Below are 72,089 nucleotides of genomic sequence, written 5' to 3'. Positions count from 1 at the left end.
AATGTTGATTCGAAAAGTACATCAAATTTCCCATAAATTTTCCAAAAAATACACATTACACGGAGAAAAAAGAGTTCCCAAAATCGTGAACAAGCGTTCATGAATTTGGGAACCACGAACAAAGTGTTCAAATTTCATGGTACGTTTTTCAAAATCGTACCATGGGATTTGAACACTTTGTTCTAGGTTCTCATTTTCATGAAAGCTTGTTCACGATTTTGGGAACTCTTTTTTCTCCGTGTACAGTTAAGTAGCAAAAATGAAATTAGTTTTGATTTTTTTTTGTTTTTGATGAAAAATACGTTTTTCGGTACTCTGAAAACGCCATCAAATTGGGCGTCCAACTTTTCATAAAAGATCTTTGACATCAAATTTCTTAATCATCACCATTCATGCTAAAAAATTATTGAAAACGCATCTTTTTCGAATGATCTAAAATGGAAGGGGTCGTACCGTCCCTCCGTCATCAAAAAATCAAATTATTCGCTCTACAGCATTGCCTTGGCGTTCTTGATTGCGAGATTCTTACTCGAAACTAGATGTCGGAAGGCTTGATCGTTGAGGCAGTGCAAACCTCACTACGGGATTTGAACTGACGACATTCGGATTGTGAGTCCAACTGCCTACCAGCGACTCCACCGAGGCAGGGCCCAGGGAGACGACTCCTACACCTGGACTGAGCTAGCGACCTAACCCTTTGGGTTAGACCAGGGCCAACATTTACTTCCCCGTCTGACGGAAGGCGTGATCAGACAAATCCCGTCTCGAAAAATGCCACCGGGGCCGTCTGGGATCAAACCCAAGCCGACAGGGTGAGAGGCAACCACGCTTACCTCTATACCACGGTTCCCGGCAGTCCCTCCGTAATAAGACATCGAAAAATGGAGCTCGGATTCGACAAAGTTTCAGGCAAATCATGTGAAACATATAACATTCTACTTAAAAATAATAAAATAAAAAACAACAACATTTGATAATCATAATTATTTTAAAGAATGGTGTGTTCCTAAGAAAATAATTCTTTACTTTCTTAAAAATAGGAGGAGTTCATTGAGAAGATTCTGAGGTATAATTTTCTGAAAATAAATTCTGAAGCAAGATTTTTTTAATTGCATCTTTCGGTAACCTGGAAAGTATGAATCATGGCTTAAATTTTAAAGATATCGTAGTTTTAGTGAGAAAGGGTAATATTTCCAGAGATTTCCGATAAAAAAAACACAGGCTATTTGGTCCAGACACCATTAAGAAGGAATTTTACATTTTCATGCGACTTTTAGGCTAATTTGTTGAGACTTTGAACTACTTTTCCTTGACATTCCAACAAATCATCATTCAAATGCAACCCGGAGAGCTCAATTTGGTTGAAATCGAGCAAAAATTTGAAATTGCAAATATCGACGAATTTGGCAATATTTCGGACCACCATTACAAGGCATGGGTCACCTTTAGGGCAAAATAAAACAAAAAATCTGGAGGTTTTTATTTCGGCTCAGTCCAATTTTGAGATCGATCCGAGCATATTTGTATTTAGCCGTGCTGTTTCCGTGCGGGATCGCTGAATACATTTTCATTTATTTATTTTATACACGATGAATAACAATGTTCAATTTTACAATAACTTTGTTCCGATTCAATGATGCGTATCCTGCGCAATTTTATGAAAGGTTTCTTGATTGTTTAGTCAATACAAACACCTCCTTTTCAGCTCGTGGCATTTAGTTTGGTTTCAGCTTTCGCAGCAAGCGAGATGCAAGTAATTAAATGCATCGGTTAGCATCTACAAATCCCAACTCTCTTCTTCCCAACTTTCACTTCAATCAACTTCACGAATAGCTCCCACAAAAAAAAAAATCACTTCGATCACATTCCCACGCGCACGTTCTAATCTTCCTAAACTGTTTAACCGGACACATAAAACTGTTCAGATCACTCGCCGGACTGTCCTCTCTGGCTCATCCCCAATTCCAACACATAAATTCAAACATTTTTTCCCGGTCACGTTTCCTCGATAATCATAAAACACTTTTTCCGTTTTCCCCAGCAAACAGCAAACACCATAAACTACACAACACTTCTTCCCAGCAAACTCGCCAAACCGTCGCAATCAATCAACCGTCCACAGCTGGTTGAAGGGGACCAAATGATTTCTCAAAGGAAATATCTTTGCAAATATTTGTCGATTTGACCCGAAGTCAACCAGCTACTGTTCGGTGAAGCTTTTTTAGGGTGGGTGGGTTGGTTTAACGATCCTGTGGCAATGGGTGGTAATAAAAAATTAAATCGTTTCACTTTTTTAGGAGAATAAGCGAGAGTTTTCACTGGAGAAGGATAATCTTTTTCATGTTTATGTTACACTAATCGCATTGATTGGCCACGCTGCAATTCTTCGAGCCAACTCAGCCAGCCAGTAATAACCGTGTCGTTAATTTGCTGCTAAAACAAAGCTAAGCCGAAGGCGAATGAAACTGGGGGGAGGGGAATTATGGAAATTAAAATAATTGCCGTGGCTGCTGGCTGTCCCTAATTGGACCTCCGGGGATATTGTTATTGGTTATGGGCTGACATAAACCAGCAATAATCGGCGGCGACGATGGCCAGACTTCTGGAGCGACTTTCCCGGAATTGTGTTCTCCAACACAAGCTGAATTTGTTTGACAAACACAGGAGAATCAGGTTATAAATAACAGTTGAGGGGCTCGAATTGCGCTATAGTATTACTTTCACCTGGAACTGGACAACTTCTTCAAACTGAGTCATGTTCAAAGCCCACCACTTTTTGGCGCTGATCGCGATCGTGGCAGGACAGAACTTGGAGCAACTGCCTTACGCCGATGTTTATCCGACGATCTTCAACCCAGCGGGTGGTCACTTCCAACTGGTTGACTGTCATCCGAGATTTTCCCAAAGTTTTTACGGGGTAGATCCTTACTACCAAACTGGATATCCGCACGAGGTCAGTCACCGTCATCCCTCGCTGGAGTGGTACCCAGAGGTTCGTGAAGTTCAGAATACTCCAAAGCAGTTTTCGTTCACAGTGAAGTTGTCTGAAAAGAAGAGAGACAAGGAAGTTATGGCAAGACCGACTAAGAAAGTGATTCAGAAGCCGCAAAGTGATCCAGAATTGGTTGGAGCGGTGAATCCAGCTGCAACGAGTCAGGACAACCATCCTGATATTCCAATGGACGATAAGACGTTCGACAAGATTTGTGATAAGATTAAGGTTTGCTGACAATGTTGAAAGTGAGTTAAGGTGATTACGAAATCAACGGAAAATATAAAAATTATCTTTCTAAAAAGGAATTGTCTTTTTCAACTGGTTAATTCTCTACCAACTCACACGAAATCGGGAAAAGTTGCCCTGACCCCACTTCGATTTGCGTGAAACTTTGTCCTAAGGGGTAACTTTTGTCCCTGATCACGAATCCGAAGTCCGTTTTTTGATATCTCGTGACGGAGGGGTGGTACGACCCCTTCCATTTTTAAACATGCGAAAAAAGAGGTGTTTTTCAATAATTTGCAGCCTGAAATGGTGATGAGATAGAAATTTGTTGTCAAAGGGACTTTTATGTAAAATTAGACGCCCGATTTGATGGCGTACTCAGAATTCAGAAAAAAACGTATTTTTCATCAAAAAACACTAAAAAAGTTTTAAAAATTCTCCCATTTTCCGATACTCGACTGTAAAAAAATTTGGAACGTGTCATTTTATAGGAAATTTAATGTACTTTTTGAAACTTTATTGACCCAGAAGGTTCATTTTTTCATTTAGAACAAAATTTTTCATTTTAAAATATCGTGTTTTTTCTAACTTTGCAGGGTTATTTTTTAGAGTATAACAATGTTCTACAAAGCTGTTGAGCAGACAATTACAAAAATTTTAATATATAGACATAATGGGTTTGCTTATAAACATCACGAGTTACCGCGATTTTACGAAAAAAAAAGATTTGAAAAAGTTACTTTTTGCGTTTCTCTTTGTTTCGTCGTCCGTGTCTGTCGCGGGTGACGATGAACGGCCATGATCAACGACGACATGTTCTAAATGAAAAAATGACCCTTCTGGGTCAATGTAGATTCGAAAAGTACATTAAATTTCCCATAAAATGACATGTTCCAAAAAAATTTACAGTCAAGTAACGGAAATTGGGAGAATTTTTAAATCTTTTTTAGTGTTTTTTTTTTTTGATGAAAAATACGTTTTTTCGAAATTCTGAGTACGCCATCAAATCGGGCGTCTAATTTTACATAAAAGTCCCTTTGACACCAAATTTCTATCTCATCACCGTTTCAGGCTGCAAATGATTGAAAAACACCTCTTTTTTCGCATGTTCAAAATTGGAAGGGGTCGTACCACCCCTCCGTCACGAGATATCAAAAAACAGACCTAAGATTCGTGATCAGGGACAAAAAATACCCCTTAGAACAAAGTTTCACGCAAATCGAAGAGGGGTCGGGGCAACTGCTGTGTGAGTTGGCGGAGTATTACCCAACTAGTATAAACAAATGCTTAAAAAATGCCATGTAAATTTTTTTAAGTAAAAAAAACATTGTTTTACTCAATTTGTTGGTGCTTTTAAATCAACTCCTCTCAAAAACTTCTTCCAGCACCATTCCGTAATGAATACATCCAATATCGAATCAGACCCGAATTGGCCTTTTAAATGCACCAAAGCAAAAAAGAATCCATCCCCCCAAACCAATCAACCCAATCCCGCCAAGATTCTGCTCTCTATTAACCTAATTGATCAAACCACTTGAGTCTACTTGTTGGTTTTTCATCCCATCTTCTTCAAGTTAAAGCTCAACAGCATACTGCTGCTGCTCAACTCCCGTTCGTTGGAGGGCTTTGCAAAAAAAAAAAAGTTCCACAAACCGCCATCAAGCTTGGAGGCAAAAAAACCAACCACAATGTTAGCTCCAAGGCAAAGTAAAATGAGAGATAAAAAAACTATTATTACAAGAACCTGATGTTGAACATCCGAGCAGGTTTCCGTAAAGGAATAAAAAAAATCGGAAACCGATAACATTCGATCTGGGGTTGCTTTTACAGGGTTTCTACTTTCTTTGCTAGAATTTTGTATAACTTTTCAATGATTTTATTAAGAGTACTTTTAAAAAGTAGATGAAAACATTTAAAAAACACACATTTGTCTAATTTGAATTCAAGCATATCAAAATATTAAGTAATTAAAGTATTTAAAGCAGATTAAATCGACAACCAACTATCTAAATCCACTAGGTGACCCAACCAAGACGTATTCCCCCTCATCCTACTGCATCAACAGGATCAATCTGGGGGAAATCGCTTCCCGGAAGTAGACGCTGAATCCGGAACAGGAGAGAGAGAGAAAAAAATGCACTAAGAGCATCATTACCGGTGCGTTGCGGAAATTGTTGCTATTTTAATAACCCGTAACGCTACTATTTTAGTTTAGTCACCCGGTCGCACACCGGTCGTTGCCAAATTGGGTTAGCAATTTACTACCCGGCAACCTTACCGGTGGTTGCTAAACTATTTTGTTCGGCAGTTTGATGAAAATGTTTCGAAAACATTTTTTGAATAAAATATAATAACTTTCCCCATATTTGTTTTATAGATTCATAAAACAAAAACAAAAGTACGTTCCTGGAACCACTTTGGATGCATATGGGCCGGTTCCGGTTAACTTAAAACCGGATACCAGAAGAACAGCCAACTTAATTGATTTGATGGAACCTTTTTATATTGTATATTAAACTTCGTGGAATTGAACGAAATGGCAATCTATGACAATGCCGTTGACCTTTGACCGATCCTGGCCAATCCGTAACGTGTTTCCGGTGGCCGAAAATACACTTCCGGAATATGGAAGAAAACCTAGGGACCATCCCCTAGGTAAGATTCCCAAAAAAGTGTCGACGTGGTTTATGGATGGTCCCTGCTGTATTGTGATACGAGGGAATAAAAGACACTTTGTATGAAATACTTTACCAGACTTGTATTTCCGACGACTTCTTGGTTGACCCGACTCGTCCAGGGTCCGTTGACGAAAGAGGACGAATCACTAGCGCAGGGCGCTTTTATAAGATAGTTTTACATTTCTTAACGTTGGTATAACTGCTACTTCCTGACAGCTTAAGGCGTTGACTTACAATGCACTGTCAACGTTACAGCAGCGACTTTAATAGGGTTTGATACACATCAACTCTCCCGGCTTTAATATTTGTTTGAACTGCTACTTAAGAACTCTGACTGACCTGACCTTTTGTTCGACTTGACGACGTTTTTTTGTTTCACCGGCTTTTCGACTTATTTCATGGAATGCGAAGGACTAGCCTGACTTTATTGTTGACTCGACACTGTCAACAATGATTAGCTTCAAGAACTAACCGAATTCATGTTCTGGAAACATTTTTCTACGAATGTTGATCAACACGTGACTAACGACTGACTGACTAAAAGTTCAAAGACTGGCTTGATGAACTTTTCACTGACTGACTGCAAAATGGCTGACTGCCGACTTCTAAACACTGAATTTCAAACACCGTGACTTACCACGTGGAAACTCTTAAAGACTGTACTCAGCTGACATGGCTGAGGCTCTTACGACAAGGATGACCTTGACACCAGATTCGATGGCGGCGGATCGAAGCGACTGCCGACGACCACAAAAAACTAACCGACAGCATGCATGTTAGAATTTACCTGAATCCGCTCTGGACCACTGGCCACCATTCTCCTCCACTAACCTTGATCTTTCCAGGACCATCCTTGACCACGTGTTCACTGGCTGACAATCGAGACACTTCACTGACCGCTTAGTTTGATCTGAGCTAGATCTCCGAACTTTCTCCACCAACAAACAATGACCCACCGAGCACATGTTCGTTTGAGGTTATGTTCTTCCACTACGATGGTAACAACTCACTTTCTTCTCGATTATCAAATAAGCACTCATTATTCCACTCGCATCGATATCTACGCGTTTTCCTTTTCACCTCGTCGCCATTGCTGTATTGTGATACGAGGGAATAAAAGACACTTTGTATGAAATACTTTACCAGACTTGTATTTCCGACGACTTCTTGGTTGACCCGACTCGTCCAGGGTCCGTTGACGAAAGAGGACGAATCACTAGCGCAGGGCGCTTTTATAAGATAGTTTTACATTTCTTAACGTTGGTATAACTGCTACTTCCTGACAGCTTAAGGCGTTGACTTACAATGCACTGTCAACGTTACAGCAGCGACTTTAATAGGGTTTGATACACATCAGTCCCCTATCATCCGATGTCGTTGTTCTCTGACCCATCCTAGCCACTCTGGAACCAGTTACAGGTGGCCCCCTGAGGACACTTCCGGAATATGAGAGAAACCCTATCATCCGACGTAACAAACTTTATGAAATTGAAAGATATGACATTCTACGTTCATAAAGTTTGATATGTAGCATGATATGGTTTATATTCCGGAAATGTCCCCAAGTGGCCTCCGATAAACAGTTGCAAATTGGCCAGGATGGCTCAGCGAAGATTTACATATCTTTCAATTAAATGAAAAGTCAAGTTGCCCGTTCACCAGGTATCCGGAACTCGGTTCCAGGTAACTCGGAACCAGTTACTGTAGGGGCCTTAAACCACATGGACACTTTTTTTATCTCAGACCCCCTCCCCCCTTGTGGACAATTTCCGTACAAAAATTCCCCCCCCCCCCCAGCCTGAGGTGCCCACGTGGTTTATGCATGGTCCCGTACATGTTCTGGCAATCGATTTTTGTATTTTCAGTAATTTTTATGGGTCAGTTCAACTATGCGCAACGGTATCGGATATACGTGAAAAACATTAAAGGATAAACTTGTCGGATGTTCCGAAAACTGCAAAATACGTATTTTTAATTTTCTTATTTTTAAAAATATGATGTAGGGAAATAAAAAAGAAATCTTCTTAGCAATAGTGCGTGATGGTGCAAAATCAGGTTTAGAAGATCAATAGAAGATATGATTTTTGCTAAAATATCAAAAAATGAAAAAAAAATAAAAATATTTTTTTAAATCAATGTCAAGTTTTCAATCGAAAAGTACTCTAATTTTTTTTAAATAAAATGTACCGTTTTAAGTTATACCTACTTTTTGGTATAAATTTTCCGAGATATCGTCAGTTGAAAATTACAGACTAATTACTTGACACTTCACAAAGATCATGTTCATCGATTCGAATTCTTTGTGCAGCTGTCATATTTTCAAAGTCTCAGAAAGAAAATTGTAGGAAACAGTAAAAAAAAGTAGAACCTTCATTTTTAATTTTTTGGGCTTAAATCTTGGAAACGGAACAAGATGATCGAGTGTGTCTTCAGCAATGTTGTAGTTGTAGGTAGTAATTAGGATAATTCAGGAAAAATAGTGCAAATAGCCTTGCAAATATTTAAAATGCACTTAAAAAATTCTTTCAACTATCCGGTAATGCAGATGACTCGGGCCAGGCAATCCACGACTCCCTCGTCCAGTTCATAAGTATATGAGATGGCCCTGGGCTGTTTTGAGACGGTGTTAGTAGTTATATAATGGTTTGATATGTTATACCTTATGACATTATTTCACCACTACGGATCAATTCAGTTCTAGAGCTCTAATTCCATGATGGCCGACTAGTTAGCGTCCCAGACCATCAATCTAAAGGGGTGAGTTCGAATCCCACCTGATTCTTGAAGGTTTTTTTGTTCATATTCAAAGTTCAATTCCTGATTCCAAATTTCAAGGGTACCTACCGGGATTTGATCCCTGAACCTTATGCGTTCGAGGCAGAAGCCGCAACCATTAAGCCACGGAGCCGAGTCACTTTGTTGTTTTCAAAACAATTTGTGTATTCAAACTTATTATGATGTAATAATTACCCAAATATTGCCTATCGATAGTTATGAGTATATGTAGTAGCCCGTGTCAAAATATTAAATAAAGTTGCTCAGATCCACAAGTATATGAAATTTCCCGAAAGAATACTAAATAAATACTTCAACGCATGAAGCTTTTTGCATTTTTTATACACAAATTCAAGCAAAACAATGTAATGGGGCCAATGCGAGTTTATAAACAAAGAGTCTATCCTGCTCACGTCAGTGGTAGAGACCCTAAATAGGGAGACTGGTCTAAGCTTGTTAAATCGATCTGGCAACGTATGTTTTGAGCTTGGCAACACTGATAAGTTTTGCTGGGCGTAACGGCAAATGCTCGTTTGGATACGTCAAATTCGTGCCTGTTTGGGTACGTCAAATTCACTTCGACCAGTCTCCCTATTTAGGATCTCTAGTCAGTGGATGTTTACATTAGAAGTGAGCAGGATAGACTCTTTGTTTACAAACTCACATTGGCCCCTTTACATTGTTTTGCTATTATGAAACACATTCGTTCCAATTAAATGGATTCAAACTGTTTCAGTTGGCAGTTGGCAAATTTCAGAATTGTGACTTTAAGATGTGTAAACTTTTCAGTTTTTCGTCAATTTTACGATTATTTATTTTTAATATCATATGATTTTCAAGTTCCATGATGTTGAAGTGCAAAATTTGTGATTTTTTTTACAAACGGCTTGCTCGCTATAGTACTTGGGCAAGGCCCAACCAGGATGAGCAGGATGTCTGCGAATCGCTTCAAGACGACGTACCGCGAAAATAAGATAATAACGTTCCATATTTCTGCTGCGGAAAGAGTAAGGTTAGTTTTCAAAATTCCACACAAAGAAGCAGTCTGACAACTTACCAAAAAGAAGCTTATTCCGTCGTTCCGGATCAAGATGATGCTTTTGATAGAAGTGGCGTCCACGTCCGGTATGAGGTCGCAGCGACATGTGATACCGATCAGTTTCCGTCTACCCAGCAGGAGGAGTTCCACAAGTGATGGCACGCAGTTTGTTTATAGGCCGTTTTTCGGACCGCTCCGGCTCCGGCCAGCTACATATTGGGGTACGCCTCTATTTTGTTACGCCGAAACCGTCACCTGTGTCACAGGGTAGACTTCCTTGATGGAGGCATGCCGAGAAGTTGACCGAGCAGGGTTGCGGGTTGATGATAGACTTGGTACTGAAGCTGTAGCAGAGAAATAGTCGTCTTGCATATTTATTGCTTTTATTTGTGCCCTCAATCTTCGTCCATTTGCCTAGCTGCCGCAGAAGAAACATTTCCATTTCCGTCAACAATCAATTTTTTTTCATCGAAAAATCCATACTTTTTTATCGGAAACATAGACAATTTATCGCTTTAGAGTTGGGTGGTGACGCGCGGTCAATTATGTGGCATTGTGTGTGAAAAGAAAAGAATTTTATTTCGTGTTTCATCCTGGTTGGCTTGCCCACAAGCAGAAGAAAATCAGTTCAAATTGTTGGGTGGTGACGCGCGGTCAATTATGTGGCATTGTGTGTGAAAAGAAAAGAATTTTATTTCGTGTTTCATCCTGGTTGGCTTGCCCACAAGCAGAAGAAAATCAGTTCAATTAGTTGGGTGGTGACGCGCGGTCAATTATGTGGCATTGTGTGTGAAAAGAAAAGAATTTTATTTCGTGTTTCATCCTGGTTGGCTTGCCCACAAGCAGAAGAAAATCAGTTCAATTAGTTGGGTGGTGACGCGCGGTCAATTATGTGGCATTGTGTGTGAAAAGAAAAGAATTTTATTTCGTGTTTCATCCTAGTTGGCTTGCCCACAAGCAGAAGAAAATCAGTTCAATTAGTTGGGTGGTGACGCGCGGTCAATTATGTGGCATTGTGTGTGAAAAGAAAAGAATTTTATTTCGTGTTTCATCCTGGTTGGCTTGCCCACAAGCAGAAGAAAATCAGTTCAATTAGTTGGGTGGTGACGCGCGGTCAATTATGTGGCATTGTGTGTGAAAAGAAAAGAATTTTATTTCGTGTTTCATCCTGGTTGACTTGCCCACAAGCAGAAGAAAATCAGTTCAATTAGTTGGGTGGTGACGCGCGGTCAATTATGTGGCATTGTGTGTGAAAAGAAAAGAATTTTATTTCGTGTTTCATCCTGGTTGGCTTGCCCACAAGCAGAAGAAAATCAGTTCAAATTGTTGGGTGGTGACGCGCGGTCAATTATATGGCATTGTGTGTGAAAAGAAAAGAATTTTATTTCGTGTTTCATCCTGGTTGGCTTGCCCACAAGCAGAAGAAAATCAGTTCAATTAGTTGGGTGGTGACGCGCGGTCAATTATGTGGCATTGTGTGTGAAAAGAAAAGAATTTTATTTCGTGTTTCATCCTGGTTGGCTTGCCCACAAGCAGAAGAAAATCAGTTCAATTAGTTGGGTGGTGACGCGCGGTCAATTATGTGGCATTGTGTGTGAAAAGAAAAGAATTTTATTTCGTGTTTCATCCTGGTTGGCTTGCCCACAAGCAGAAGAAAATCAGTTCAATTAGTTGGGTGGTGACGCGCGGTCAATTATGTGGCATTGTGTGTGAAAAGAAAAGAATTTTATTTCGTGTTTCATCCTGGTTGGCTTGCCCACAAGCAGAAGAAAATCAGTTCAATTAGTTGGGTGGTGACGCGCGGTCAATTATGTGGCATTGTGTGTGAAAAGAAAAGAATTTTATTTCGTGTTTCATCCTGGTTGGCTTGCCCACAAGCAGAAGAAAATCAGTTCAATTAGTTGGGTGGTGACGCGCGGTCAATTATGTGGCATTGTGTGTGAAAAGAAAAGAATTTTATTTCGTGTTTCATCCTAGTTGGCTTGCCCACAAGCAGAAGAAAATCAGTTCAATTAGTTGGGTGGTGACGCGCGGTCAATTATGTGGCATTGTGTGTGAAAAGAAAAGAATTTTATTTCGTGTTTCATCCTGGTTGGCTTGCCCACAAGCAGAAGAAAATCAGTTCAATTAGTTGGGTGGTGACGCGCGGTCAATTATGTGGCATTGTGTGTGAAAAGAAAAGAATTTTATTTCGTGTTTCATCCTGGTTGGCTTGCCCACAAGCAGAAGAAAATCAGTTCAATTAGTTGGGTGGTGACGCGCGGTCAATTATGTGGCATTGTGTGTGAAAAGAAAAGAATTTTATTTCGTGTTTCATCCTGGTTGGCTTGCCCACAAGCAGAAGAAAATCAGTTCAATTAGTTGGGTGGTGACGCGCGGTCAATTATGTGGCATTGTGTGTGAAAAGAAAAGAATTTTATTTCGTGTTTCATCCTAGTTGGCTTGCCCACAAGCAGAAGAAAATCAGTTCAATTAGTTGGGTGGTGACGCGCGGTCAATTATGTGGCATTGTGTGTGAAAAGAAAAGAATTTTATTTCGTGTTTCATCCTGGTTGGCTTGCCCACAAGCAGAAGAAAATCAGTTCAATTAGTTGGGTGGTGACGCGCGGTCAATTATGTGGCATTGTGTGTGAAAAGAAAAGAATTTTATTTCGTGTTTCATCCTGGTTGGCTTGCCCACAAGCAGAAGAAAATCAGTTCAATTAGTTGGGTGGTGACGCGCGGTCAATTATGTGGCATTGTGTGTGAAAAGAAAAGAATTTTATTTCGTGTTTCATCCTGGTTGGCTTGCCCACAAGCAGAAGAAAATCAGTTCAATTAGTTGGGTGGTGACGCGCGGTCAATTATGTGGCATTGTGTGTGAAAAGAAAAGAATTTTATTTCGTGTTTCATCCTGGTTGGCTTGCCCACAAGCAGAAGAAAATCAGTTCAATTAGTTGGGTGGTGACGCGCGGTCAATTATGTGGCATTGTGTGTGAAAAGAAAAGAATTTTATTTCGTGTTTCATCCTGGTTGGCTTGCCCACAAGCAGAAGAAAATCAGTTCAATTAGTTGGGTGGTGACGCGCGGTCAATTATGTGGCATTGTGTGTGAAAAGAAAAGAATTTTATTTCGTGTTTCATCCTGGTTGGCTTGCCCACAAGCAGAAGAAAATCAGTTCAATTAGTTGGGTGGTGACGCGCGGTCAATTATGTGGCATTGTGTGTGAAAAGAAAAGAATTTTATTTCGTGTTTCATCCTGGTTGGCTTGCCCACAAGCAGAAGAAAATCAGTTCAATTAGTTGGGTGGTGACGCGCGGTCAATTATGTGGCATTGTGTGTGAAAAGAAAAGAATTTTATTTCGTGTTTCATCCTGGTTGGCTTGCCCACAAGCAGAAGAAAATCAGTTCAATTAGTTGGGTGGTGACGCGCGGTCAATTATGTGGCATTGTGTGTGAAAAGAAAAGAATTTTATTTCATGTTTCATCCTGATTGGCTTGCTCAAGTCCTTCCTACATCATCGTTGATCGGGAGGCACGACGTCGTGTGAATTGTTGCATTAAAATAAGTTTAAGTATTACTGTAAATGACTGTAGAAAAGTCCTTCCTTTATCATCAATGTCGTCTGGGTAATCGTGATAAAAAATTACATTTATTCAGTATTTAAATACCTGTGCGCGAGTGTTTTGGTGTGCTAATTAGAAAGACCTTCCTATAGCATCGTTGCTCGGAAGGCTCGCCGACAGGTTTGTTATGAAAGTCCTCCCCATAGCATCGTAGCTCGGGAGGCATCGAAAAGCCAATACCTTATCCTACTAACCCAAAAAAATAATCACGTGATGCTTGAAGGAGATGCTGTGGATTCAACGGTCTCAAGCGGTATCAACAAGTATATAGCGAAAAACTATGTGCTTGATGAGTCTGCAACTTCAACTATCGGACTAACATTCCTCCCTTTTGTTGAACTGCAGGCTTCTTGGGAGGGCGCCGGTATTGACTAATAAAGTCGGGGTCTTCAGGGGTTAAACAGTGAACGGATGGTTGGCTCCCACTGATCATTTTTGATTCATTGTTTAACTTCAGCTGATCTGTCAATAACGGAGTAGCAGCTCATTGGCAGTCAACCATGCTCATGCTCATGCTCATGCTCAACATAGACAATTTATCGCTTTACCGAATTTGTTTGTGAAACTAACCTTGTTTGTTGGTTCAAATAGCATCGGTTCCTCTTCCGGAAGGGCCCCCATACCCGTTTTACATCGCCGAAGGACACTCCTTTTGCAGGTTCCCAATCCAGACACCGGGACCACCGACATCGCAGACGAGCTATTTTCACTGTACTCTTTCGGCAAATCAATTACTTTTCGCGGCGAGGACACTTCAACCCGGAACGATCAACGGAAATTCAAAAAAAAAAACATAAAAACCCAAGGGTTTCCAGCAAGGCCTCAGACTGGCAAGTAATTAATAATTACTTTGATTTTCAGCTGGTAATTAGGTAATTCATTAATTACTTAGTAATTCATGATAATTAGGGTAATTTAAAGTAATTAATTGGTAATTAAAGTATTTTTTGAGTAATTACAGTAATTGATTTTTTTACATTGTACTTTTTCAACGAAACTATTTACTTTTTTATATAATCTATTATAACAGAATCTTATTAATTTCAAATAAGAGTGAAACACAAAGATTACAAAAACTGATTCTGTATGTAGAAGGCCCTTTTCACCATAGTTCTCTCCTAAAACTTTCCTAAAATTTATTTTTATCATGTTGTTTATCGAACTGATTAACAACGAGAGGCCATGATATATTACCTAGTGAAAAATGTTTTGTAAATCCGAAATCTATTCATTTTTATTAAGTTATTATAATAATACGTTGTTTTTTTTTTTTGCAAGAACTACATTAGAATCGATTAATTTTTTATGCTTTTCCTTCTAATAGGCAGTCAAAATTATTTGAAGTTTTTGTGGATTAAATATTTAAAACCAAAATTTACTTAATTATCATTGAAATAAACAAAGTTTTCAAGTGATGGACATTTAAAAATCAATAATACTAAAATATGTTTTTTTTTATATTTTTTTCATCATCTGCAGAAATTGACAGTCCTGTAATATCTCTCAATCAAGAGATTAGCTATTTTCCCGAAAAATTTCCAAATATTTCTGACACAAATGTTCAATGGTAAAAATAAAACTCAGTGAAATTAAAATCGACTAATATTCAGATCGAGATTCAGATGCAATTGAATACAATTTTATTGTCACGTTCCACATTATCTATATTTTCAGTAACAGATTTTTTAAATTTGCTTGAGAAAAAAAATGTAAAATAATGTCAAACCAATGTTTGAAAAACGTTTTAAATTCACAATTCTCAAGAAGAGCCGCTGCAAATATTTGTCAAAGTTTTTAATTAGCTCAAATAATCAGGGGGGCTATTGTGTTTCATATGTTTATAAGACCTATTGAAAAAAAACTCTAGATATCAATTGAGCAACTTATTTTTTACCGAAAATTTTTATAATTTATTACGAATGTCAATTTTATAACAAAATAAAAAAAATCCAAATTTCAAACAAATTAACTCGCTGTAACATCACTCAAAATTTCAGCGCCCACTAGTTGGGGGCATTTTTGACGTTTAATCGCCTATATCTATTTTCAATAAAAATTATACGTGAAAAAACAAAGTAAACAGAATAATTTTTGAAAAAGTTATCGAATGATCTATTTAAATCTGGAGTTTTTTTTTGAAAAGGACCAATGAACCAAATTTTCAGTTTTTGCTTTTTGGGTGTTTCTCAATACCCCTGACTCAAGGCGGTTCTAAAAACACCCAAAAAGCAAAAACTGGAAATTTGGTTTATTGGACCTTTTCAAAAAAAAACTTCAGAAATGCTTTTTATCTTAGTGAAAAGTAATTAAGTAATTTGTGTAATTAATCATTTTGGACCAGTAATTCGAGTAATTAATTGGCAGACTGGCAAGTAATGAACGCTTCTGGAAACCCTTGTAAAAACCAACATTCGAACGCAAATCTACTGATGTCTTGTTTTGAAGTTTGACAGTTCAAAGTTTTAGTTGCGTTGCTAGCGCGTTGCCAAATTTGGTAACTCGCTCCCAACCGGGGCGTTACGTTTTAGTTTAGCAACGCATTTGGCAACGACCGGTGTGGGAGCAAAGTTACTAACACGCGTTACAAAACCCTAAAACCGGCCTAATACTCACGCTGGTAAGGTTGCTCTAAGTGCTCTAGCCTTTGGCTATCGCCCCCCATCGGAACCCAATCAGTTGGCTACAACAAGTTGGAAACCAATACGGGAGTCGCAGAAAAAAAAACGAACGGAATTTTCCCGGTTTTTCATTCCATCGAGGGAAGTTGATAGTGAACGTGGGCAGAGCTTGTGAAAAAAAAACGTAAGAGCCATGTCTTACAAGAAGAGTCGTAAGCTGTGAGGGGGGTGCTGGAGGGAATTTGTCAGGAGGGTGATTATAATTGGATGTTATTGGAAAAGTATATGTACCAAATACTCTGGAGAAAAAGTTAGAACTGGGGTCATTAAAGAGGAACATTTTCTTTTGGAATAACTTTATTCCCAGAAGTTACATGAAAAATGTTGAAATTACAGGAACTAGCATTCCATTTTTTATTTACTCCTTAAAAACTAAAAAAAATCGAAAGGGTGACCAGATCTTCATAGTTTATGACTCATCGGATTGGTCTGTTGATTACACTACTCGACAAAACAAAACTTGTGTCAAGGGATTGACGATATCTCATCCGTTCCTGAGAGAAAAGGCATCCCCGAATCCGATGCAATCGACAGAATTTGATTTTATGTCCACGCGGACTGATGCGAATCTGGTAAATTTTTTAACATAAAAAATCGAACAATTTAAAAAAAACCATGCGTCTCCTCCCAATTATATGAGCCATCTACAAGAATATGGAAGCGCCTGGTGCATAGCCATTTCCTTTAAGCACAACGGAAACAACCAATACAAATGTATAAAAAGTTGTCAAGTTCTCGGGGTCCACAGCTAGCATTTTTTGTACGATTATAAAAAATAAATATTAAAAGTTTAAAATTAATTTATTTAAAAAAAATATATTTTGATTTATTTGTTAACTAAAATTTTATGTATCTCAAAGGTCTATGGGTACTTCGGGATGTCCATGGTCATCCAAGGACTCCCTGGAGTTAAGATCTACGAGTCTACCGCCGTAACAAGCAAAAGGTCGTGAGATTTTGACCCCGGATCATGTGCGTATAGCATCAATGGATATGGTAGAATACTATCTGAATGTGTTGGGATGTTCATGGTCATCCAAGGACTCCCTGGAGTTAAGATCTACGAGTCTACCGCCGTAACAAGCAAGAGGTCGTCGGATTTTGACCCCGGATCATGTGCGTATAGCATCAGTGGATATGGTAGACTACTGTATGAATGTGTTGGGATGTTCATGGTCATCCAAGGACTCCTGGAGTTAAGATCTACGAGTCTACCGCCGTAACAAGCAAGAGGTCGTCGGATTTTGACCCCGGATCATGTGCGTATAGCATCAGTGCATATGGTAGACTACTATATGAATGTGTTGGGATGTCCATGGTCATCCAAGGACTCCCTGGAGTTAAGATCTACGAGTCTACCGCCGTAACAAGCAAAAGGTCGTGAGATTTTGACCCCGGATCATGTGCGTATAGCATCAATGGATATGGTAGAATACTATCTGAATGTGTTGGGATGTTCATGGTCATCCAAGGACTCCCTGGAGTTAAGATCTACGAGTCTACCGCCGTAACAAGCAAGAGGTCGTCGGATTTTGACCCCGGATCTTGTGTGTATAGCATCAGTGCATATGGTAGACTACTGTATGAATGTGTTGGAATGTTCATGGTCATCCAAGGACTCCCTGGAGTTAAGATCTACGAGTCTACCGCCGTAACAAGCAAGAGGTCGTCGGATTTTGACCCCGGATCTTGTGCGTATAGCATCAGTGGATATAGTAGACTACTGTATGAATGTGTTGGGATGTCCATGGTCATCCGAGGACTCCCTGCAGTCTACGAGTCTACCGCCGTAATAAACAATAGGTCGCCGTTTGGCTTAAGTGGTAAGCAAGGATATACGCACAAGATCCGGGGTCAAAATCCGACGACCTCTTGCTTGTTACGGCGGTAGACTCGTAGATCTTAACTCCAGGGAGTCCTTGGATGACCATGAACATCCCAACACATTCATATAGTAGTCTACCATATCCACTGATGCTATACGCACATGATCCGGGGTCAAAATCCGACGACCTCTTGCTTGTTACGGCGGTAGACTCGTAGATCTTAACTCCAGGAGTCCTTGGATGACCATGAACATTTCAACACATTCATACAGTAGTCTACCATATGCACTGATGCTATACACACAAGATCGGGGTCAAAATCCGACGACCTCTTGCTTGTTACGGCGGTAGACTCGTAGATCTTAACTCCAGGGAGTCCTTGGATGACCATGAACATCCCAACACATTCAGATAGTATTCTACCATATCCATTGATGCTATACGCACATGATCCGGGGTCAAAATCTCACGACCTTTTGCTTGTTACGGCGGTAGACTCGTAGATCTTAACTCCAGGGAGTCCTTGGATGACCATGGACATCCCAACACATTCATATAGTAGTCTACCATATGCACTGATGCTATACGCACATGATCCGGGGTCAAAATCCGACGACCTCTTGCTTGTTACGGCGGTAGACTCGTAGATCTTAACTCCAGGGAGTCCTTGGATGACCATGAACATCCCAACACATTCATACAGTAGTCTACCATATCCACTGATGCTATACGCACATGATCCGGGGTCAAAATCCGACGACCTCTTGCTTGTTACGGCGGTAGACTCGTAGATCTTAACTCCAGGGAGTCCTTGGATGACCATGAACATTCCAACACATTCATACAGTAGTCTACCATATGCACTGATGCTATACACACAAGATCCGGGGTCAAAATAAGACGACCTCTTGCTTGCTACGGCGGTAGACTCGTAGATCTTAACTCCAGGGAGTCCTTGGATGACCATGGACATCCCGAAGTACCCATAGACCTTTGAGATACATAAAATTTTAGTTAACAAATAAATCAAAATATATTTTTTTTAAATAAATTAATTTTAAACTTTTAATATTTATTTTTATAATCGTACAAAAATGCTAGCTGTGGACCCCGAGAACTTGACAACTTTTTATACATTTGTATTGGTTGTTTCCGTTGTGCTTAAAGGAAATGGCTATGCACCAGGCGCTTCCATATTCTTGTAGATGGCTCATATAATTGGGAGGAGACGCATGGTTTTTTAAATTGTTCGATTTTATGTTAAAAAATTTACCAGATTCGCATCAGTCCGCGTGGACATAAAATCAAATTCTGTCGATTGCATCGGATTCGGGGATGCCTTTTCTCTCAGGAACGGATGAGATATCGTCAATCCCTTGACACAAGTTTTGTTTTGTCGAGTAGTGTTATCTTTCTAATGATACATATTATGATGGGGTTTGGTATCAAATAAGGTTACTTTTGTGGCATCCGGACATTTACGAAATGACATTTTTTCCTTTCGATCTTCGTAAATATTACGATTCAGCATGAATTAACATCGGAAAAATCGTCAAAAAATCACACGCTTTGTCGCCAAATCGACAAGTTGGCCAGTTGAGCTTCGAATACTGGCGCGAGAATGCTGGCCCATGTAGTTTGTGGCTCAAGATATATTCGTTTTGTAGTAATTTGCCTGTCAATGTTTTGCTCAGCATTGAAGATATCATAGCTTTTCGGTTTCTTTTGCCCTGACCGTTTTTGCATAACTGTTCAATGTTTATGCAAAAACTTTTGTGACATAGGACATTCATCCGGCTACAATCAATTTGTTTCCCGTGTGCGCCTAAAATCACCTAAAATTAGGCTTTATTTTTTCGTGATTTCGTATAAGTTTCTTTAACAGAGTTCATTTTTTCCAATACGAGCTTTCTAAGCTTTTCATCGTTTATATCGTTTTCAAAGTTTTCAATGCTCGCGATGCCAATGGCATTCTACCTAAGGTACTCGCGATTGAGTGTGTTTTTGTTTAGTGTCTGGCACTTACCCGTGGCATGAACCTAATGAACCACCTTGGCTCATACGCCATATACGAAACTGAACCGACGCGTGGCCTGGTGCGCTGGTACGATGAACTAGAATACCAACACACAAATGGACTCGTACCGAAGCTAGAAAAGCACTGGTGTCACTGGCGCATGGGAAGCTTGCTATACTCGCGTTTGTCATAAACGCTTGTTTTATTAAAGAATATATCAAAAATATTCTTTTGGTGAAACTTGCGTTTTTGATTTCTTTTGGAAAACACATCATATATAGTACTTTGCTTTCATCATAAGACTTTTTGTATCATTTCTTTCTTTTGTGCTGTCGATGTCGATGTTATGAATTGAAAGAAGTTCTACCATTTTTATATTCTTTAGTAAGAAAGACTCTACACGAGCATAGGTAAATAACAAGGGAAATGTGTAATAAGACCTTTCTCTGGTATCGATACCAAATTTCGGTATTCCTGGTCCCTTTAAAATTTGTCTTAAGGATTGTGCAAGAGCAAAATTTGGCATCATACCAATTTAAGGTATTGTTCTGATATTGCAAAATTGCAGAATTGGACAATGGTCGGACACCACATTTTGGTATTCTTTAAGTATTACATTATTTTATCAAATTCCTTTGAAACTATGTGAAACTATAGGTTGACAAAATAGTTAATTTTGCGCTTAAATGATGTTTAAAAGCGAATGCTTTCATTGAAAACGGGAAAATTCAAACTTGATTTTAAACATATTTGATATACCCCCTTAAATGACTTGAAATTGTGGAAAATTTTCTAAATCAGGATACCAAAATTTGGCATTAATGTGTTTTATCAAACTCCTCTGAAACTATGCAAATTTTTTTTACCAATTTTTGGCCGATTTTTGCGTGTGTTTTTGTTACATACGCCTTACAAAAAAAAAATATTTTTGAAAATATATCAAGGACCTAGCTTCTAGCTTCATCCTTAACAAACTAATTAACCGAGGAAAAACAATTATGTTGGGCAAAACTATAAAAAATAATGCAAAAATGTGAATAGAAGAAGTCAAAAAAAATTAATTGACACTAGTTTTATGAGATTTTTCTAAGGTCAACTTTTGCATTGTTTTTGAATGTAAAAAATTGAAATGATGTGAACTTTAAGAATCATTTTGATATTTTTTTTTTTAAATTTTTGACATTATCGCTATCTGAACAGCGCTTTTAATAATTTTCACCAGTTCTGGACAATTATTTCAATGCACTTGTCTAATAGAAGTGCGAATTTCTAACAACGTTTTAAATTTCAACGAAACGGCTGTAATTTAACAAAATAAAGTCATGAACATTACCTCCCCAGAGGCAACAGCTGACAATGTTGATTCTTCTCCGTTCCCTTTTCTAAAGAGTATTCCAACATGGACTAAGCAAATACAGCATTGTGGACTTCTTGCACTGCAGAAAAAAAGGAGAAAAAAAAGACTCAAACAAAGCGAACTGCCAAGAGCCAACGAGCAATCATGTTCTCTTAAAGTTAAGAACCCTTCATTTGGTTTACAAGCTGCGCTTGTCACTTGAAGCTCCCCGAAGGAGTTGAGATTTCGAGAGGGTTACTCAACTTGATTTACGGGAAGTTGTCATCAGTAGAATGCTTGAGCCAGGATCAACGTTCAAATCACATTTATTCAACGAAAATTTCTAAAAAAAATCACACACTTGTTTTCCAAACTTCCTCAATCCGTCTGCTCAGTAACTTCCTCCGTGGTGCGGCGATGCATAATGCTGAGGCGCCGCTCCGTAAGCCCCCGTCGAGGCCGCGTACCCGCCGAGGTGTCCGCCGTATCCGCCGGGAACGCACGGGACCTCCCGCACTCGCTTGTGGCACTTCAGAAACAGCGCATGGCCGCACTTGGGAAGCGGAACCGTTCCGGGGAAGGTCAGCACCTGGGCCGGCCCTGGCTGGATCGTGTCGTACAGGCCACCGTGGCCGCCGCTGTGGACACTGGCATAGCCGCCGCCACTGTAGTAGGCGTTGCCTCCGGGGATCGTCAACGCTAGCAGGAGCAGCAGCGCCGAGATCGTGATCTGCTGCATGATGGTCGGGACGGTTCTTGGAAAGGGCAGTTACTGAGGGTCGGTGCTCATTTTGGTGCATCTTTTATATAAGGTGCACATGTTTTTCAAGGGGGGGTTCCGAAAAAGCGCTGATCGTGGTCAACAACTTTTGGGGAAATTTAATACCCCAGGTGTGTTGGCAGATATCATCGGTCAGCAAATAGCTGCACTTTGTAGTGAGTTCAACGGGTGTGCGTGCGCAAAATTGGGCAGTTCAAACCCAACTTGTGGTCTACCTTTGGCTGCGGTGCGTGCCAAATGAATGGAAACTCGTGGGAATGTTAGTATTTAATAACTCGGTACGTACACGCATTGAAGGATTGGGTTTCATTGATGGTTTGTTGGTGTTTTTTTTGTGAATGAGCTTTGAGCCTTTTGCTTTGCTCTACGTATCAGAAGGTAGTTATTTTAAATAACACCGATGGCAACATGAAGATCAAAAAATATTGTCATTTGAGTACTAACAAGAAATTAGTAAGACTTTAAAAAACCGTCATGGAAAACGACTACTCCCATGATTCAATCATTCTCTTCCCATTTCTCAAGAGATAATGTCGGTTTTAATCGTCTGAATGGAGTCATCATGGCCATCCATTTTAATTCCTACAATTGCCTACCTTATTTGCGAGCAACAATTTCGCTTTCTTCTTGGTGGAGGCATTCTCCCCCAGGCTCGAAAAACTCTCAAACGTTAATCCACGAAATTGCCCGGATTCTTCATCTCTAAAGAGCGTTGTCGAAAGTTTCCCCAGGAAAAAGCTCCCCTGCTCGAAAAACCTCCTGCCTTCGGAGAATTCAAACCTAAATCGGCTCCCAGCTCATAATTAAATTTAGCATTAGTATGTGTTTTCTTGCTGGTGGCAATTGTTTTTAATGGCTTCTCGGTTGGGAAAGCGGCCAGAGGGTGTGGTGTAAGATTTAAGTACTGCTGGAAGATTTGGAAGCGGGGGGAAACGGTTTTCCACAAAACGCTCAAGTGTGATTGTTGTTTCATGAGCCACTCCGCCAAAGACTCTTTGGTGTGACTTTTGTTTGTGGCAATAAATTTGTTAAGTTTTTCCTTGCAGTAATGCTAGGGGGAAGGTGGAGTAGATTAAGGGGACAGTAAGTCGCTACGTTCATTATTTTAAGGGGGTTTATTTAAACATTAAGGTTAGGCCGTTAATGTAAAAGTTGTTCCTTTTTAACAGCTATTCCTAAGGGAATGAGGAATCCACGTAAGTTGTTCAAAATTTGTGTGTGCTCATTTTTAAAGGATCAAGCTTATTTGCAGATGAATTCATTCCAGCAGAAACAGTTTGTTTATCTATTTTCTATTTTTTATAAAAATAAAATAAGAAAAATTGCCCCAAATTCAGATTAACATCGGTGAACCTCGTTAGATAAATGTATGACTTGTGCTGAAAAAATCATTTGTTGCAACTTGTTGCATAAACTACTATTTAAAAACCCTGTTCAACAAGACCCCGCTTTTAGAGGGCTTTGATCAAATCAGATCTTTATTCATCTTTTGAAGCAATGCAAAAAAAACTTTATTTTTCAAATGCTACTTGACTTGTTGTGACCTGTTTGGCTTTGCTAATATCTTTAAACAATTTGGTTTTTGACAACCCGAGCAGGCGGAAATAACTTGGGAAGGTCAGTTTTTGATATTGTGAGAAGATCGAAATATGTTATTGGGATGATCGGATTAGTTGTTAAAATAACAAAAATCAATAACAAAGATTTGTTCGAAGAATAACTTGAACTGATATTATGTTGTTATTGCAATAACAAACAAATAACACAGAAGGAATCATGAAGGAATAACAAGATTTGTTTTTTTTTGTGTGGAGAGATGGAGCAGCATAATAACAATTTTTTTTATTGAACTGGTATGTCTTCATAACAAAAGAAGTCATTGTTTTGGTTTATTTGCAATTTGCAAATAAACCAGCAGGCGCCATAACTTCTCTGTACTAGTCAGGACTGCAGAGTCGGGTACCTTCAAAGCGACTTTGAAGACAACTCCGACTTTGGATGCAGGACTTCACAGATTCCGACGCCAAGTGAAAGTTGCTGAAAATTAGCTGAATCTGATGCTGTTTCCGGGGTCTCACTCCAGCTCGAACTTCAACGTCAGCTCCGATTTCCTCGCTCTGTTAAAAAAATAACAGTTTTTGTACCGTCAGTGGGGGTGACTATGGTTCAAAAAACGATACACCTCTCGTATTTTCTTAATAACAAAAACAATTTAAATAACATCGAAAATCTTTCAACGTAGATTTGTTCTTAGATAGTTTACTAACATTTCCCCAAAATATGGTGGATTTTGATGAACACTACCTTAAATGCCAATTGTTTGAAAATTGACCCAATCTCACCCCTTAGAGGAGGTGACATTGGGTCAAATGAAACTAAAATGATGCTCAAATACAACGATATGGTAAAAACAAGTCTTCCAACAGTGTTTCTTGTTCGAGGGAATCGTATTGACATGCTACAATGTTTGAAGTGGAGATTTTCAAACATTTGGGTAGTTTTTGAGCAATCCCAACAAAAATATTAGAAAAATGTTTTTTCGAGAGGTCATTTTTGGCCAAAAACGTATCTCAACTTTAGACAGCTGCCAAAATAATAGAATTTGTTCTAGGAACGAGATTTTTTTCAGCGTCAGTCATCTTAAGATGTCCCCTACACAACCCTTTTAACAGAATTCAGTTCCATTGAGAAGAACCTGAGAAATGGTAAAATCTGTAAAAAATCACTTTGACCCAATCTCACCCCCAGACCCAATGTCACCCCCACTGACGGTTATTCAAATTTCAAAAATTCTCAATAAATAAATCAATTCCCTTAGAGAATATAAGAAACTTAAAAAAAACAGCTTTCAACAGTTAATTTTATCAGATTAATTTAAGCTTAAGGACCCAATTTCATGGTCAAATAAATAACGACGATTAACCCTTTCAGGCCTGATGGGTCATATATGACCCAAAAATCAAAATTTTCTAAAGTAGCCCATAATTTTCGTATGGTCCTAAGGATCATTTTCCCATCATTAACAAAAAAAATTAATTCAGGCCTAAAATGGTTAAATCGGTCAAAATTATGCCATAATTCTAGCCTATTTTGGTAAAGTCCCTTAGGGGGTTCATCAAATAATAAAAAAAATCATCTATAAAAATTTCAACTTTTAAGAATAATTTTAGCTTAAGGACCCCATTTCATGGCCAAAATAATGACGAAAATTGGCAAAATTATCCCATAGTTCTAGCCAATATTTGCAAAGTCCCTTAGGGGGTATATCAAATAATTTAAAAAAAAACAACTTTCAAATTTTAAACTTTTTAGAATTATTTTAGCTTAAGGACCCCATTTCATGGCAAAAATAATGATCCCGACGAAATTGGACCAAATTATACCATAAAAATAATAACAGATTGTGTTATAGACACTTAAAAGCTTTTCCATTTGTGCGATTTATGGTAATTTTATTTCTAAGTAAGAATACCAAACGAATGACAAATCTTATTATTAGGAGAGTTTTTGAAATGTATAACATCATAGCCTAGTTTCACAAAAAAAATCGTTGGCTCACCTTCAAATTTGACATTTTTTCTTAGAGTGTATTTTTTTTGAAAGCCCGTCAAATTTCCTAAAAGTTTGTCTTTGACAACATTTTGTTACGATGCAACGGCTTCGAGATAAAACAAGAAAATCATTATAAAAATATATTAGGTAGAAGAAAAAATGCTGAAAATGCCCTACTGTGGCTCGATGAAGCTTTCACAAATTGCTATGGAGACTTGCCTTACATAAAATTCTCTTAAAAGCTTACATTAATATGTTGATTCAGAAAACAGAAATAATTTTCATTACAAAGGTGATAAAAACATAGCTGTAATTTGAGAATTTTGAAAAGTTTGTGACCTGACCTCATCCTTGACTTGTTCAGGTTTGACAATCGTCGGTCGCTACCTTATCTTCCCCTAATCGAGCGGATTAACAAATACACGCCGTAGGCTATTGTATTCAGTACTCTCAAACAACAGCACAACAATACAAAACAGTTCCAGATCAGATCGTTCGCGCTGGCCAAACGCGCGATCGATCTTCTTAACCTGAAGATTACCACTACACCCGTGACTTGCAACACCACGCGTGAGATAATTTTATTATCTCTTCCCTGACCAACCAAGGGGAACTGCACATAATCTTGACCATATCAATTTGTACCAAATATCACCACTTACAACTGACCGCGAGGAGGAACCCTGTGGCCGATCTACCATTTCTCTTTATGGCACCGAATTCCGCTCACGCTCTCAAAACGATCAGCACGAAGGGTCACCAAGACTTGACCGTCAGACCTGATAAAACTCTTGACCCAATCTGCGACCACTATCAGTGGTTGGTTAATTATCAAGCAGGCGATACCGTACGAGCGTAAAAACAAAAGTGTTCAACACCAAAGTGCTACAGAAGTAATTTTGTGAAATTTCATCATTAATTGCGCCTGACCAACGTAAGCTGGTGATCCCGCTGTACTAGTGGTTTGTTCTAACAAGAATATTTCTCCAGGACGCAGCACAAAGGCTGATTTCTGGGATCTAGTGACGCGTTAACCCAAGAAGCGCAGTTGCGAGCAGGTCTGATAGAGCAATCAAAGCTTAGTGAAAATGACTAAAATGGTTCTTATTCCTTGCGTTTAGAGCGAGGTCAAGTGAGGCTAGGCTGCGGCCGGAGCCGTACACCACACAGCCCGTCTACGTCTACAAAATGGCTGGGCCGCGTGTGAGGATGCTGTAAACCCTGATCGGGTAAAGAGATCGGTAAGAGTCGAGCAAAATGGTGGATTTGAGGGTCAAAGTGTGCATTGTGTGATACTAAGGGTGTTTTTCTTGGACCTGGTGCAGGCCCTTCTTCTTTCTTCTTGTATTATTCCCACCATACAATGGTCCTGCACAAACAAACTTCTGATGGACGTCGCCGGAACGGATGTCCGCCGAACTGGAGACGCCGGTTGGCACGCGAGCGCCCTCGAGGCCGATCGAAGGCCGGGCTGACGCGGTTGCCAGGCTGCCGTGGACGCTGGGATGCCGAGGATTCCCGGCTGCCGTTGAAGCTGGGTTGCCATGGGTGCCGGAAGTGGCACAAAGGCGGCGCACACCTTCGTGGGATACACTTTCACACTACTCTGACACTCACACACCTTAGATTTAACCATGAATCCTTAGATTTAGTTTTGGCCGGCGCATTCGCCTTCTTTTTTTGGCCGGTTTTTGGCATATTGCCCCATTTTCACGATGATCATCCAAAAAGTTGAATATATTTGATTACAAAAGCGCTGAATTTTTCCTATTTCTTAAATAAAATTGCCGCAAGGCGGCGTGATGAGTTCTAACAGTAATTGTGATTTGTATTTTCTAATTTTTTCGGTTTTGGGCGATGACAAGGGGTGAATTTCGAAGGATCTCCAACCAGCGAACGCGAACCTCTCCAACTCGGGGCTGTGGATAAGGAGCAGCGCAATTCTGGTGAGTTGGTAATTCTTTTGTTGTACAGTATTCATGCTTCATATTGGTTAGCTGGTGACAAGTTTTTGAAAATAATTAAATTTTTATATCACCTTTATAAATATTTTATGATGAAACAGAAATTAATACTTTGATATTTAGCTGAAAGGAGATTTTTGATATTTAGCTAAACGGAGTTTCAAACGATCCAAAATATATTTTCTTATATTTTTCTTAAGATCCATATTTTTTTTTGTATTAACAATTTGCGAATATAAAAATAGATGTCAATATAATATAAGGCCAAACATGTGGTTTCCAAGATAAAAACTAAAACTTTTCAAAATATCGACTTTCATGAATGGCAATAAAAACTTGTCCTTTGTTACTAAGCACAAATATTTTTCAATTCTTTGACAAATATGAAACTAGTCCGTTTTGAAATTAAATTCTTCAATATTTTTGATTTGCTCAAGAGCGAAATATGAAACATTGTTTCTTAAGGAAATTATAATTCTACTATCTTATTATATAAAAAAAAATCGGTAAACAGACAACTTACTAACTTTTTTTTATATTTATGAAAAGTTTGTAACGTTTTTTACGTTTTAAATAAAAAAACAATAATAAATTTTATTAGCGATTTGAGTTTAGCACAATTCAGTAAATTGTAGTTTTCAAATTAATTTTCGATGAACTTTGCAAAAATACGGGTAATTATTTTCAATATTTTTGTTATGATTTAGTTATTTATGAAAAAATACATGTCATGGAATTTACACCTGCCCAGTTGTTAAACATTCATTAGATTTCAGATTATTTAAATATTTAAGCAAAAAAAAAAGCTTTTTGCAATATTGCATATCGGAATTTTACTAAAATTCAAAATATTTTAAATCGTGCCATATATCATTTTGAACGCAGGAAAGGCTTCATTCATAAAATACGTCACGCTAAAATCAGCCAACATTCACCGCCTCGCCCCCTTTGTCACGCTTTTCCTATACTTGTAACACGCAATGTCACACTGTTCCCTATAGTGTGACATACTTTACGGATGACGCCAAAATACATTTCAAATTGTTTTCAGTTGACAAGAATTCTTTTTCCGTTAAAATCTAGAAGGCTTTTTGAAAAAAATAAATTAATAAAAAATAGGGGAACTATACCCTTTTTCAGCCTATCAGCACTTTGCTCATTAATTACAGCTTGCATAAAGTGTTTTTGACTGTTCCAAATCAACAAATAGCTCAAATAAAGTGAGCAAGCAACTTTCCCCTACGTCCCGTGTTGCAAACTCTTTTGTAGCCCAAAACAGAGTGTTCCAAAATTATGTTGATTTAGGAATTTAAATATATTTAAATGTTTGTAAAGTAAACCTCGGTGTGCCAGGTTCTGGTTGATGTGCATCGTTAGAGAAATAGATTTAAACAGTTAAGTAAAGTTGGCATAATCTAAAATGTTGAGTTATACTGAATCAATTAAAAATAATATTTTGTGATTCTTCTAGTTATCTTAAGAAATGGTTTTTTTTCGTAAAATATGTTTAAGAAGAGCTGGGAATGCATTGCATCTTTACTCCCACCATTTAACCTTAAAATTTCCCTATTTCAAGCATTATCACCACTCCCAAACCTTTAATGGTGCGTGGAAAATTTGCTTCGGCTGAACTAATGTTACCAAACCTACTTCACTCTCGTACCACCCACAAATGCCCAAAGTTTGCCCGGCAAAATTGGCATTTCCCTTGAATGGCTCGTTTCCCCTTAATTTTCCGACACCCCAACCTCTCCCTCAAACAACTTCCAATTATTGAGGCGTTTAGCGCGCACACACACACAGATCATTGAGAGCTCGGAAATCGACGTTTGGGACTAATTTGGCTCTGGCAAACTGTTTATCGGTGTAAAGTACAAGTTAATATAGCAATAATTTTCAATTTTCATCATCAAAGGTGCTGGTGGCGGTGGTGACTCCAAGGGTGGGGAGGCTAAATATTTAGAGAGGTTTGCTAATTATGCAAATGGGAGTTGTTTTCTGCAGAAATGGGTGTCCCATTCGGGCGTCGGGCAATATGGTCTAAATGAGCCTTTTGAACTTTTCGTCGATTAAGCCGTGTCTAACTCAATTTGTTTGCCAGTAATTATGTACTTTAATTCGAAATTGATGGTGTGTCTTTCCCAATGACGCAAAACCAAGCAATCAGCTTTATATCAGCTTTATATTAAAGGGCACGCTGTGGTACGTTTGCATCGTTTGAAATCGCTAAAATAAAAAAAAAACGAGATCCATTGGAATGTTTTGAAGTGGCCACATTTTTCGACTGTGACTCCACCATCAAACTAGTGGCACAAACCCACTCTTTCAAAAAAAAAGTGCACTTTGGATGCATTCCGTTGCACACACACACACAAACACACGAAACAGCTCGTGCATAAAATTGTTGCTCCCAAATTGCGTAGCTTTGGCTCGAGTCCCCCCGAATGAATAAAAACGGTTGCGCGCGTACCCAGTTTAGGTGCCTTTCGAAATTCCAGCTGTTTTTTTTGCTTCACGGTATGTTAGTTTAAAATTTAGACCATCCAGCGGAATGTGAACTGGAACTAAGCGATGAGTGCATTCGCTGGAAGAGGACGTTGTTGATGCTTGGTAGAATAGTCATCTAAATTGCAATGCATTTTAGAAACTTTTTACTTACACCCAGAACTGGGCAACGGCATACGAGAGGATAAAGGACACGATTCGGTAGTAAAATGGTACTGTGTGCGGACGGAGAGGATAAATCCCGAAATTATCGAGAGTACTTTACTCATGGTTCATTTTCCAAAAAAGTTCATCTATAAAAAAAAAGTACCGGTACCGAGACTCGAACCCAAGACCTTCGGCATATTGCCTTTGCCGTATGGGCCACCATGGTTCGGTGACTAAGTGGCGGTCGTTTGTCCATATAAGCCACTCCTAGGATGAACTGTTCCAATGAACGAATGAACACGCGAGAGGACTATACTCTCGCAATATAGCACTTTCCTCACGTTTCTTTTCGTGAGGACTATCCCCTCGTTCTTTAACTTTGGGTGTAGATATAAAGCAGATTGGGGCAGCATAAGAGTCAGTTTCCATAAACGGTTTTATTCATTCTGCTTCATGCTTCGATTTAGATCCAAGTACAGAGTTTTTACATTGAATTTACCTTATAGAGAAAAAATGGTACATTAAACAAGTAGGTATCCAATAGAGTTATTGTCTGAAAAGGAAAGAAAACAAAAAAAAGTTATTCATTTTATTTTTTTTTATTTTTATTTTTTTTATTTTTTTTTATTTTTTTTTTTTTGTAAGCTCCCAATGTTTCGAATTGAAGATTTCGTGCATTGAACTGTTAACACAGTTCAATGCACGAAATTTTTGTTCGTTATCTTCAATAGTTTCTTAAATTACTCAATAATTCAACACATTTTTGTATTTTGCAGTTTTGTAATATTTTAAATTTTTGTCAGTGTAGGATATTATCCATATTTACCCTTCTCTTTGAAAATAAGAGGCCGGATGAGCATTTTGACAGCTGGCACGTTTTTGCAAATTTTGAGCCAACAGGTAAATTTCTACAAAACTCAAAGTGTAAAACAATAGCTGACCTCCCCAGCAGCCTTTCAACACTGTGGGATTTGTTGAATAATTGTCTGATCTTTTGGAACATGCAAAATTGTACCAGCTTTTGAAATGCGTATGCGCCCTTTTCACATGTTGCTTCAGACTTTTATTTATTCAAGTTCAAAAAAGAATCCTAAGCTATATATAGATATATCAAAAACATTGAAACTTTGTTCATTGCGTAGGAGTAATCTGAATGATGTCTATGGCAAGGCTTATGTTCTTTTTTTAAATGTTTTACATTCAAGGTAAAGCAATCAATAATTTTCAGAAAAAAATGATCATAACTCAGTATTTAGTTCAATTTAACGATTTTTCGAAATCACGATTTGCGAAATGAATCAGCAGATGCCGGTTGTATTCTTCTTGAAGTCCCTGAAAGAATTTTTGATCTAAATCAAATATGTTCCAAAAGTTAAACAATTATGTGAGGCAATTTTTAATGATAATTTTCATAGCTTTAGAATTTTGTGAAAATATTGTAAATTAAGCAAAATTGTTATCGTCTTAGGAAAAATCATGGAATTTAACACCTTAAAAAGTTAAAAAAATGTTGGTTATTTGGTAAAATTATATTTATTCATTACGAAAATTACACAAAACATCCAAAACGTTTTTATACGAAAAAAAATAATCATAGGCTATTTGACCTTAAGTTGACTCATTTTTTTTCTTCTGCTCTCTGAGAATAATTTTATAGTTTCTCGAAGAAGAGTTTATTTTATTTGTTTTTTTTTTTTTCATTTATAGCATTTAATTTATCAATTTAATCGTGAAAACGTAGATAAATGTTTTTGAGAACATTAAGAAACAAAATTCATTTCTAGTGTTTGGCAAAATGAAGGGTTCTTTCCCGACATTTAACGGGGTTCGTCGATATATTTCGTCGGGGGGTCTAGAGCTCAATCCTACAGAATTTTTCTTCAGAAAAGTCGCTAAAATTCGATTTATTCTTATACATTCTCATCTAATTTCTTTTGAACATGCCTTGAGAGATTCTAAATTACATATGAACAATTCTCTACCAAACTCTACCGAGATATCTTGATATAATTTAGGAGACAAAAACCCATAACTTTTGAGCCATAGATAAACATGGTAAAAAAATCTGCCGCCGAGTTATGATTTTAAGAAAAAATAGTGATTTCTGGATTAAATCTAAATTTTATGCAAAAACCGGCTAAATACCGGCTCCGTGGCTTAATGGTTGCGGCTTCTGCCTCGAATGCAGAAGGTTCAGGGATCAAATCCCGGTCGGTTCCCTTGAAATTTGGAATCAGGAATTGAACTTTAAATATGAACAAAAAACCTTTAGGTGGGTGGGATTCGAACTCACACCCTTTGGATTGATGGTCTGGGACGCTAACCAGTCTGCCATCATGGAGTTAATGCTCTAGAACTGAATTGATCCGTAGTGGCGAAATAATGTCACAAGGTATAACATATCAATCCATTATATAACTACTAACACCGTCTCAAAACAGCCCAGGGCCATCTCATATACTCATGAACTGGACGAGGGAGTCGTGGATTGCCTGGCCCGAGTCATCTGCATTACCGATCTTTGTCCGTACAATTTCAGAAGAAATCGTTAGCCAGAGAAAGGTATTCGCTTCAAAGGTTCTTGAGATATATGGTGGTTACTAACCGAACCGTCTCAGTTGAAATATACTGTGGTCATGGCCAAGTCCTGCCAAGGCGGGGGTTCAAATACATACATACATACATACATAAATCTAAATTTTATGCAAAAACAATTTTTTTTAAACGTAATTTGTTTATGTAAAATTGAATTTCCAATCGAAATGTACTTTACAGATTTTTTGATAAAGGGCTCCGTTTTCAAGATTTAGCCACCGAAAGTTTGATTAAAGCAAAATATTTGCAGTTTTTCGATTTTTTTAAAATAGTGACCATGAGTGACCATTTCTAAAAATATATGTTTTAAAGTTCAGAAAATTTGCTATAAAATTGTCTAAGAGACATTGATGATTGGATCTCGGGTTGCTGAGATGCAGCCACTTTAAGAAAAATAAACACAAAATTGAAGTTTATTAAGTCTCACCAAAATAACCCACCATTTTCTAATGTCGATATCTTAGCTACAAATGGTCCGATTTTCAATGTTAAAACATGATACATACGTGAAATATTACGATCTTAAAAAAAAAATTGAAAAAAATTCAATCAAGACTAGCATTTTCAAATGGGCGTAATATTGAATGTATGGGCCTTTTAAAATGGCCTTTCTAAAATGTATAGCATGAAGGGTTTTTTTTTCACAAAAACCAGGGGGTCTTTCGAAGTTTAGATAAAATCGTTTTTAAGCATAACTTTTGAAGTTCTTTTCTTAACTTCATAATATTGACTAGGGTCTTGTGGGACCCCGAGGCGGATCAATTGAAACGGTCCAAATCGGTTCAGCCAGTGGAGCCTAACATTTCAAAAGGGCACAAAACTTTTGTAAACAATAATGAATCCCTTTCGCTCAAATGACAGTTTGCGTAAAGTGTGAGAGGGATACACTCTGAGATAAGATTTGTTCAGAACTTGATTCTGCGTCGATGGGTATACGTGAAGGTAGGTCTGCGAGGTCTAATAAAGAATTTCACTTTCAAGTGATTTTATAGCATTTTCTCATTGAAGTGAGAAGGAAAAACCCCAAAATCCTGACTGGAAACCACAATACGACCGAAAAAAACATTTTCTTTGCACAATTTGTCAGCATGAACACATGAAGCATGAACATAAAACACTGGCAAACTTAACTTAAAGTATTTCATTATCAAGCTATTGATTACCCAAAAGGTTTTTATCCATGACAATTTGAAACATTTTCGAATCGACCAGATTGTAGAGAACTGTTTTCAGAACAATTTTCCTAAAAAAAATCTTTTTTGATTCAATATAAGCAGTCATCTGCCTATTAGTAAGTCCCAAACAGGGTTGTTAAAATATCAAAATATCACCTCTCAGCAACTACAATTATCTCGCCTGAATATTAATGCCTCAAATACAACTGCTCTTCTCTCTTCATTGAAACTCTCAGCGCCGAACATAGCCGAACACGTTTTTGTGTTTACCCACTCGCGACTGACATTTTCCTTTTCTCTCTCATTCTCGCTTCCACGATCATCCTACCGCAACATCGTTTAACCACAAAAGCTGCCACAAAACCAATTAGGCAAACGCAGTTTGAAGGGGCGTCATGCGTGGTCAGCTCCTAATCGCCATCTCGCGTTCTCTCATTGCAGTTTTCGGAGATGTTGAGAGACTAAGCGGTGAGAGCGCATAGTCGAGGAAAAGGGAAGGAGTGATAGAGAGAGAATGACATCGCTGGGAATCACGAGACACAAGAAAAGATCTCACAAGCTATAGTGACGGCCGCTATACTCTCGGATATTTTTGGTGCAGAGATAATCTATTGATAGCTTTTCTATCACTCTTTTGCAACACTGGTCCCAAAAAAGGCTATGTTGCGGAAAATTTTGGTCTAACCCGGATTTCGATGGGTTTTTACCTTACACCCAACCGGCGGTCGCATGATTTTGATGCATGGCAGCATGAAAGTATATCAGAATCTGCATGAAAACTGTCCTCATGCATTTTTTGCGATATAGGGGTATGACATTTTTGCCCGTTACCGACAATTATCGACATTACCGACGGCAGATTGATTGTATTGCAGAAAAAAAACCTTAACAGAACGAGGATTGAACCATCAACTTCTAGGTTGCTACCACGCTACCACCGCGCCATGGACGCTTGATGAATGGTGCGGGACAGAGCGCGAACATAATGTTCTCTCTAGATTGTTGCTCATGGACGCGCCAGCATTCTATGTGTTGGTGAGAACTGCAGATCGCTGACGTGTTTACACGCGGGCAAAAATGATCTATGGGCTTGCTGCAAAAAATGTAATAAAATAGAACATTTTCTGCAGCAAATTCACTGTTGCAGATTTTGAGATATATTTTTCGTTTGGGTGTAGGAACAATGTATTCAAACCGTCATCAGGGGTGACATTGGGTCTTTTGTTAAAATTGCACCGTATATCACTTTAAATCATAGTTAAGAGTCCTACCAATGATGTTCTGTATTCATAAGGATCCAGAAAGCTTACGTCACATAGTCAAATCAATGAAAACTATCGATTTTGCTTGTAAATTGCTGTTAAATACAATGCAAAAGGTTTGAAAACATATAAAATGCTGGCAGTAGCTGAAACAGTGCACAGTGGTGCAAGAGATCTTGGCACTGAAGTAACAAAACATAAATGTTAAAAAAAAGCAAAATTGTTCATAAAATTGTTACCTACATGATGATGGTATTAGTTTTTGCTCAAATTTTTTTTAGGTGGATTTTTGAGAGAAACTCGAAAAAAAACCAGGCAAAAAATTCATTTTTTTCAACTTTAACATGATGCTAATACAAAATACAACTTCCTGGATCCATATGAGTTCGTAACATTATTGGTAGAACACCTTACTATGATTTGAAGTGAAATACGGGGCAATTTTAACGCAATTTAAGGGTTTTTGAACAAAATATGATTTTTTATGAAAACAGACCATTTTCAGTAAATCGCAAATCGCGAGTTCTAAGCGATTTTTCGTTGTATGAAAACATTGTTCCTGAAGGAAAAAACTATCGAAATCCGGGTGAGCCCGAATATTTCCGCCACATTGCCTTTTAATGTGACACACTAATGCCTAACACACACACTAATGATAAACATCGCCTACTCAAATATTTGTCATAATGTTAACATATAGTTGATACATGAAAATTGTACATAGTTTTGTTGAATTACAATGAAATTGTTTTATTATGTTTAAACTAAAATATCAATCAGAGTGTAACGAAATCCGAGACCTCAAATTTTTGTTATGTATTGGAAGAGCATCATGACCCTTATTATTGGTGAAAAAGTGACTAGATTGAAGAGGGACAGGCAAATATGTAATCCTAAATTAAGAACTTTTGCAAAATAAAGTTAACAATAATCATGTTAAAATATTTGCAAAATTTATTCAAATTACTACCTGCTCGTATTTATTTTAGGCGAAATACTGCAATAAAATTTATAAAAATATAAATAAAAGTGTGTGTCAACTGAGCCTGCTAGTCGAAATCCTAACAATGAAAACTTTTGACACAGCATAACTTAGAATGGGCGGAAAACTTTCTCGTTTTCCCATTGCTCAAAACAGTTCCCTCTTAACTGACCAACTTTCGCCAGTCCACCGACAGCAAACATTAATTCAATCACGATCCGATCGAACGACCCCACCCGATTCCCACACCCCATCCACATTCGAGACAACCCCGCAGAAGGGTAAACTGTAACTACTGAAACAAGTTTGGTGAAGCATGCATAAATTACAAATCGTTCCCATTTGTACCGCGCTTCCTGCTGCTGGCTTGTGTGCCCATCCCAAATCGGGTAACCCGGAACGTCCCGACAAACATAGCACAACGGTGCAGGGAAAACCCCCTCGAATGATGGAGGCAAATTTCACAAAATTTAATTGAAAGCAAATATCAATTACATTTTACAGGAATCGGTTGGCTTGGGAATTGCAGTGATTGTCAACCAGGAAGATTTTGTTTTTGTTCAATTTTTATAGTGATGGCATGAATTTTTGGGGAAGATATGATTTCATTCGGAAGAACAACACTAGAATTCGTGGAATTGTTTGCAACTTTGAAGAATAGATTTTTATTTAAGAGTTTCCATGATGTACGATTTCACTTAAAAGTTTTTAAGCAAAATATGACTAAACAAATTTTGATAATTAAATTTGTGGTAGATTCTCAAAAAAAGTTGGGCAACCTGAGAAAATCAGCTACATGTTAAAAGATTAAAATACCAACAATTGACCATTTTATCGTCGCCGTGGTAGCCTAGGCATCTGCAAAAACACGATCCATTAAAATAATTAAAAACTAACATGAATTTATTGGTCCACCGGAGATAGGTGGACCGCCACCCTCTCGAAGCATCCCACTGCCCACAATGGATACCGATGCAAATCACAACTGGAAGGGATTTTCCGGTCTGCCCCTCTTCCCCCAGTATTTGCTTGGACTCCAATTAGTGCCGATGTGCAACAATTTATTTTAGCTGATGTGATGCAATCGAACTGTGGGCACGCGCGCGCTCAAATGTATTTTGCTGTCTGCATTTTAACAATTTCTTTGCCGAAGCATTACAAACCGACCGAGCTGTGTTGCAACAACATTGCACATTTAATTAAATTTGAGACCCTTCCCCCAACCAAGGGGCCTATGGGGCCGTGCCATCAGCGAAATTGCTGGTTATATTACACACAGGATGTTGAGCTTGCAAGTTTTTTTTTGTGTAATGTTTTGTTACAATTTTGTTTGGACTTTTGACCCGTTCTGGTTCGGTGCGATATGGATGATTGGGCTGCAGTTTAAACTTAAAACAAAAAATGTTTTTGAAGATTTTTTTTTAAACTCGAATTTGTTTTTTAAGGCGGAGAAACCTCTTCTATTGTTATGCTTAAGGCTACCAACTGAACGGATTTTTTCTTACCGTACGGATTTTCGACCCTTTTCAGGGATTTCAACAGGTCGGAATTTTTCGCAGAATACAATTTTTTGCGAAATTTCAACATATTTGATCGAATTTATTTCCGTTTTTGATTAGGCCAAAGCTTTTGCTTGTAAGACATTTTATTTAACTGTCAGTTTGATTTTGAAGAGATAAGTTTTTTAGTTTGACTATCAGTAATTGTTCTTTTCAGATTCCTTACAAAACAAATTTATACGATAAAAGATTCAAATGCTTTCTAAAGCATGTGAAAACCTGTGACCATTTGAATCAGCAAATTTAGAGTCTTTTATGTCCTTTAAGAGCGAGTCTACGAGCAAAGCATACCCATCTCGCATCGACCTCACCAATCTGCCTGAAATTTTCAGGGGTTGTTTGTACATATAAAACTAGCATCTGGCCAAAATATGAGCACTCTAGCTCAACGGGAAGTGGGGCAAATCGGGACACAAAGTTTGAAGGTTCAAAAACGTCAAAAATCTTAAAAAGGCTATAATTTAGGCAAAATTTAATTTATTTTCAAAATTCAAAATGCATCTGAAAGGGCTTTAAAAATGCAACAAAATGCAGGATAGAGCATCCCAATTGGTTAAATCTAAAGGGAGCTATTGGCATTTTAGTGAAAAAATAGCATAATTTTCAAACTCAAATAAAAAAGTGTTCCATCCAGATATCAACTCGGATCGACCTGCAGCTTGTAGGGGACATCTGGGACTACCATCTGAGACAGAGAACGCTTTGGGTAAGGCAGTTTAACATATTAAATAGACACTTTTACTTTTAGTGAATTTTTTGGTTGTACATTTTTGCTCGGGGGACCCCTGAGATCCCATTTTCTGGTGATAATTTTATCATATTCGTGTTCCTGAGACAATTTCACAGTAGAAACATGCATAAAAATGTTTATTTTGATCCATTTTAACCCTTTAAAAAATAAAAGTTAAAAAAAAATCTTCGATTCACATTTATTGAAAATCAAGCTCGTTACCAAGGATACTAAATGACACCAGAAAAAAGCAGCTTTTTAATTTTTTTTAACTTTTATTTTTTAAAGGGTTAAAATGGATCAAAATAAACATTTTTATGCATGTTTCTACTGTGAAATTGTCTCAGGAACACGAATATGATAAAATTATCACCAGAAAATGGGATCTCAGGGGTCCCCGGAGCAAAAATGTACAACCAAAAAAATCACTAAAAGTAAAAGTGTCTATTTAATATGTTAAACTGCCTTACCCAAATCGTTCTCTGTCTCAGATGGTAGTCCCAGATGTCCCCTACAAGCTGCAGGTCGATCCGAGTTGATATCTGGATGGAACACTTTTTTATTTGAGTTTGAAAATTATGCTATTTTTTCACTAAAATGCCAATAGCTCCCTTTAGATTTAACCAATTGGGATGCTCTATCCTGCATTTTGTTGCATTTTTTAAGCCCTTTCAGATGCATTTTGAATTTTGAAAATAAATTAAATTTTGCCTAAGTTATAGCCTTTTTAAGATTTTTGACGTTTTTGAACCTTCAAACTTTGTGTCCCGATTTGCCCCACTTCCCGTTGAGCTAGAGTGCTCATATTTTGGCCAGATACTAGTTTTATATGCACAAACAACCCCTGAAAATTTCAGGCAGATTGGTGAGGTCCAAACGACGTCCCATACAAAGGGGTATGCCCTGTTCGTGGACTCGCTCTTAAACTATTGTGTTTCACATGTTTAAAGGACCATTTCGAAAAAAAAAACATTTTTTTCGTAAAATACTGAGAACGATATTAGTTGTAGAAGCAAAAATAAATTTTTAAAAAGCAAATCAAGATGTACGGATTTTTGCTCAGCAAGAGTTGGCAGCCTTAGTCATGCTTAAGGTTTATTTATGAAAAAAAATGTAAAAAATGCACTAGACAATTCACAGTGTTCGGAATGGCAAAATTAAGTGGAATAAATTGATAACCCCTTTATTTGGCGTCCTAGCCAAATGGTGTCTTCGGAAGAGTTGTTGTACTTAATAAGGGCTATCTTTTGAAGTTATTGACATACAGGGTGTCAACCAAAAACTAACATTGTTGGATGACGTTGTAGGGCTTTGGTGTCTTGGGAAAATTTGTAGAGGAGAAAATTTCATGAAAGTTTGTCGAAGGCGCCAAATTTGTAGCTCTTAATCTACTCGAGATATACGCCATTTTTGCAAAAATGGTTCAAAAAAGCACTTTTTTTGGCGATAACTCAAAATGTTAGCATTTTAGCGGCCTACTATGTTCTGAAGAGTTGTTTATGACATAAAATTACACATCTTTGCCGAATACATCAAAATGTTTTGAGGCTTTATTGAGGAGTTATAACCATTTTTATGTGATTTGAGCCTATTTTCAAGTTGCTATATTTTCAAAATGGCGCATTTTGGCGCAAAACCGAACAATGCACCTGAAATTACACACTTTCAACTACATTTCCTGAAAATATCTCCGTGTCTATCCTTGTCTTTTTTCAGATATCTCGATTTGAATTTGACGGTTTTTAATCAATTTATTTAAAAATGTTAATCGAAATCATATTGAATTCCAGTTGAAAACCGGTGAACTGAAGGGTAAATTGATCGATTTTTATGGAAAATACATTGTTTATGCTTAAAATTATGACACACATTCTAAAATTATGAATAAAAACATGTGTAGCCCAAAAATAATGCAAATTAAAATTTTAAATAATTGTTCGTATTTAAAATTAAGTATTTCCTTTTATATTTGGTCACTTTAGAAAGGTTGTCGTATTTTTTCAAAAACATTTTGATGTATTGGGCAAAGATGTGTAATTTTATGTCATAAACAACTCTTCAGAACATAGTAGGCCGCTAAAATGCTAACATTTTGAGTTATCACCAAAAAAGTGCGTTTTTGGACCATTTTTGCAAAAATGGCATATATCTCGAGTAGATTAAGAGCTACAAATTTAGCGCCTTCGACAAACTTTCATGAAATTTTTTCCTCTACAACTTTGCCCAAGACACCAAAGCCCTACAACGTCAAACAACAAAGTTAGTTTTTGGTTGACACCCTGGAAGGTTGTCACCCTGTATGTCGATAACTTCAAAAGATAGCCCTTATCAAGTACAACAACTCTTCGGAAGACACCATTTGGCTAGGACGCCAAATAAAGGAGTTATCAATTTATTCCACTTAATTTTGCCATTCCGAACACTGTGCAATTGTTTTTCAGCAAAGTTTTTTTTTATGATCAATATTTTAGTCGATCTTTTTTAAGCTGTTCAAAATTAAATCGAAAAAATGTTGAAAATCATAAGTCAATTTTGTCCTTGTATTTCTTATGTCACAAAAAGCCAATGTGAATTCTAAGAAAAAAAAAACCGATTTTCTATTTGTCTTTTTATTAAATAAGTCAAATACTCAAAATATGTATTTATTTAAATTCTTTTTTAAATGTTTTACAGGGCTAAAGAAGGCATCTTTCGTGCTAGTGTTGAGGACAATAGAATTTGGATGAGGATTTGGATTAAGCGAAAATATTGCCAAACAAAACAACTAAAAATAAATTTTTAGAGGCAATCTCTTGTTTGTAGTCGTTAATGGCATTTAATAAAATTATTTTTCCAAAAATGATAAGGTTTTGCAATTTAAACGCTTCACATAGAAAAAAACTTCCATTATTATCCAAATGCTGAGATAGGTCTACCATTTTTATTTTTTACATTGTTAAGCTAACTGCTGCTACCGTCTTTTTAAGTTAAATTTACTTAAATTTAGTGAAACGTTACTTTGTTAGTGTCAGTGCTATTTTCAACTCGCGATTTCTCGAAAACTATAAGTTCGAATTTTTAAAATCAAGAGTTTCCCTTTGGAAAAAAAAACTAATATTATATATGGGTAATTCTCTACCAACTCACACGAAATCGGGAAAAGTTACCCCGACCCCTCTTCAATTTGCGTGAAACTTTGTCCTAAGGGGTAACTTTTGTCCCTGATCACGAATCCGAGGTCCGTTTTTTGATATCTCGTGATGGAGGGGCGGTACGACCCCTTCCATTTTTGAACATGCGAAAAAAGAGGTGTTTTTCAATCATTTGCAGCCTGAAACGGTGATGAGATAGAAATTTGGTGTCAAAGGGACTTTTATGTAAAATTAGACGCCTAATTTGATGGCGTACTAAGAATTCCGAAAAAACGTATTTTTCATCGAAAAAAACACTAAAAAAGTTCTTAAAATTCTCCCATTTTCCGTTAATCGACTGTAAATTTTTTTGGAACATGTCATTTTATGGGAAATTTAATGTACTTTTCGAATCTACATTGACCCAGAAGGGTCATTTTTTCGTTTAGAACAAAATTTTTCATTTTAAAATTTCGTGTTTTTTCTAACTTTGCAGGGTTATTTTTTAGAGTGTAACAATGTTCTACAAAGTTGTAGAGCAGACAATTACAAAAATTTTGGTATATAGACATCAGGGGTTTGCTTATAAACATCAAGAGTTATCGCGATTTTACGAAAAAAAAGTTTGGAAAAGTTGGTCGTCATCGATCATGGCCGTTCATGGTCACTCGCGACAGACACGGATGACGAAACAAAGTGAAACGCAAAAAGTAACTGGGTCAATGTAGATTCGAAAAGTACATTAAATTTCCCATAAAATGACATGTTCCAAAAAAATTTACAGTCGATTAACGGAAAATGGGAGAATTTTAAGAACTTTTTTAGTGTTTTTTTCGATGAAAAATACGTTTTTTCGGAATTCTTAGTACGCCATCAAATTAGGCGTCTAATTTTACATAAAAGTCCCTTTGACACCAAATTTCTATCTCATCACCGTTTCAGGCTGCAAATTATTGAAAAACACCTCTTTTTTCGCATGTTCAAAAATGGAAGGGGTCGTACCGCCCCTCCGTCACGAGATATCAATAAACGGACCTCGGATTCGTGATCAGGGACAAAAATTACCCCTTAGAACAGAGTTTTACGCAAATCGAAGAGGGGTCGGGGCAACTGCTGTGTGAGTTGCGGAGAATTACCCACATTGAAAAGTAAAGAAAAGTGGTGTTTTGATTCATTACCTTTAGATTATGTGAAAACCCTCAAATTAATGTCTAACTTTTGAACAGACCAATGAACTCCACTCACTGATCAGACTCAAAAAAACAGAAGCAACGGTTCAACTAGCGACATGCTGATCGCGCAATCTGCCCAGCGGGTCCACCCGAATTTGTACTTCCTCCGTGCAACAGTACCAACGCCAGCAAAAATCGCCACGATTATAAAACCCCCGTTCGGTGATCGATTGCACCATCAGTTCCAGTTTGTCCTTCGAGTAGTCCAGCAGCAGCAGCAGCAGCAGCAATCACCATGAACAAGTTTATCGCCCTGGCAGTGTTCTCGACGGCCCTGGTTGGCGCCTTGGCCAACTACGCCCCGGCCGCTCCGGCCAAGTACGAAGCGCCGAAGGCCAGCTACGGCGGTGGCCACGGAGGATACGCCGCCCCGGCTGCGGCCAGCTACGGTGGTGGCCACGCTTCCGGCGGCTACGGAGGACACGGAGGATACGGCGGCGGACACGGTGGAGCCGTTCCGGTGGTGCACACGTACGCTGCCCAGGCCCCGGCGGCCAAGTGCGGAGCTAACCTGCTGGTCGGATGTGCCCCGAGCGTGGCGCACGTGCCCTGCGTCCCAGTCCATGGCGGTGGCCACGGAGGATACGGCGCGGCTCATGGCGGTTCGTACGGCGGAGCATCGTACGGAGGCGCCTCTCACGGAGCGTCCTACGGTGGAGCTTCCCACGGAGCGTCGTACGGAGCCCCGGCTGCCCACGGTGGATACCGTGCCAGCGAGGACGGTTCGGAGCCCTTCGACAAGTTCGAGGAATAAGCGTGAGCCGACGGTGACGCCCCCTGGATGAATACTCGACGAAGTACGGAAGCAACGATTTGGATGACGATGCGGCAATTGTGTAGGAGTTAGTGCGAAAAATGCGGGAAGAATTGTGTTGGTGCAATTTTTTGGAAACAATAAATGCTTATTTAAATTTAAATAATCTGGAGCTTGTTGTTTGATGAGTTGAGAAAATGGTTCGAGAGTCTGCTGGATTTTTCACCTTGTTTGGTATTTCGACTTTTTTCCGAAATTACAAAAATGAAATAAGATAAAACATAACTTTTGAGGTATGACTGCACTAAGGGTAAAATGTTGCGTTCAGCTTCAAAACTTAATACGTATTATTTCCATTGAGTTTTTTTTACAGTATTTACCTACACCATTAAATCTCTATTCATCAATACATTTTGGTGAAATTAAAGATCATTGAATGATCATTGAGATTATTAAACTGCTAAAATTAATAAACTCTTTTTTCCAATGAGTACTCAAAAAAATTGTTGTAAGGTATCGATTATTCGATCAATTATAGAAATTTTGAAAGAAGTTTTTGCTAAATTAATAATATTTCTATCGAAAAATTAAGGATTTAGACCAAACTCTTCAATTCAATTGAACTCACTGAAACTTTATGAGAGAAAAAAAAAATTACACCTTGGATATCTGAGTAATTTTTGGAAATTGTTTTTTCGTGACGGTGGGGTGGAACGATTCCTTTTATTTTTCTGGATTTTTACTTACACAGAAAAAAAATCATGGTAATATTACATCTGGGAAGGGGTACATCTTTTATGTCAGAAAAAAGGTGTAATTTTACCTCTGCACCCAGAACTGGGCATCGGCATACGAGAGGATAAAGAGCACGATTCGGTAGTAAAATGGTACTGTGTGCGGACGGAGAGGATAAATCCCGAAATTACCGAGAGTACTTTACTCATGGTTCATTTTCCAAAAAAGTTCATCTATCAAAAAAAAAGTCCCGGTACCGAGACTCGAACCCAAGACCTTCGGCATATTGAACCGTGCCTTTGCCGTATGGGCCACCATGGTTCGGTGACTGAGTGACGGTCGTTTGTCCATATAAGCCACTCATAGGATGAACTGTTCCAATGAACGAATGAACACGCGAGAGGACTATACTCTCGCAATATAGCACTTTACTCACGTTTATTTTCGTGAGGACTATCCCCTAATCTTATTAACGTTTGTAGTGCGCCATTGCATCGGAATGCATTGAAACATCACAAGCGTTAAAGCGGCCAGGCCTACTGCGTAAAGCCGTATCGCAGAGATGACTCGTAATTGGGTTGTGTTTGAGCACTGAGTGTTCGAACAACAACACAATTCTGAATCGACAGGGGAGGAAGAAGCGTGGGGACACACCACCATACGCTCCGAGATTTGGTTGTATTCGTTGGGAGCACCATGCTAAGAAGGTTTGGTACTCCGGGACCCTCTGGGATGGGACATTGTATTACTACAACTTTTGGAAAACGTATTCTATATCAAAAACAATGGAAAAAATCGCTGCCATTTGCTGTGTCTCAAATGTCAAAAATCAAGAAAGACATTCATTACTCATATTCGGGACAGTTTTCAGATCGCCCAAAATTTAAAAAAAAAAATCATAGAAAATCGATAATTCAACATAATTTAAAGCTTTAATTTTCATTTGAAAGCATTCGTTGAGATCATTCGATCGATGGGTTTATGCAAATACTGCAAAGTTTAATGTTTCACATCTGGGTGCTGAATAGTGGTTCGCAAAACGGTCTCAATTTCGAACTGTCAAAGTTGAACCAATTTACCGTTCGCCAAAAAGTAGAAAGTATTGTTATCGATTATGGAAAAAATGTTTTTTTTTTTAAGAATGAAAAATTTGTGGCTTTTTAGGACCTGGAGTTGACGTCAAAAAATCTTTAAAAAGTTGAGGCAAGATCGGCATTTTTTATAATTATGAATTGATGTTGTTATGGAGTCGATGCGGTTATATCCATCCAGAAGCTGTCTTAATCTTAATTTGATTCTCTTTGACAACCTACTGGTTTAGTAAAAATCATCTCTGTTTGTTGCATCAGCTTCAGTAGAATGAGTGATGTTTTTCGCTGGACCAGGAAGAGCTATAGGAATCCAAAATCAGCCAGGAAAATTATCTGGGACATCGCAGAATGACACTCTCGCCGCAGTTCTTCGTCATCCGTAAAAAAGAAAAACCTCTTCTAACCGATCCAAACTTGAAAACACACACAATTTTCCAGCAAAAATATCGAAAACTAGTAAAAATGAAACACAAACAACTGATTATAAAACTGCTCATTTACCAGTAAGAAAAAAAGTCATGCTTGTGCTTGAACAGCTTCCTACTATGCAGATGTAAACAAAGTGGGTTCATTCGAAAATCACGTTACGCATTCGCTCTATTCATCACCCAGTTTCAAAGAATAACAGTCATCACTACTTTCAAAAGTGTTTAACAGGATTTTTTTAAGCTTTCTTATGCTTCAAAGAGCAAAACGTTTAATTGAAAAAGTTTTATTTCTAGAGTTTTTTTGAAACATATGATAGACAATAGTTTGTTGGAAAATTAAAAAAAACTCTAGATTTGTTTAAAAATCTTTCGTAATTTATTGTATTTTTTTAAAATAACTTTCCAGGAGACTTGTCAAACGATGTGTTTAATGTGTCATTAACATAACATAATGTACAAAATCAGACAAGAAACAACTTTGTAGAAGGTTGCAAATCGCTAAAGATTTTGAACATTTAGCTGAAACTTAGTTTTTTAATGTGTGGGATTTTTTCAGATATGAAAATCATAAAACTTTATCAAAACACGATTTTAACAAGAATTAATAGATTAGGGTAGAGCAGTCATCAATGAGACACGGGGAACAATGATAAAATGGCTCTCACAAGTCGTAGTTTCAACCAATCAGGCTCATATTTGGGGAAAAGGTGTGTCTACTGGATACACGTCTGTCATTATAGTGGCTTTGGTTATGTACGCTCCCTTGAAAAGTTATTTATAAATGTTTGATTCTGGGGTGTAAAAGTAAATTATGGACAAAAAATACTTTTTCGTTCGTAGGCGGCCATTTTCACCAAAACTAATGTTTCTACAATTTTTTTTCAACGATCCATAGGGATTGAGTTGAGCTACAATGTCCTTTCATTAGGTTTGACAAAAATTTAGAACATACCCAGAATTCAGGGCTGTCTCATTGTTCCCCACTCATTTTAGCCCATGGGTAACAATGAGACACTTTGATTTTTCTTCATTAAACATTTCAAAATCCATGTAAATCTTTCAAAACATGAATTGAAGTGATTTTTGGCATATTTATAGAGTTTTAACTTCATTTAACCAAAAATACAAAGTTATTTGGTATAAATATATGGATTTTACAAAATTTTAATACTTTTAAGCATAACTTTTGTTAATTAAACTTCCATGTTGGCAAAATTGCTCAAAAATGTTCAAGGCAAGTCAGCTGTAATGGAACAATACAAAAACATGATGTTTTACTAGAAAAGTATTGATTTTCGTAGAGTGTCTCATTGTTCCCCAGCTGTCTCATTGTTCCTGCTAAGTGCGTCTACAATGAGACAGTTAAATAACTCTGGATGTAGATGTCGGATCGATCTCATATTTTGGTCAATGCAAAAGTGTCTCATTGATGACTACCCTACCCTACTACAAAATATGACAAAACCAAAATTTTCGCAGTTTTTTTAATTGTTTTTTTTTTTAAATAAATAAACATCATATTCATGAAAAATAAGATGTTTGAAGCTTGAAACAGTAATATGTGGATCAATCTCGATTATAAAACATGTTTAGTATCCTTGTTTTGTTTTAAAGCCATTTTATGACTTTAATATATAAATAAATCCCACATTTTCAAAAACATTAAACACGGCATTTGACAAGTTTCCTGAACTGTATTTAACAAGTTTTCAATAAATAATGAAGGAATTTAAAACAAAAAAACATAAAAAAAAAGATATCTCAGAAATTTCTTAATGGAACGATTCGCTCTTTCAAGCATTGGAAGTTGAGAAGTTTTCCTTTAAGACACTCTTGACTTCTTTTTTTCTTCTCAATGTTTTAACAGAAACGAGGTAATTTTTCATTTAGAACATAAGTTTGCATTTTGAAAATACGTGTTTTTTAACTATTCAGAATTAAATCATACAAAAACACTAAATTTTTGGTATATAAACATTTTACACAACAAACGTCCAAATGGTCAAAATTGGCTAAATCATATAATGGTATTTTTTCATAGCTATGATTTCAACCTAAATATAAATAAATAGAAAAAAAAATAATGATAAGATGGGAAATAACAAACACATTTTAAATAAGTAAGTAAAATTTCAATTCAAGCCAACATTCTTACTGTACTGTACTGAACAAATCAAATCTGCAACTCTCATCTCAAGATAAACCCAACAAACGGATCCAATTCAATTTGCATTGTTTGTTAATCAATCAAATTTGCTTTCCCGCATCCCGATGATATTTCAATATCCGCCAAACATCGAAGTTTATCAGCGCTGGGAAGTTCATTTCCGAGTTTTTTTTTTAAACACACACACACACACACACACACACAAATTGTGTGCCACTGACGATAACGAACTCTCCCTCCACGCCCTCTTCAAAAAGCTCGAAACGGCCAATTATGGTTATCCATTATAATCGAACTTTCGATATTCATGCACTTTTGCTCGCTGCTCGATGTTCATCAAACATTTATCGATTTCCACGTCCCGACTCGATAACACACTCTCATCACCATTTCCAATTTCAGCGTGGGGCCATCATCATCATCACTATTTGTAGAACTAGGGCAATTGATCGTAATTTTGACAAATTTTAAGTTCCATACGAAGCCTAACGGGAAAAGCTTTCCATTACCCTGCCCCAAAACAAGCTGGTCGAAAATTTCAATTTCAATTTCGATTTCCGCTTCCCGAATGACCTTAATCAAATAGACTCACATCCACACACACACACTCTCACAGATTGCTCCCTGTTTGGCCAAGCACTCTCGGTTGCATCTGAATCTAGTTAAATATGCAGCCTTTTTTTTCGTCGAGCACTCTTTGCACTGCAAATGATGGTTGTTTGTAACTGCTTCTTTAAAACCCAATCCAGACCAGCTGAAAATACTTTCCACGATGGTTTGCAACGGTCAACAAGAGCTTGGCTAAACGAATGCCAACAAAGACTGTGCTTTATTGTTCTGGGGTAAATATTGCATAATGCAATGTGGACAAGTGCGGACGCAAACTGGGGGGTGAAGGATGCTTCAGGGCTTTTTTTTGTTCGGGATGATTTGAAATGAATTTTTAAAGTTGATTTTAAATTTAAACAAAAAAAAACTCCAAGGATACCCAAGTTCAGAAGCGTCAATTCAAGCTAAGGAAAGAAAAAAAATCTATGCAAAATACAGACATTCATCATCTGTTGTTGGGAGTCTAGCTTACAGTTTTTGTTACCATCTTTTCTTTTCAAGCTTTTTTTGTTTGAAATATCTACAGTTTCTAACGAACCAACGGACGGGGTTCATCTGTTGTGCCACGTGCTGTGGTGTTTCAGATACATCAAAAAAGGCTTGAAGCATAAAGAATGGAAATAATTCATTTTAGAAAACAAATTTATTTGGGCATCCTTGGCAGTCCTCTACAAATCTAGGTCGAGCGGTAAAATTGAAGGAGGGTTGAAGAATTGAAGCAAATGCAGAAGTGCCTCAGATTAGAAATAATTTATAGAGTTTTGTAGAATAACCCTTGTCTTGTCATCCTTACTTGTAATTAAAAAAAACTAATTTGAGCGAAATTACTATATTTCCAGACTGCTTTCAAACCATTTTTTTCAGCAGAAATTTAAATTTTCAGATTTCAAGCACAATTTATCGAAATCTTTAATCAAAAATATTACAAAATGCATCAATGATATACAGTCCAAACTCGATTATCCGAAGCCTCGATTATCCGAAGTTCGATTATCCGAAGGTTTGTATGGGACTTCGGATAATCGAATCACGAACAAAAAAAAATCGTATTATTTCATTTTCTTATTGTAACACGAATTTTGAGTTCAACTTGAGTTGTTGATTGCCTTTTGAAAAATGAAATGCATTTTTTCGATATTGCATCACCGTCATTTTGGCCGCCATCTTGGATTTAAAAATTCGAAATTATTTTAGCGTAGTTTAGGTATGACCTATGCTCAACAAACAAAAATTAGACAACGAAATTTTTTTTTCGTGATTGGGTTATCCGAAGTGAAATTTTTCCGAGGCCTTCAGATAATCGAATCTGGACTGTAGAACTAATGTCATTTTTTATTTAACTCAGACGATGAAACATTTTTATTTAAATCATTTAACGTTTTTCCGATCTGTGGTCTCAAATATCCTTATTTGTATAAATCCAAAAAATGCTCCATTTTAATTAAAATTTAAAAGAATAAACTTTGTCTAATGCAGTATGAATTTTCTTTGAACAATTTCTGGATTAAATATTTTTTTGTCCATTGATTTTTTGGGATTTTGGAACATTTAATTAACTTTTTGAATTTGTAGTAAATAAGAAAATTTAGAACAATCAAAAATTAATTTTGAAATAACGCGTTTTTTGTAGCATTGCTCAGTAGATTTTTAGAATGGTGCAATATTCTACAAAGTTGTAAAACTGAGAGAAAAAAAAAAACAAAAATTTCAATGCCTGAACAAAATTTGTTTGTATGCATTCTTCACGTGTAATTCAAATTACAAAAGTGCTTTGAAAGGTTTTCTTTGTATGTTCAGCGAATTTCCCATATAGAATGATGTTTCATTATAAAAAAAAATCATGGAAAATCCTCGCATTCGGGCAATTCATGAACCACAAAGAACGTCAAAAGGGAAATTTTAAGAAAAACTAGCTAAAAATTTCAAATAAAAAGCAGTCAAAAGCGTACAAATTAGTTTCAATCAAATGATATTAATATGAAGATAAACAGTTATGTTAAAAAAAATAAATCCTTGACAATGAGATATTTATGGTACACACAGTCATAAAGCAAAGCAATCCACTTTAACGAACCCCGGGTCTTTTGTGGTCTTTTTGTGGAAAACGAAAAGCCATAATAAATTCGGAAAGTCTTTTTGTTATAATCATAAATTTTCCAGATTTAACTGATTTTCTAATCAAAAAATTGGAAGAGCAATAAAAAGGTTTAGCAGTAGATTTTTTAAAGTATTTTGTTGTCAAAATTGGTGGTTATAAGCAACCATGGGTCCTGAGGGTGAAATACAAAAGATTTTAGCTTTTACTAGTAAAAATAATGTTATGTTGAAAACCGTACATTCTTACGTGTTAGCCATTCAAACTCTTTTCGATTGATTCAGTCAATATTTTAGAAACTTTTTTTGTTTTTCTTGTGATGACATTGTTTTTGTCTTGTCTTGTGTTTTTGTTCCATACCATATTTTGTGTGAGATTTATTATCTCTGTACTGTATTTTGTTTGTGTTCTTCAAGAAAATAAATACATTTAGAAAATCTCAAAATGTCATATTACAGAACATATAACGACATACTTCGAGTTTCCCGGATGCTTCAAAATCTGAACACCTCATTTTGTTTTATACATTATTGGGATATAAGTTTGCATGATAATTGTCATAACTGTGTGATTTGATGAATATTCACATAAACTTGAATTTAAAATTTATTTGGAGGTTGTAATCCATGCCAAAATAACAAAGCAAATCAAAATATGAGTTTTCCTAATATATGAAACATTTGATAGCCCGAGCATGGGTAAACCTTTCTCTGGTATCAATACCAAATGTTGGTATTCCTGGACCCTTAAAAATTTGTCTTAAGGATTATGCAAGATCAAAATGTGGTATCATACCAATTTAAGGTATTGTTTTGATATTGCAAAATTGCAGAATTTGTCAATGGTCGAACACCACATTTTGGTATTATTTTGGTATTAAAGTGTTTTACCAAATTCCTCTGAAACTATGGGAAAATTTTGACCAATTTTGACAAAATAATTAATTTAGCGCTAAAACGAGGTCTCAATGCGAATGCTTTCATTGAAAACCGGAAATTTCAAACTTGATTTTAAACATTTTTGATATACCCCCTACACAAATGACTTGAAATTGTGGAAAATTTTCTAAGTCAGGATGGCACATTTTGGTATTATTTTGGTATTAAGGTGTTTTATCAATTTCCTCTGAAACTATGGGAAAATTTTGACCAATTTTGACAAAATAATTAATTTTGCGCTAAAATGATGTCTCAAAGCGAATGCTTTCATTGAAAACCGGAAATTTCAAACTTGATTTTAAACATTTAGGGGGTATCTACACAAATGACTTGAAATTGTGGAAAATTTTCTAAGTCAGGATGGCACATTTTGGTATTATTTTGGTATTAAATGTTTTATCAAATTCCTCTGTAACTATGGGATAATTTTGACCAATTTTGACAAAATAATTAATTTTGCGCTAAAATGATGTCTCAAAGCGAATGCTTTCATTGAAACCCGGAAATTTCAAACTTGATTTTAAACATTTTTGATATACCCCCTACAGAAATGACTTGACATTGTGGAAAAATTTCTAAGTCAGGATGCCACATTTTGGTATTATTTTGGTATTGAAAGGTTTCATCAATTTTCTCTGAAACTATGGATTTTTTTTAAATTTTTGACGAGATAATTTATTTTGCGCTAAAATGACTTGAAACCCAAAAATGTTAAAGCTGATTTAATTTTTTTTGTGATATACCCACTAATATTTTTTTCAAAAACGTTGAAATTTTTCTATGTTGGGATAACCAAATACTTTGAAAAACGAGTCAATCAACAGATTATTGAATTTCGGTGAATTTCAATCCAGTTTCATTTTAATAATTCGGTGTGGTGAAGAATATCACTAAAAACAACATGGAATCATCAGGTGAGTAGATTTGGTTGTTGCATAAGGATCATTTACGTTTTTTTCACTAACTGCAACTGCTGCACTAAAAATGGTATGAAAATAGCAAATTTTGGTATTACTTGTTCAAATAACAGGGGGGGGTCGATTGTCCACGATCCATACAAAAAGTTGTTTTTGTATGGACAATTGTCCACGGGGAGGAAGGGGGGAGGAGGGTTGAGATTCCCAAAAAAGTGTCCACGTGGTTTATGGATGGTCCCTCCCGAGCAGGGGTAAATAACACGGGAATACCAAATTTTGGTATTACTTGGGCAAATAACAGCGACCAAAATGTGCCCTTGGTTGCCCAGTAATAGATGGTAAAAAACCATGAAATCAAACCAATATCATGTTTGTGGAAGACCACAGGAATACCAAAATAAGATTTTCCAAGGGCGAGGGAATACCTAAAAATAAAACCATGACAATACCAAGTTTTGGTATTCAAGCAATGTTCAAAAATCCAGAAGACCTCAACTTGGTATTGAAATGATTTTATTTTGTGGTATTATTTTACCTTTGGAATAACATGGTATGGTATTGTTGTGCCCTTCCACATACAAGCTTTTGGTATGATTTCATGGTATTTTACCATCTATTACTGGGCAACCAAGGGCACATTTTGGTCGCTGTTATTTGCCCAAGTAATACCAAAATTTGGTATTCCCGTGTTATTTACCCCTGCTCGGGAGGGACCATCCATAAACCACGTGGACACTTTTTTGGGAATCTCAACCCTCCTCCCCCCTTCCTCCCCGTGGACAATTGTCCATACAAAAACAACTTTTTGTATGGATCGTGGACAATCGACCCCCCCCCCCCCCCCCCCCCCTCTCTCTAAAGTGTCTACGTGGTTTATGGATGGTCCCATAGGCGTTCTAAGTAAAGCGAAAGTAAAGGTTCCGATTTCCTTGAATTCTAAGAAATTGTTATGTAACATATCAATTGTCTTGATGACTTAGTGTCCGAGATTTGAAGCAGAACAGGTCCTTTTTAATTTTAAAATTCTGATGAACCAGTCGTTTTAAATTTGACATTTAGCCTTGCGCAGAGCGAACATTCAAACTTTCTTAGCGTTTTTCTCGAACACACAGAGGTAATCTACGGGTGTTGAGATGTAATTTCATCCAATTTTTGAAACTGATAACTAGTACTGCTATCTGTCTGCTATCTGCTATCTGGGTACATATAACTATCAAGGATAGTTTCAACTTACTCACCATTATATGCTAGCCACGCCAGGTTGATTTGAATCATCACGACAATCCTGAAAGGGAAAGAGAAAAACAAAAAATTAGTTAAACATGAATCACACGATAAAGATAAAGTTAATTACAAATTAGCTTCGCTTCAAGAAGCGTAAAACACAAAATTTAATGCTGTCCAGCGGAGTTTTCACTGCTGATGGTAAATGCAATGTACATTTCAATTATCCATCTTCTTCGTCATGAAGCATCATCACCACCACCACTGCTGGTCGGTGATGACGATCATGATCAGCAACTTTCAGCAGCAGCTTCCTTTAATCAACTCGTCGGAAAGTTGAAACCTTCCAGCAGGATCGGGACCGGCCCTTCGACAGGGGCGGCTGTTTTATATTCATGCCTCGTAATGATATGAAAATTATGATAAATTCAAGGAAATAATGAGCGGGTTCATTTTATTCGCATCTCGTTTGAGGCTGGTGCTTTTTTTCTTCTTTCAACCAACATTGAACGGTTTTTCTTTTTTATTATATTTTCCTCGTAGAAACTGGCCGCAGGATGAAAAACAGACGACGAAAGGATAATGTTATGGAAATAAACACACCGACTAGCAAAAACAAGCAGCAGCAGCAGCAGGGAGGAGGGCAAATAAACGATTCGTTAGGAAAAACACACCCTCACCCCTTCCAGCTGTGTGGAAAATGATGTTAAAACAGAGGATTTTATTATTCTTTGAGTGAACTGTTTAAATTTAAAGCTCGTTTGATTTCATATTTATTCCACGTTCCCTGCTCTAGAGGGAGTCGGTTTATTTGCGGTTGCAATTTCATCAACCTCAGAATACAAAGTCGAGAAGTTGTCGATGAATAAAAGGTGAGTCGCAAATGTGTCTTGATTACATGTAAGCAATGGTTAAATGGGACACATTTGCAGCTTATGGATGAACCGCAAAAGTAGTTTCACTATTTGTGGTTAACCACAAGGGGTTGGTGAACTCACTCTCGAACTCTCGTCCAGCCACGAAGAATGATGATATCTGGCTAACCGCAAATCAGAAGGACCAAACTTATGGGGTTGTGTCCAGGGCAATGACTGATGAGGGGAAAGTTGACTCCGGTCAAGTGGTTCGACTGTGGCCAATTTAGGTCAATATTGCATTTTTCTGTGGTGAAAATTTTGAAACTGATTAATTTAAATTTAACATTAATTAAATCATGTTTTATTAAATATTTTGTGTAGAAATTATTAACCAGTAAAACTTACTCAAGGGAATCGTATTTAAATTCTTCAAATTAAGAAGTGAAGTACTTTTTAAGCAACTATAAAACAAATATTTAAATAGGTTAATCATAATTATTTGAAAGGTAATTTCTGGCCAAAATCGTACCTCAATTTCATGCAGCTGATAAAAAATACAGGATTTCGATTCATTGTTATTTTTGGGTTCTAGCCAAATGAAAATAAAAATCAAGCTTGCAGGCCAAATGTAAAAAAAGTTTTTTAATGCTGAAATTACGTTATTTTAATTTAAAAGATTAAAAATACATCTGTCAGTTGAAAAACCATGATTTTTTTTTTATCATTTTCGTCAAACAAAAATAAATGTTCTCTGATAGCTGAGCCGAAAAACAAACTTATTTTAAAGAAAACTGAAAACGGTAGTTCTCTAACAGTTTTGTTGATATTATCGTTTTTGGAATTTGAAAAAAAACTGTATTTTGTTGAATGCACTTGTGTTTTCATTGAAATTTTTAAGTGTTTTTTTTTATGTTTAGAAAATGATGACATAAACTGTGAAAAATTTATGCAACGGCATAATTTTATCATAAAATAAAAAGTAACAATTTTTTTTCGAAATTATTTTCCAACAATTATTTTTAAGATTTCAATAAATTTTGATCTGCCCTGAATCAGATGGTAGTCATTTAGGCTCGTTATCCAACTATCATGAGTTTGAATAACAAAGAAGAATGATTTTATTTGCAGAGCATGTTTGGTTCTCAATTTATATAAACGGTCATTATGACTTTTTAATTATTATGGTATCCTTTTTTTTTAAATTTACCGAGTTAATTACAGTTTTCTGCTTTAGATTTTTATTTAAACGTATTATAAATCTTTTCTGAAAACGTTCAAAGCATTTTTAACGAAATTTACAATTTTTACTCACATGGAAACGTGTTAAATTGTTCAATTAGAATGATTTTTGAACAAAATATTTGTGTCGTCTAATGAGGATCACAATATGCAGAAATCTTTAGATTTAAATAAAGCAAAATTGCAAAAATTGCATTAAAAAGTTTCTAATAAACCTCCAGGGTTCACAGGGCCATTTAACATGAAAATACATCTACAATGGGTCCGCAGACCACATAAAATCCAACTTGGCCCGCGGACCATACTTTGGTCATCTCTGATTTAAAGCGTAATGTTGGTTACTTTATCAGTTTGTATATTTTTAATTTAAAAAAGTAGGAAAACTCAAATGAAAAAGTCTTCATTCATACCACCAATCTCTTTTTATTAGAATTTTAATTCTGAAATTGCAGAAAAAAAACACTTTTAGTTGAATGACTTATCATCATAACAAATAATAAATTTTAATTCAAAAATAATTTTAACGGTATGGTTATGGTACATTCATTTTTGGGTAATTGTCGCCTATTTTGGACCATTAATTACACAAGATGTTCATAAATCAAAACCAATAAATTATTCCCATTTCCGTATTTGGTTGGTTACATTTGTGCACCCTTTAGCGCTACCAACCCAAACCATTTACAAAAATGTTTTTGAGAAATTTTACTGAAAACCTAATGTTTTATAATGCAGATTTGAAGAACTTTCGATTTTTTTTGTTTGAAAAATATTGTTACATTGAAAATATCAGTTTATCGATTGAGCGTTACGAACTCCAATTTTACTTTCAGTTAGGTCGTTAGCGCTAAAGAGTACAACAATTTCACCAACCAGCCATGGTTTTTTCAAGAACTTCATTGTTAAAAAAATAAATTAAATTTTATTTTTTTAAATCTTGTAGAAATAAAGGCCCACTTCCAGAGAAAAAATACTGAAAAATAAATCTAACGATAGTAAATTAGCATTCTGTTTTTGTGTTTACTAGAAGAATTTCAACAAGTATAATTTTAGGATAATTATTCAAATGTATTTATCCAGAATCCATTAACATTTGAGAAGGTTGAAGAGCTTTTCTCAACCGAGACAATTTCATTGAACATTTCCCAGCATGCAACGCACACTTTTCACCCCACCCAGCGTGGGATGGCCGAGGGGATGGGAAATCGCGTGAGGGCTCGGTTTCAACGCACAGCAACAAATTGCGCGCCAATAAACACAATTTATGATACCTTCGACGACGACAACATCGACAACGATTGCCAATTGGCGTCGTTTGTGACCGTAGGCAAAAAAATGTTGCCATCCTGCCGCGAGTGCCAATTGAATAAATTTGATCAATTTAATCGGGCCGAGGCTGATTTTTTTATCGATTTGCCTTTTTTGCGTTGATCACTTTATTTGATTGAGTCGCGATAAAAATTTCGATCGAAAAGCAGAAAAATGTTTTGCATGTTGGTGTTTTTTTTTTTGTGCGCGCACCCCGGGAGTTATGCTTTTGCGGCAGAAAAATATTTGGTTTGGGCCGTAGGAAGCAAACACAACAACATTTGGCTGATGAGGCCTCGGTTGAAGAGCCGCGACTTTAAGGTATAAAACGGCAGGTTGTCGGCCGTAGAAGGTACAGTTCAGCTTTGGTAGCCAAGTGTGTTCCAGAATCAACTAGCAGCTCTCCAGCAAACAATCCTTCAAGATGAAGTCCTTCTGCGTTGCCGCCCTCTTCGTGATCAGCTCGGTGCTGGCCGTTCCGGTGTACGAGTCAGCTGCCCCGGCCTACGGTGGCCACGGCGGAGGACACGGTGGAGCTGCCCACGGACCGGTGTCGGTGCACACGTACGCTGCCAAGGCCCCGGCTGTCAAGTGCGGAGCTAACCTGCTGGTCGGCTGCGCTCCCCACGTTGCCCACGTGCCCTGCGTCCCCAGCCACGGCGGATACGGAGGTCATGCTGCGGGAGGTTACGGTGGACACGCCGCCGGAGGATACGGCGGACACGGTGCCAGCCACGGCGGATACGCCGCTCCGGCTGCCCATGGCGGTTACGCCGCCCCAGCTGCCCACGGAGGATACGCCGCTCCGGCTCCGGCTTACGGCGGTGGCCACGGAGGATACCGTGCCTCGGACAGCGACGACGAGTAAAGCTCGAACCGCCCCTGGGAATCGGAACGCAACGGATGAGAGGCTAAAGACTACGACAGCTATGAGAGAGCGAGAGCGCAAGTGAGGAAGAGAGGATGAGAGCGAAAGAGTGTGAGCAGAGCGGCGCGGAAGCAGTGACACCAGTTCGCTTGGATGAACGGATGAACTTTGGAATGAACTACGATTTTCTCTTTGTATCTGTTAGAATTGGTTAAGACTTGGTGTGATAATAAATGCAATGAGGAAAGTTAAATTTCTGATGTAGCGTGCTGATTTGAAGTTTGAGAAAATTGCCATTTGGTTTCCTGAGTTTCGGTGTTGAATTGTTCACCTTTGGCTTCTTGAGTTTCTGGTTGAATTGTCCACTTCTGAATAATTTCCACCTTGACTATCTCTGAAAAATAGTTCTGCTATCTGAGAAGCAGAAAGCATAACCTTAATTCAAATGGAATCGAATTAAAATTTGGCTATTAGCAAACAATTTATAAAATTTTCTTGGTGTTAATTTTTAAATTCATCATAAACGGCAACGACTATTCAAGGAAAAGCTTTTTGCAGCTCGCAAAAAAATTGGAAGTTCGATATATCCTTCAAGATGCGTGTGAGAAGTTAAAAAGTATTTTAAAGTGGATTTACTTGTTTTTCCAACACTCAGAAAATTGCTTAAAATTATTTTTGAAAAAAAAAATCTCGCTTGCTTTTCAAAAATGTTCTATGCACATAAAAGACTCATGTCGGTTGTTCTGAAAAAGTACTTTAGAAATTAATTCTTATGTTTAAAACATATTTGTCATCTTAAATTAAAGATGCATGAAGCTGGATTTGTAAGTCGTTTTATATATTTTTTTTTATTTTTAATATTGAATAATCTAAAAGGCCTCTGAAAATATTTTCGATAGATTAATTATGTCCCTAAACTCTGTCAAGTCTCCCTAACATGCTCAATTTAATTAAAAAGGCAGGAAAATGCATTGAAAGTAATTTTTAACTTCTAAGTCACCTATTAACTTTTGCTTGTTTTTTTTTTTTTTTTTTTTTTTTTGTAAAGCTACATAATTTTTATTTCATTTTGCAACTGTCTTAATGCATATTTACATTAAACGTTTTGATAAACTTCGTACAAGCAAAACGTAAAATAATCAAGAATTATAAGAAATTAGAAAATATTTTTTTCAAAATGTTTCTTGACATTACAAATTCAATCAAACGCTGCTGCTGCAGAATTACCTATAGCAATTATTTTCAATAAAAGGAATCTGATTGATGATTTGATGATTCTAAATATTTAATTCAGATGGAAACTACATTCAAAAATGAAAATGACAAAGAATTCTTTTAAAACTTGATTTGCACGACTAAGAATCGATTCTAGAAGATCTTTCATGTCAAATAAGATGTATTTGAGCAATTCTCTACCAAAACCGGAAATGGATTTTATTTGTATTTTTTGATTTGGCTCAAACTTTGTGGGGGCCTTCCCTATACCCAAATATGCTATTTTGTGTCATTGGTTCACCCATACAAGTCTCCATACAATTTTGGCAGCTGTTCATACAAAAATGGTATGTAATAATCGTGAAATTGTCCGATCTTTTCGAAAAAAATATTTTGAAAATTTTAAAATCAAGACTAACATTTTAAAAGGGCCAAACATTGAATATTACGCCCATTTAAAATGCTAGTCTTGATTTAAAAATTTTCATAATATTTTTTTCGAAAAGATCGGAAAATTTCACGAATGTTTTATATATTAACATTGAAAATCGGACCATTAGTTGTTGAGATATCGTCATTAGAAAATGGTGGGCTGTTTGGGTGAGACTTAGAAAACTTCAATTTTCGTGTTTCTTTTTCTTTAAGCCGCTGTATCTCAGCAACCATAGGTCCAATCTTCAATGTCTCTTAGACAATTTTATAGCAAATTTTCTGAACTTTTCAAAAAATATATTTTCAGAAATGGTCACTCATGGTCACTATTTTTAAAAATTGAAAAACTGCAAATATTTCGCTAAAATCAAACTTTCGGTGGCTATATCTAGAAAACGGAGCCCTTTATCAAAAAATCTGTAAAGTACTTTTCGATTGCAAATTCAATTTTGCATTAAAAAATAATGTCAAACTTGTTTTTGTATGAAACTTAAATTTTTTCCAAAAAATAACTATTTTTTCAAAAAATTATAACTCAGCGGCAGATTTTTTGACCATGTTCCTCTATGGCTCAAAAGTTGCGGATTTTTGTCCCCTAAAACATATCAAAAAATCTCGAAAATCAAAAAATACGTATTTTGGGAAATCGAGTTTTAGTGAAAAAACGTTACTTAATCCACCTTTAGGTGGTTGGTGCCTTCCTCTCATTTATAAAGTGATTCCAACCCCCCTAAAGTATTCACATGGTTTATGGGTCGCCCCTAACGTGATCGCAGCACCAAAGAGGTCCTAATATAAATAAGTGATGAGTTTAAAAAAACAGACAACCTACAGACTTTTGTCAAGATTGTACTTGCTCTCAAACAGTTGCTTCAGGAAACGTTTGGCGGACCTCAAGTCTTGCAGGTGCTCGATAATCAGTCCGGAATTTTTCATGGTCATCGGGTAGACCGGCAGGTTGCGGATGAATCCTGTGGCACCATACAACTTATTCGAGAGGACCATTGTCATGGAGCCGTGGTCTAGATCGAGGACTTCGACGGCGTCCAGGGCAAAAACTTCCGTTAATCTTCTTGTCCGCCAGAAAAGTCTGTGTTGTCAAGAACCGCATCGCATCCAGATCATCGGTCCACGGCACTTCCAACTTTTTGCTTCTGCAGCTCGTTCTTGCGCTCGTCCGTCAGTATCCACAGTGCATTGGAAAACCTTCTCTGGATCGACCTGCTCCTTGGCCGCCGATTTGCCCGACTCGGTGTCCTTCTCGTCAGAGCCTTCTTCTTCCGGCTCTCCGGCCTCCTCATCTTCTTCCTGGCTGACCTTATGCTTCCACTCCTTAACCGGATTAATCTTCTGGTTGTCGTCGTGCTAGTACTCCAGCAGTGGATCTCCCAACGAGTGGAAGATCAACCGGGTCAGCGCGGACATCATCGTGAACATCCGAAACGTTCAACCGTGTCACAGTAAACGTCAGTTCCATCGTGCGTGAGTTCAAGACGAACGTTAGAGGAAAGTTGTACGAGCTGGTCGTGTTGTCACAGAAACAACCCAACGGAATCTTAACGTCCTTGTACGGCACGTCATACAGTCGAAGCTCTTCAACTCGACCATCCGGATCCGCTTCCGACGGTGTACACTTTGCCCGTCCTGTATGACCATCAGACTCAGTCGTACACGTGGCAGAATCTCCGAAAGAAACGTTGAACAGATCGATGCGTACCTGTGTAAATCAACCATTAGTTCTAATCCGCCATCCAAGGTCCAAACACCTTACCCTCTCCCCAACGGATGCCTCAAACCGGTACAAACAAGTTATGTTACTCGCTCCACCCCGCCCATGCAGGAACACATTCCGTGGCGATTGAAACTCTCCCTTACGCTTCCGGAACACCCTTGAACAGAGCAGCGGAACATCCTCTCCCTTCTGCCCAAGGTACGGCTCACCGCCGAGCTCCGTATCGACAAACTCGTACTTGATGCCGAAGCTGGACGGAAACAGCGAAGTTCCCGTCATCGTGTGGAACTTGATTTTCTGCGAAGAATCCCCAATTAAGTCCGGATTCAAATCCCAACTTTGTAAGAACTCACCAAATCAAACTTTGTTTATTTTTGTTTGAAAAACACAGGGTAATACTAAAAAAAATATGTTCAACGACACACGTTGATCGACCAATCGAGAAATTAAAAGTGAGAGTGTGTGCGTGCAACATGGAGTTAAACTTTTCAAAGTGCCATGGTAATCTTCACAGCAACTTCACAGAAAGTTTAACTCCATGTTGCACACACTCTCACTTTTAATTTCTCGATAGAGCTGTGCCCTGCTACGTGCTACGTCATTCTGTTTCATCCCAGTCGCGGCGTTCTGGTAGGATTCGGGCAAAGTTCTAACCAAGTGAATGATGAACTTTAATACCAGTACAAAGCGGTTTTGTTAATTCGAATTAGCGAATCGAAATTAGAACGACTGACAGCTGTCAAAAGCCAAAAACCACGTGCTCAGAAATCGTCTGGGCAAGTGTGACATTGCGTGTTATAGTATGAGAAAAGCGTGACAAAGGAGGGGAGGGGGGGTAAATTTTGACTGATTTTAGCGTGACGTACTTTATGGATGAAGCCTAAGGAAGCGTTCTTTTATTACGTAACGCAAAAAATCGGATTTCTCCTAACAAAATTTCCATACAAATTTTAAAAATTGTATGGAGCGTAAAGGTGTATTCACATTATTTTTTTTATTTGGCTTAAACTTTACTGGGGCCTTTCCTTTGACCAAAGAAGCTATTTTGTGTCATTGGTTCACCCATACAAGTGTCCACACAATATTGGCAGCTGTCCATGCAAAAATGGTACGTAAATATTGAAAAATCTGTAATTTTCTAATGAATCTTCTGATCAATTTAGTGTCTTGGGAAAAATTGTTGGTATTGTTGAGGAGTATTCAGAAAAAATATAGGTGCACGGAAAAAGCCAATTTTTCCAGTGTTTTCCACGATTTCCCAAAATACATACTTTTTCATTTTCAAGATTTTTTTCTATGTTCTAGGAGACAAAAACCCTTAACTTTTTAGCCAAAGAGAAGTAAAAATAGTGAATTTTGAGATATAGCCACCGAAACTTTGATTTAAACGAAATATTTGTAGTTTTTCGATTTAAAAAAATAGTGACCATGAGATTCCATTTCTGTTTTTTTTAAAGTTCAGAAAATTTGGAGCTGCTGTGGTTGGCCATATTCCTGGTGTCACCGGGGTATCTGAAATCGGTTCCAAAGTGGCCAGATGGTTCAAATACGTTTGTGGTGGTCATAAATGAGAATTATTTTGAATGCGTTGTAATTTGCATCCTGTTTTGCTGGTTTTTTGTTTGATAAAATGTTGACCACTCCGTAGGTTCCGCAAAATTCTCCGTAACCGGTTCCGGGTTGGCCAGTGGCCACCAAAGCATTCCCACAGACCAGTTTTAAGTTGGTGCTTCAAAACCATGAATTTTGACACCCATATTGTTAGGTTCATAACGGGAAACATGCGTTTTAAAACCGAATACTGTATTTTTTAAAACTACGTTGTTTATGGACCACTCAATTTTACTAAAAATCATCCAAATTGCTTCAAACTTTAACCAAATATTTGCAAACATTTATACAAGCTTATATTCTTGGATTGTTGATATCCATCGTTAAAAAAATTCTAAAAAAATCAAAACGTTTAAAATATTGCCAGGGTTGCTTTCCTCCTTTTATGAAAATATGGCATAAAAAAACATGGGTAATTCTCTACGAACTCACACGAAATCGGAATTTTTTTCTGTAATTGTCTCCTCTACAACTTTGTTTAACATTGTTACACTCTAAAAAATAACCTTGCAAAGTTAGCCTACGTCATTCTGTTTCATCCCAGTCGCGGCGTTCTGGTAGGATTCGGGCAAAGTTCTAACCAAGTGAATGATGAACCTTAATACCAGTACAAAGCGGTTTTGTTAATTCGAATTAGCGAATCGAAATTAGAACGACTGACAGCTGTCAAAAGCCAAAAACCACGTGCTCAGAAATCGTCTGGGCAAGTGTGACATTGCGTGTTATAGTATGAGAAAAGCGTGACAAAGGAGGGGAGGGGGGGTAAATTTTGACTGATTTTAGCGTGACGTACTTTATGGATGAAGCCTAAGGAAGCGTTCTTTTATTACGTAACGCAAAAAATCGGATTTCTCCTAACAAAATTTCCATACAAATTTTAAAAATTGTATGGAGCGTAAAGGTGTATTCACATTATACTGCATCCGCAGCCGCAAGCGCATCCATATAAAATTTGACAGTACGGACGCACAGTGCGGATGCGATTTCTCCAATGCATTTCATATAAAGCCATTCACACTGTTACGCATCCGTATCCGCAGTACGGATCCGTATACCGATGCGGAACAGTGTGAATGGCTGCATATGAAATGCATTGGAGAAATCGTTTCCGCACTGTGCGTCCGTACTGTCAACTTTTATACGGATGCGGCTGCGGCTGCGGATGCGGTATAATGTGAATACACCTTAACACGGCATCCGACCCCCCCCCCCTCTTCCACAACTACGTTACGTAATAATAGAACGCTCCCTAAACACTTAGGGCTAGTATGCAGATCGGAAGGAAAGTGGTCAGGAAACAGCTTTACGAACAGCAGAACAAAGGAGAGGGAGCGTTTTCTTGGGGCTTTTCTTCACGCTCTCTGACTTGCTTGCGCTGCTGCTGCTGCCCATTTTCGTTTTTTCTTGACCGGTTCCTTCCGAAGTGCGTATACCGCTTTAAACGCGTTTTTCTCGGAATACTTGATTTGGCATAATAGCCGAATTTTCAATCATGGGCAGTGTAGCGGGTAATAGATTTTGGCGATTATCTTAAAGCCCGAATAATATGAGCGCTTGCCAGCCGCAATGCAAAACGTAAACAAACGCTGGTGTATGTGTGTTTGTATCCGCAAAAAAAACACTACACTCAAAGTAAAAAGCATCCTTTTTTTCCTATTTCACCCGTCGTCACCCTTTAAAAGGGTATCGAAAATGTACTGATTTTGACATACCCTTTTAAAAGGGTGACGTCGGGTGAACTTTAAAAAGGATTGAAAGTACCCTTTTGAGCAAGGATGCAAAATAATCTCTTCTAGCGAATATGATTGCCTGAAGAAAGGCCCTCTGAGTATGCTTTGATCTCGGTTTTCATGACTGTCACTTGATCGTTGAGTGTGGCAGGGGCGATTAAAAATGTTTATGATCGGGTTTAGTCGTCAACTTGCTGCGATCAAAATACAATCTTGCCCCTTTACCATCAGTAGTCATGGGTTGTTACAATCATCGACTGCACTCTTGACGAATGACAGCTAGTCGTGGCAATTTGAGAATCAAGACTATTCTCAGCAGTCTTATTCGTTAGGTGTAACAGGCAGCGATTAATCGCAAAATTAATCATAGTCGCCAGGTGACGATTAATCGCTAATTTAATCATACACTGTAACTGAAAATCGCACTTTGCTGAGTTCGTTTTCGCACTTTTTCATACGATTTTTTCAGTTCAACTGCGATTACACTTTTTTGTGTAATCGCAGTCGAACTGAAAAAATCGTATGAAAAAGTGCGAAAACGATCTCAGCAAAGTGCGATTTTCAGTTACAGTGTAGTCGTCGGCTTTTCAACACTGCTTTTGAGGGATACTTCTGATTTTGAGTGTACTTTTCGTTACCATAGACATCGTATAAGCCTTCCCGTTAAAAAATCAGACAGCGGTTTCGGCCGACTTATCGGCCAACGAGTCTGAAGGAATCGGTTATTAAAACAACCGGTTCTTAACCAATTGGGTACTAAAGCCCTATGTAAATTTTTATGTGCAACGGTAAAAAACACGATTAAAAACCATTTCTGATCACTTTTTTTCATTTTAATGCAAACAATTTTTTTGACTAGACAACATTTTTTCGATGGATCAACTATGGTCCCCTTGGAAAGAGCTGTCAAGTAGGAGCTTTTCTGTCAAGAAGGACCGTGAGGTTAATATTTCAAAATTGATTTAAAAATCCATTTTAAACTCTTTGTGGTCGTGCAAAGGGTCATTGTACTCAGAAAAATAAGCTTTATCGCTGTAAACAATAATATCAGAAATCTAAGCTTCATTTTAGGACCCAATTGGGTCTTAAAATTAAGCTTAGATTGCTGATATTATTGTTTACAGCGATAAAGCTTGTTTTTCTGAGTACAATTACCCTTTTTACGACAACAAAGAGTTTAAAATGGATTTTTAAATTAATTTTGAGAAATAAACCTAGCGCTCCTTCTTGACAAAAAAGGTCCTACTTGACAGCTCTTTCCAAGGGAACCATAGTTGCATCGAAAAAAGTTCGAGATTTTAATCGTTGTACATCAACATTTACATAGGGCTTTGGGACTCTATTTAGTCTGTGAACAAAAAAAATCTTACTCAACCCGATTTGATCGGTCCTTTCATAAGGCAACAAAAATCATCCCCCACCCCTCAACAAATTGCACAGCTAAAATTACAGCAGGAAAAAAATATTTGAGACACACACCCTTGTTCTAGCATTTTTGCTTACCAATCCAAAGGACGAGGGATCGAACCCACCTCGAGCGACTTTGATTTTTTGTTCATATTCTGTGTGGGTGCATACTGTGCTTGTTGATTATGTGCCCCTTCACAATGTTACGCTCGCATCTGCGAGCTGTCAAAGCAGCGAGCAGCGCCTGCCCCCTGTCATCGGACAGCCGTCATCGGGTCGAGTTCATCGTCGTGGCTGCGAGGACGTCGGCAAGAAATCAGCGTCCCCACATATTCAAAATTTCAAATTTCTATGTTCTTAACTTTCTCGTTGGGAGCAGATGGGAATCGAACCCATAACCATTCGCTAACCAGTCAGCAACGGCCGCTCCCATACTCGACTAAAATCTATTTCTGATCACTTTTTTTCATTTTAATGCAAAAAAAAAAATGACAAGACAACATTTTTTCGATTGATCAATTATAGTCCCCTTGGAACGAGCTGTCAAGTAGGACCTTTTCTGTCAAGAGGGGCCGTGATTTTTTTTTAAATTGATTGAAAAATCCATTTAAAATCCTTTGAGTTCACGGCTTAATTGGGTCCTAAAATGAAGCTTAGATTGCTGATATTATTGTTTACAGCGATCAAGCATATTTTTCTGAGTACAATGACAGGACAGGTCCTACTTGACAGCTCTTTCTAAGGGAACAATAGTTGATCCATCGAAAAAATGTTGTCTTGTCATAATTTTTTTTTTTTGCATTAAAATGAAAAAAAGTGATTAGAAATGGTTTTTGATCCTGTTTTTTACCATTGTACATAAAAATTGACGTAGGGCTTTAGTACCCAATTTAAGGACATAATTCACTTCGACCAGTCTCCCTGTTTAGGGTCTCTAGTCAAATTCACTTTGACCAATCTTCCTATTTAGGATCTCTAATGTTGAATAATACCGCACAGCTCTATTCGTCGTTCATCGACTGTCATTTCATAAGTTTTTTCTTTTGGATCACCCTGTGCATTCAAATTTGAAAACCAAAACAGAATAAGAAAAAACAAATCAGTGAGGTTATGAAAATCCATTCGTTTTTTTAAGTGCTCGTAACTTTGGAAAGGTAAGTCTGATTCCAATTTCCTTTAATCCATCCGAAAGGTCTTTTTATATCCTTTCTAAAAATATATAACATGTGAGGGTTTCATGAAAAAACCACCCTTTTTACCATAATTTTATGTTTATATGAAACAGTTTTTTTAACATAACTTTTTAAATACTTGATAAATCTTTATGATTTCAAATAGGAAGATGTGCGAAGCTAAGACGGATCTAATGAAACCTCTCCGGCCAAAATCGGTTCAGTCAGTGACGAGATATTCCAGTGACATTGATTCGGTACACATGTCTACATACAGCCAAACACACAGACATTTGCTCAGCTCGTGATTCTGAGTCGATATGTATAAATGACGGTAGGTCTAGAAGTTCTAATTAAAAAGTTCATATTTCGAGTGATTTTATAGCCTTTCCTCAGTAAAGTGAGGAAGGCAAAAAGTTGATAAAAAAATCCTCAAATTTTTTTTTCCGTGTACCTATTTTTTCTCAAAAGTCCTCAACAATACCTACAACTTTGCCGAAGACACCAAATTGATCAGAAAATTAACTCAAAAGTTACAGCTGTTTGAATATTTACATACCATTTTTGTATGGACAGCTGCCAAAATTGTATGGAGACTTGTATGGGTGAACCAATGACACAAAATAGCATATTTGGTCATAGGGAAGGCCCCCACAAAGTTTGAGTCAAATAAAAAAATACAAAAAATAAAAATGGTCGAAATCGGCCGATTTCTTAGAGAGTTGCTCATTTCAATTTTATATATTTTTTCTTAATTTGTTTATTGTTTAAAGAAGATTGGAAAACGATCATCGAAACTTCATGAACTCTGCTCCAACCTTTTTTCAGGCCTTTAATGTTTGTAACTTACCGTAAAGATTCTCAAAAAGTGTTCTCGTGGTTTATGGATGATCCCGCATTTTCTCGTTATTAGTGGAGTGATTGTGGTAATCGAATAATAGCATCATTGGTGCGCTGGAAGTGGGGACGCGAAGTCGTGATTATGCAGGTTAATTTTTTGTGTGTGCTTTTGTGTCGCTTTTCGTATGGGGTGAGTGATTGTGGTAATCGAATAATAGCATCATTGGTGCGCTGGAAGTAGGGACGCGAAGTCGTGATTATGCAGGTTAATTTTTTTTTTGTGTGCTTTTGTGTCGCTATTCGTATGGGGTGAGTGATTGTGGTAATCGAATAATAGCATCATTGGTGCGCTGGAAGTGGGGACGCGAAGTCGTGATTATGCAGGTTAATTTTTTGTGTGTGCTTTTGTGTCGCTTTTCGTATGGGGTGAGTGATTGTGGTAATCGAATAATAGCATCATTGGTGCGCTGGAAGTAGGGACGCGAAGTCGTGATTATGCAGGTTAATTTTTTTTTTGTGTGCTTTTGTGTCGCTATTCGTATGGGGTGAGTGATTGTGGTAATCGAATAATAGCATCATTGGTGCGCTGGAAGTGAGGACGCGAAGTCGTGATTATGCAGGTTAATTTTTTTGGTGTGCTTTTGTGTCGCTATTCGTATGGGGTGAGTGATTGTGGTAATCGAATAATAGCATCATTGGTGCGCTGGAAGTGGGGACGCGAAGTCGTGATTATGCAGGTTAATTTTTTTGGTGTGCTTTTGTGTCGCTATTCGTATGGGGTGAGTGATTGTGGTAATCGAATAATAGCATCATTGGTGCGCTGGAAGTGGGGACGCGAAGTCGTGATTATGCAGGTTAATTTTTGTTGGTGTGCTTTTGTGTCGCTATTCGTATGGGGTGAGTGATTGTGGTAATCGAATAATAGCATCATTGGTGGGCTGGAAGTAGGGACGCGAAGTCGTGATTATGCAGGTTAATTTTTTTGTGTGGTTTTGTGTCGCTATTCGTTTGGGGTGAGTGATTGTGGTAATCTAATAATAGCATGCCTTACTGAGTTATTTGTGTCTTGAGCGTTATTTTCGTTGAGTAATTGGTGTTTTTTTTGTGATCTTTATTAATTGTTTTGTGATTTTTAAAGCCCTTCCTATATCATCGTTGATCGGAAGGCACGGCGTCGGGTAAATGGTGTATAATTTTTTTGAATAAGGTTTTATTTTTTATGGTGAAAAAGCCATTTCTATATAATGATCGAAAGACGCACTGACATTTTGGATTAATTAATAGTGAAGTGAAATAATTGTGAGTGAGTGATTTTGTGTGTTAACCAGAAAGACCTTCCCATAGCATCGTTGCTCGGAAGGCTCGCCGACGGGTCTGTTATGAAAGTCCTCCCCATAGCATCGTAGCTCGGGAGGCATCGAAAAGCCAATACCTTGTCCTACTAACCCAAAAAATAATAATCACGTGATGCTTGAAGGAGATGCTGTGGATTCAACGGTCTCAAGCGGTATCAACAAGTATATAGCGAAAAACTGTGTGCTTGATGAGTCTGCAACTTCAACTATCGGACTAACATTCCTCCCTTTCGTTGAACTGCAGGCTTCTTGGGAGGGCGCCGGTATTGACTAATAAAGTAGGGATCTTCAGAGGTTAAACAGTGAACGGATGGTTGGCTCCCACTGATCATTTTTGATTCATTGTTTAACTTCAGCTGATCTGTCAATAACGGAGTAGCAGCTCATTGGCAGTCAACCATGCTCATGCTCATGCTCATGCTCCCGCATTTTCTCGTTATTAGAGTAAAAAAAACTGTATTTTTTTTCAATGTACTGTTTTTTTGAAAGTACTTAATTTTTTAACAATTTGCAATATCGGTATCAAACTAAGCTAATTTTTTTATGGAGCATACAACATTTGAATGTATGTATGAAGCATGAAAAAAATCGTTTTGTTTAAAACCCTTAAAGCGTATTTTGAAATTTTGAGTATTTTTTTAAGAAAAGGTATTTCGTTTCGTTTGATACCAATAGTTCAGGTATAAGAATTTTAGTTTTTTTTCGAAAAAATACGGTAATTTTGTAAAAAAAGCATACTAAATTTCGCTCCGTCTCATACCCATATTGCAAATTCTGAAAATTTGAATATTTTCGATAAAATACGGTATTTTGTGATAGTTTTAGTATTTACAATTTACATAAAATCGTTTATAGAGTGAAAAAGCATTCAAATTTTCGTTTCGTTTGATACCTATTTTTCAAAACTGAGAGTTGTAGTGTTTTCTAAAAATACGGTATTTTGTAAAAAAAATGATATTTTAAAAAATCCAATTACGTGAAAAAGCTAACAAAATTCCTTGTAACACCCATTTTGAAATTTCCCATATTTTGTGAACAATTTTGAGTATGTTATGCTTAGTGAAAGCATTGGAAATTTAACATGATATGGTTGAATGAAGTCGATTTTAGAAAAAAATTAAAAATAAGTTATCGTCCATTATCGGCGATGAGTTAAAAAATAAAATAAACTGATAATTTGAAAAAAATCTTCAAATAAGAATTTGTTTTCTTGGAAAAATTCGTGACTATTTTGGAGTGTTGGATTTTTTTAAACGTTCCCTTGAGGTACTTAAAATACTTCTCTACCAAGCTCTGAATAATTCAAAGCCCATTTTTAACTGTGCTAAACGATGTCCAGCCTATCATAGTCAAACTTCTGGTTACGCCATCAAGCTTCAAGATTTTACTGATACTGACCATGAAAGTAAACAATTCGACAGATATTATTGCTTATTAATGCATTACCGTCATACTGTAATTGTCTGTAATTAAATCATGTGCAAATTTTTTATAGAAATTTCCAAAGATTTGTTTATTTACATGCATTAGCAAAACTAATTTTCATGTAGACAGCAACATTTGAATTGTGAACAAATTAATTTGATGTGTATTATGTCAAACTGTACATCCTTAAACTCCCTTTGTCTAGTTGTCGCAATTTCAGGTGTAGTAAAAATAAAACGATTTAATCGGAACTATTTTAAAGGGTATTGAGGATACGTTTATTTGCATGAAAATTAATTGTTGTAAAACTAGTTCAAAGAATTTTAGTTCGATAACCTTGAAGTGTTTGTCTATTGTGATGTACAAATTTAATTTGCAGGATTATTTTTTAAATTCTCTGTATTTGTTATCAATAATTGAAAATGGTTAAAAATTCCACGTTTGTTTAAACATTTTTCGTTATATGCTTTGTCTCAGAGATCGAAAGTTATCGCCAAGTTGATGTTGTCTCGCAAAAACAAGCAATAAATTAGTATCCCTTCCCCATCACAAACGAGAAACAATCAAACACAACAACAACTATCCATTAGCAGAGCCAAATCGTCAGCCTTCGCCGGAGGGGGCGTGCCCAACTTCCGCCAAGTTTGACCCCACATTACCACAATGAAACAAGATGTGTCTGAAATTTTGTGATAAATAATAAATAAAAACTTTTTCCGTCCAAAGTACTTTTGTTGTTTGCGTAGGATTTCTCGTCGTGGGGGTGAAATTGGGGGGAGGGGTGAATTTCCACGATTCTTCATCCTTCTTTTCGTGACGATGACGTCTTCCGATGACTTGCGGGCAGATGCGGGAGAAGGAATAAGAAAAAAAACTTGCAAGTTTTCCAATTGTATGAGAACTGACAACTTTTGCTGTCTGTTTGTTTGTTTGCGTTCACTTCCTTGTTGTTTATCCGGGGGTTCTCGTTTTGGCTGGCTTTATCTCTGTGTAGTTGAGATTATTTTTCTTTGCTTTTCTTTCAGCGCGGGAAACTTTTTCACTTTTTGTCTTGTTTTTTTGCGGGCTTTGAAAAGTCATGATTAACCCTCAAATTAAAGATTAGGTTAAATTCTATAAATTTTGCTTAGGAATTCTTTTTTTTGAAAATTTGTGAAACAAATTTATCACA

At 37.3% G+C, this 72,089-nt stretch overlaps 3 protein-coding genes and 1 long non-coding RNA gene across 5 annotated transcripts; 3 read left to right on the top strand and 1 right to left on the bottom strand.

The window, feature by feature from the left end:
• Positions 1-26,292: 26,292 nt before the first annotated feature.
• Positions 26,293-27,321, top strand: LOC6052844. The gene is made up of 4 exons (XR_005277216.1): positions 26,293-26,442; positions 26,499-26,566; positions 26,630-26,749; positions 26,834-27,321. It is a non-coding gene; the product is annotated as an uncharacterized LOC6052844 (long non-coding RNA).
• Positions 27,322-42,962: 15,641 nt separating this feature from the next.
• LOC6052374 (vitelline membrane protein 15a-3) lies at positions 42,963-43,686 on the top strand. The gene has a single exon (XM_038253473.1). The coding sequence runs from the start codon at positions 43,005-43,007 to the stop codon at positions 43,521-43,523; it is 519 nt and encodes a 172-aa protein (XP_038109401.1). The 5' UTR covers positions 42,963-43,004; the 3' UTR covers positions 43,524-43,686.
• A 13,822-nt stretch (positions 43,687-57,508) lies between these two features.
• LOC119766933 (vitelline membrane protein 15a-1-like) lies at positions 57,509-58,252 on the top strand. The gene has a single exon (XM_038253475.1). It carries the CDS (start codon positions 57,556-57,558, stop codon positions 57,997-57,999), a length of 444 nt encoding a protein of 147 aa, XP_038109403.1. The 5' UTR covers positions 57,509-57,555; the 3' UTR covers positions 58,000-58,252.
• A 2,720-nt stretch (positions 58,253-60,972) lies between these two features.
• LOC119766931 lies at positions 60,973-61,735 on the bottom strand. Of its 2 annotated transcripts, XM_038253472.1 has the most exons (3): positions 61,732-61,735; positions 61,418-61,675; positions 60,973-61,363 (listed from the first exon to the last, which is right to left on the bottom strand). In XM_038253472.1, exons 2-3 carry the CDS (start codon positions 61,655-61,657, stop codon positions 60,989-60,991), a joined length of 615 nt encoding a protein of 204 aa, XP_038109400.1. In that variant the 5' UTR covers positions 61,658-61,675; positions 61,732-61,735; the 3' UTR covers positions 60,973-60,988. The 2 variants fall into 2 exon arrangements, with proteins under 2 accessions (XP_038109400.1, XP_038109399.1); XM_038253471.1 differs by lacking the exon at positions 61,732-61,735 and having other exon boundaries at positions 61,418-61,701.
• Positions 61,736-72,089: the final 10,354 nt, after the last annotated feature.

The sequence above is a fragment of the Culex quinquefasciatus genome, chromosome 2 (assembly GCF_015732765.1).
Source record: "Culex quinquefasciatus strain JHB chromosome 2, VPISU_Cqui_1.0_pri_paternal, whole genome shotgun sequence".
Lineage (NCBI taxonomy): Eukaryota > Metazoa > Arthropoda > Insecta > Diptera > Culicidae > Culex > Culex quinquefasciatus.
Note: the sequence above shows the minus strand (reverse complement) of the source record. Positions and strands in the feature narration are given on the sequence as shown.

Coding starts and splice junctions, on each gene's coding strand:
- LOC6052374 (XM_038253473.1), top strand. CDS start 43,005: ATGAACAAGTTTATCGCCCTGGCAGTGTTCTCGACGGCCCTGGTTGGC.
- LOC119766931 (XM_038253472.1), bottom strand. CDS start 61,657: ATGACGGGAACTTCGCTGTTTCCGTCCAGCTTCGGCATCAAGTACGAG. Junction 61,364..61,417: donor AGGCATCCGTTGGGGAGAGG/GTAAGGTGTTTG, acceptor TGATTTACACAG/GTACGCATCGATCTGTTCAA.
- LOC119766933 (XM_038253475.1), top strand. CDS start 57,556: ATGAAGTCCTTCTGCGTTGCCGCCCTCTTCGTGATCAGCTCGGTGCTG.